At 41.8% G+C, this 68,612-nt stretch overlaps 7 protein-coding genes across 10 annotated transcripts; 1 reads left to right on the top strand and 6 right to left on the bottom strand.

Annotated features, from left to right (window-relative positions):
• Window positions 1-13,028: 13,028 nt before the first annotated feature.
• impa1 (inositol monophosphatase 1) lies at window positions 13,029-18,367 on the bottom strand. The gene is made up of 9 exons (XM_056391583.1): window positions 18,234-18,367; window positions 17,346-17,424; window positions 16,491-16,624; window positions 14,696-14,800; window positions 14,210-14,255; window positions 14,009-14,117; window positions 13,580-13,688; window positions 13,346-13,497; window positions 13,029-13,263 (listed from the first exon to the last, which is right to left on the bottom strand). The coding sequence occupies exons 2-9, from the start codon at window positions 17,406-17,408 to the stop codon at window positions 13,136-13,138; spliced, it is 846 nt and encodes a 281-aa protein (XP_056247558.1). The 5' UTR covers window positions 17,409-17,424; window positions 18,234-18,367; the 3' UTR covers window positions 13,029-13,135.
• Window positions 18,368-19,569: 1,202 nt separating this feature from the next.
• Window positions 19,570-23,513, bottom strand: LOC130178927 (inositol monophosphatase 1-like). The gene is made up of 8 exons (XM_056391575.1): window positions 22,554-23,513; window positions 22,080-22,213; window positions 21,552-21,656; window positions 21,076-21,121; window positions 20,889-20,997; window positions 20,596-20,704; window positions 19,904-20,055; window positions 19,570-19,801 (listed from the first exon to the last, which is right to left on the bottom strand). Exons 1-8 carry the CDS (start codon window positions 22,773-22,775, stop codon window positions 19,644-19,646), a joined length of 1,035 nt encoding a protein of 344 aa, XP_056247550.1. The 5' UTR covers window positions 22,776-23,513; the 3' UTR covers window positions 19,570-19,643.
• Window positions 23,514-25,651: 2,138 nt separating this feature from the next.
• riok1 (RIO kinase 1 (yeast)) lies at window positions 25,652-37,076 on the bottom strand. Of its 2 annotated transcripts, none has more exons than XM_056391511.1 (18): window positions 36,937-37,076; window positions 36,040-36,281; window positions 35,192-35,378; window positions 35,000-35,090; window positions 33,983-34,052; window positions 33,855-33,897; window positions 33,612-33,704; window positions 33,161-33,273; window positions 32,963-33,043; window positions 32,717-32,803; window positions 32,489-32,626; window positions 31,906-32,009; window positions 31,655-31,761; window positions 31,394-31,459; window positions 31,175-31,291; window positions 26,373-26,426; window positions 26,168-26,281; window positions 25,652-26,057 (listed from the first exon to the last, which is right to left on the bottom strand). In XM_056391511.1, exons 2-18 carry the CDS (start codon window positions 36,087-36,089, stop codon window positions 25,947-25,949), a joined length of 1,626 nt encoding a protein of 541 aa, XP_056247486.1. In that variant the 5' UTR covers window positions 36,090-36,281; window positions 36,937-37,076; the 3' UTR covers window positions 25,652-25,946. The 2 variants fall into 2 exon arrangements, with proteins under 2 accessions (XP_056247486.1, XP_056247484.1); XM_056391509.1 differs by having other exon boundaries at window positions 36,040-36,278.
• Window positions 37,077-37,079: 3 nt separating this feature from the next.
• On the top strand, window positions 37,080-40,785 carry rpp40 (ribonuclease P/MRP 40 subunit). The gene is made up of 8 exons (XM_056391574.1): window positions 37,080-37,210; window positions 37,997-38,141; window positions 38,230-38,298; window positions 38,665-38,760; window positions 39,092-39,214; window positions 39,302-39,482; window positions 39,568-39,702; window positions 40,456-40,785. Exons 1-8 carry the CDS (start codon window positions 37,094-37,096, stop codon window positions 40,652-40,654), a joined length of 1,065 nt encoding a protein of 354 aa, XP_056247549.1. The 5' UTR covers window positions 37,080-37,093; the 3' UTR covers window positions 40,655-40,785.
• Window positions 40,786-41,061: 276 nt separating this feature from the next.
• On the bottom strand, window positions 41,062-50,590 carry cdyl (chromodomain protein, Y-like). Of its 3 annotated transcripts, XM_056391504.1 has the most exons (8): window positions 50,366-50,588; window positions 49,514-49,777; window positions 48,473-49,205; window positions 47,681-47,934; window positions 43,465-43,637; window positions 43,166-43,376; window positions 42,838-42,981; window positions 41,062-42,735 (listed from the first exon to the last, which is right to left on the bottom strand). In XM_056391504.1, exons 3-8 carry the CDS (start codon window positions 49,083-49,085, stop codon window positions 42,577-42,579), a joined length of 1,554 nt encoding a protein of 517 aa, XP_056247479.1. In that variant the 5' UTR covers window positions 49,086-49,205; window positions 49,514-49,777; window positions 50,366-50,588; the 3' UTR covers window positions 41,062-42,576. The 3 variants fall into 3 exon arrangements, with proteins under 3 accessions (XP_056247479.1, XP_056247478.1, XP_056247481.1); XM_056391503.1 differs by lacking the exon at window positions 49,514-49,777 and having other exon boundaries at window positions 50,366-50,590; XM_056391506.1 differs by lacking the exon at window positions 49,514-49,777 and having other exon boundaries at window positions 50,479-50,573.
• Window positions 50,591-52,035: 1,445 nt separating this feature from the next.
• Window positions 52,036-61,453, bottom strand: LOC130178762 (protein disulfide-isomerase TMX3-like). Its single transcript, XM_056391216.1, has 16 exons — window positions 61,437-61,453; window positions 60,624-60,704; window positions 60,186-60,228; window positions 58,838-58,961; window positions 58,397-58,442; window positions 58,141-58,221; window positions 55,927-56,026; window positions 54,941-55,018; window positions 54,351-54,417; window positions 53,538-53,636; window positions 53,270-53,327; window positions 53,133-53,186; window positions 52,999-53,055; window positions 52,781-52,910; window positions 52,639-52,707; window positions 52,036-52,566 (listed from the first exon to the last, which is right to left on the bottom strand). The coding sequence occupies exons 1-16, from the start codon at window positions 61,451-61,453 to the stop codon at window positions 52,378-52,380; spliced, it is 1,293 nt and encodes a 430-aa protein (XP_056247191.1). The 3' UTR covers window positions 52,036-52,377.
• Window positions 60,132-65,221, bottom strand: opn4.1 (opsin 4.1). The gene has a single exon (XM_056391522.1). It carries the CDS (start codon window positions 63,095-63,097, stop codon window positions 61,616-61,618), a length of 1,482 nt encoding a protein of 493 aa, XP_056247497.1. The 5' UTR covers window positions 63,098-65,221; the 3' UTR covers window positions 60,132-61,615.
• Between the last annotated feature and the right edge of the window lie 3,391 nt (window positions 65,222-68,612).

Raw genomic sequence — 68,612 nt, 5'->3', positions numbered from 1 at the left:
AAGGCATAAAAAGTCATAAAAAAGTCATATTATAGTAAGGAAAAAAAATTTCGTAGTATAGTTAGGCATAAAAAGTCAAAAAATGTCATAATAAAGTAAGGCATAAAAAGAGATAAAAAAGTCATAGTATAATAAGGCAAAAAAATGTCATAGTATACTAAGGCATAAAAAGTCACAAAAACGTCATAGTATAGTGAGCCATAAAAAGTCATAAAAAAGTCATAGTATAGTAAGGCAAAAAAACGTCATAAAAACGTCATAGTATAGTAGGGCATAAAAAGTCAAAAAATGTCATAACAAATTAAGGCATAAAAAGTAATAAAAAAGTCATAGTATAGTAAGGCAAAAAAACGTCATAATTTAGTAGGGCATAAAAGGTCATAAAAAAGTCATAGTATAGTAAGGCATCAAAAATCATGAAGACGTCATAGTATAGTAAGGCAAAAAAACTTCATAGTATACGAAGGCAAAAAATGTCATAGTATAGTAAGGCAAAAAAACGTCATAGTATAGTTAGGCATAAAAAGTCAAAAAATGTCATAACAAATTAAGGCATAAAAAGTCATAAAAAAAGTCATAGTATAGTAAGCCATAAAAATTCATTAAAAAGTCATAGTATAGTAGGGCATAAAAACTTAATTGTATAGCAAGGCATAAAAAGTCATAAAAAACTCATAGTATAGTAAGCCATAAAAAGTCATAGAAAATTCATAGTATAGTAAGGCATGAAAACGTCATAGTATAGTAAGGCATAAAAAGTCATAAAAACGTCATAGTATAGTAAGGCAAAAAAACGTCATAGTATAGTAAGGCAAAAAATGTCATGGTATAGTAAGGCATAAAAACGTCATAGTATAGTAAGGCATAAAAAGGCATAAAAACGTCATAGTATAGTAAGGCATAAAAAGTCACAAAAACGTCATTGTATAGTAAAGCATAAAAACATCATTGTATAGCAAGGCATAAAAAGTCATGAAAAAGTCATAGTATAGTAAGGCAAAAGAACGTCATAGTATAGGAAGGCAAAAAATGTCATAGTATAGTAAGCCATAAAAAGTCATATTATAGTAAGGCATAAAAACGTCATTGTATAGCAAGGCGAAAAAACGTCATAGTACAGTAAGGCATAAAAAGTCATAAAAACGTCATAGTATAGTAGGGCATAAAAGGTCATAAAAAAGTTATAGTATAGTAAGGCATCAAAAATCATAAAAATGTCATAGTATAATAAGGCAAAAAAACGTCATAGTATAGTAAGGCAAAAAATGTCATTGTATAGTAAGGCATCAAAAGTCACAAAGTTGTCATAGTATAGTAAGGCAAAAAAACGTAATAGTATAGTAAGGCAAAAAACGTCATAGTATAGTAAGGCAAAAAATGTCATAGTATACTAAGGCAAAAAAATGTCATAGTATAGTAAGGCATAAAAAGTCACAAAAACGTCATAGTATAGTAAAGCATAAAAAGTCATAAAAACGTCATAATATAGTAAGTCAAAATAACATGATAGTATAGTAGGGCATAAAAAGTCACAAAAACGTCATAGTATAGTAAAGCATAAAAAGTCATAAAAACGTCATAATATAGTAAGTCAAAATAACATGATAGTATAGTAGGGCATAAAAAGTCATAAAAAAGTTATAGTATAGTAAGGCATCAAAAATCATAAAAATGTCATAGTATAATAAGGCAAAAAAACGTCATAGTATAGTAAGGCAAAAAATGTAATAGTTTAGTTAAGCATAAAAAGTCAAAAAGTGTCATAATATAGTAAGACATAAAAAGTCATGAAAACGTCATAGTATAGTAAGGCATAAAAACGTCATTGTATACCAAGGCATAAAAAGTCATAAAAAAGTCATAGTATAGTAAGTTATAAAAACGTCATTGTATAGTGAGGCATAAAAGGTCATAAAAAAGTGATAGTATAGTAAGGCAAAAAAATGTCATTGTATTGTATCAAATGTCACAAAGTTGTCATAGTATAGTAAGGCAAAAAAACGTCATAATTTAGTAAGGCATAAAAAGTCAAAACATGTCATGATATATTAAGGCGTAAAAAGTCATAAAAACGTCATAGTATAGTAGGGCATAAAAGGTCATAAAAAAGTTATAGTATAGTAAGGCATCAAAAATCATAAAAATGTCATAGTATAATAAGGCAAAAAAACGTCATAGTATAGTAAGTCATAAAAAGTCATAAAAAGTTATATTATAGTAAGTGATAAAAAGTCATAAAAAAGTAACATTATAATAAGGCCAAAAAACGTCATAGTATGGTAAGGCAAAAAACGTCATAGTATAGTAAGCCATAAAAAGTCATAAAAAAGTCATACTATAGTAAGGCAAAAAAACGTCATTGTATACTAAGGCATAAAAAGTCATAAAAAAGTCATAGTACAGTAAACCATAAAAAGACATAAAAAAGTCATAGTATAGTAAGGCAAAAAAAGTCAAAAAATGTCATAATAAAGTAAGGCATAAAAAGTCATAAAAAAGTCATAGTATAGTGAGGCAAAAAAACGTCATAGTATAGTAAAGCAAAAAAACGTCATAGTATAGTAGGGCATTAAAAATCATAAAAAAGTCATATTATAGTGAGGCAAAAAAACGTCATAGTATAGTAAGGTAAAAAAAAGTCATAAAAAAGTCATAGTATAGTAGGGCATAAAAGGTCATAAAAAAGTTATAGTATAGTAAGGCATCAAAAATCATAAAAATGTCATAGTATAATAAGGCAAAAAAACGTCATAGTATAGTAAGGCAAAAAATGTCATTGTATAGTAAGGCATCAAAAGTCACAAAGTTGTCATAGTATAGTAAGGCAAAAAAAGTCATAAAAACGTCATAGTATAGTAAGGCAAAAAAACGTCAAAAAATGTCATAATAAAGTAAGGCATAAAAAGTCATAAAAAAGTCATAGTATAGTGAGGCAAAAAAACGTCATAGTATAGTAAGGTAAAAAAAAGTCATAAAAAAGTCATAGTATAGTAGGGCATAAAAGGTCATAAAAAAGTTATAGTATAGTAAGGCATCAAAAATCATAAAAATGTCATAGTATAATAAGGCAAAAAAACGTCATAGTATAGTAAGGCAAAAAATGTCATTGTATAGTAAGGCATCAAAAGTCACAAAGTTGTCATAGTATAGTAAGGCAAAAAAACGTAATAGTATAGTAAGGCAAAAAACGTCAAAAAATGTCATAATAAAGTAAGGCATAAAAAGTCATAAAAAAGTCATAGTATAGTGAGGCAAAAAAACGTCATAGTATAGTAAAGCAAAAAAACGTCATAGTATAGTAAGGTAAAAAAAAGTCATAAAAAAGTCATAGTATAGTAAGGCATAAAAGGTCATAAAAAAGTTATAGTATAGTAAGGCATCAAAAATCATAAAAATGTCATAGTATAATAAGGCAAAAAAACATCATAGTATAGTAAGGCAAAAAATGTCATTGTATAGTAAGGCATCAAAAGTCACAAAGTTGTCATAGTATAGTAAGGCAAAAATACGTAATAGTATAGTAAGGCAAAAAACGTCATAGTATAGTAAGGCAAAAAATGTCATAGTATAGTTAGGCATAAAAAGTCAAAAAATGTCATAATATAGTAACGCATAAAAAGTCATAAAAACGTCATACTATAATAAGGCAAAAAAACGTCATAGTATAGTAAGTCATAAAAAGTCATAAAAAGTTATATTATAGTAAGTGATAAAAAGTCATAAAAAAGTAACATTATAGTAAGGCAAAAAACGTCATAGTATAGTAAGGCAAAAAAATGTCATAGCATAGTAAGGCATAAAAACGTCATTGTATAGCAAGGCATAAAAAGTCATAAACAAGTCATACTATTGTAAGCCATAAAAAGTCATAAAAAAGTCAAAGTATAGTAAGGCAAAAAATGTCATAGTATAGTAAGGCAAAAAAAAAATTCACAAAACTTCATAGTCTAATAAGGCAAAAAAGTCACAGTATAGTAAGGTATAAAAAGTCATAGTATAGTAAGACATAAAAAGTCATAGTATAGTAAAGCATAAAAAGTCATATTATAGTAAGGTATAAAAAGTCATACTACAGTAAGGCAAAAAACGTCATACTATAGTAAGGCATAAAAAATCATAGCATAGTAAGGCAAAATAAAAATTCACAAAACCTCATAGTATAGTAAGGCATAAAAAGTCATAGTACAGTAAGGCAAAAAAAAGTCATAGTATAGTAAGCCATAAAAAGTCATAAAAAAAGTCATAGTACAGTAAGGCAAAAAAAGTCACAATATAGTAAGGCAAAAAAAGTCATTTTATAGTATGGTATAAAAAGTCATAGTATAGTAAGGCAAAAGAAGTCATAGTATAATAATGCATGAAAAGTCATATTATAGTATGGTAAAAAAACGCCAAAAAAGTCATAGTATAGTAAGACATAAAAAGTCATAGTATAGTAAGACATGAAAAGTTATAGTAAAGTAAGACATAAAAAGTCATAGTATAATAAGGCATGAAAAGTTATTTTATAGTAAGGCTAAAAAAATTCCCTAAAAAGTCATAGTATAGTAAGGCAAAAAAAAATTCACAAAACTTCATAGTCTAATAAGGCAAAAAAAGTCACAGTATAGTAAGGTATAAAAAGTCATAGTATAGTAAGGCATAAAAAGTCATAGTATAGTAAGGCAAAAAAAGTCATAAAAAAAGTCATAGTACAGTAAGGCAAAAAAAATCACAGTATAGTAAGGCAAAAAAAGTCATTTTATAGTAAGGTATAAAAAGTCATAGTATAGTAAGGCAAAAGAAGTCATAGTATAGTAAGACATGAAAAGTTATAGTAAAGTAAGACATAAAAAGTCATAGTATAATAAGGCATGAAAAGTCATATTATAGTATGGTAAAAAAACGCCAAAAAAGTCATAGTATAGTAAGACATAAAAAGTCATAATATAGTAAGACATGAAAAGTTATAAAAAAAGTCATAGTACAGTAAGGCAAAAAAAAGTCACAGTATAGTAAGGTATAAAAAGTCATAGTATAGTAAGGCAAAAAAAGTCATAGTATAGTAAGCCATAAAAAGTCATAAAAAAAAGTCATAGTACAGTAAGGCAAAAAAAGTCACAGTATAGTAAGGCAAAAAAAGTCATTTTATAGTAAGGTAAAAAATGTCATAGTATAGTAAGGCAAAAAAACGTCATAGTATAGTAAAGCAAAAAAACGTCATAGTATACTAAGGCATAAAAAGTCACAAAAACGTCATAGTATAGTGAGCCATAAAAAGTCATAAAAAACTCATAGTATAGTAAAGCAAAAAAACGTCATAGTATACTAAGGCATAAAAAGTCACAAAAACGTCATAGTATAGTGAGCCATAAAAAGTCATAAAAAGTCATAGAATAGTAAGGCAAAAAAACGTCATAGTATAATGAGGCAAAAAACGTCATAGTATAGTAAGGCAAAAAATGTCATAGTATATTAAGCCATAAAAAGTCATAAAAAAGTCATAGTATAATAAGGCAAAAATGTCATAGTATACTAAGGCATAAAAAGTCACAAAAGCGTCATAGTATAGTGAGCCATAAAAAGTGATAAAAAAGTCATAGTATAGTAAGGCAAAAAAACGTCATAGTATAGGAAGGCAAAAAAACGTAATTTTATAGCAAGGCATAAAAAGTCATAAAAAAGTCATAGTATAGTAAGCCATAAAAAATCATAAAAAATTCATAGTATGGTAAGGCAAAAAAACGTCATAGTATAGTAAGGCAAAAAATGTCATAGTATAGTAAGGCAAAAAAACATCATAGTATAGTAAGGCAAAAAACGTCATAGTATAGTAAGGCAAAAAATTTCATAGTATAGTAAGGCAAAAAAACGTCATAGTATAGTAAAGCAAAAAAACGTCATAGTATACCAAGGCATAAAAAGTCACAAAAACGTCATAGTATAGTGAGTCATAAAAAGTCATAAAAAAGTCATAGTATAGTAAAGCAAAAAAACGTCATAGTATAGTAAGGCATAAAAAGTCACAAAAACGTCATAGTATAGTGAGCCATAAAAAGTGATAAAAAAGTAATAGTATAGTAAGGCAAAAAAACGTCATAGTATACTAAGGCATAAAAAGTCACAAAAACGTCATAGTATATTAAGCCATAAAAAGTCATAAAAAATCATAGTATAATAAGGCAAAAAAATGTCATAGTATACTAAGGCATAAAAAGTCACAAAAGCGTCATAGTATAGTGAGCCATAAAAAGTGATAAAAAAGTAATAGTATAGTAAGGCAAAAAAACGTCATAGTATAGGAAGGCTAAAAAACGTCATAGTATAGGAAGGCAAAAAAACGTCATAATATAGTAAGGCATGAAAAGTCATAAAAATGTCATAGTATAGTAAGGCAAAAAAAAGTAATAGCATAGTAAGGTAAAAAAATGTCATGGTATACTAAGGTATAAAAAGTCATAAAAAAGTCATAGTATAGTAAGTCATAAAAAAGTCATAGTATAGTAAGGCATAAAAACGTCATTGTATAGCAAGGCATAAAAAGTCATAAAAAAGTCATAGTATAGTAAGCCATAAAAAGTCATAAAAAATGTCATAGTATAGTAAGGCAAAACAACGTCATAGTATAGTAAGGCATAAAAACATCATTGTATAGCAAGGCATAAAAAGTCATAAAAAAGTTATACTATAGTAAGGCATTAAAAGTCATAAAAAGGTCATATTATAGTAAGGCAAAAAAATGTCATAGTATAGTTAGGCATAAAAAGTCAAAAAATGTCATAATATAGTAAGGCATAAAAAGTCATAAAAAGTCATAGTATGGTAAGGCATAAAAAGTCATAAAATGTCATAATATAGTAAGGCATAAAAAGTCATAAAAAGTCATAGTATGGTAAGGCATAAAAAGTCATAAAAAAGTCATAGTATAGTAAGCCATAAAAGGTCATAAAAAGTCATAGTATCGTAAGGCAAAAAAATGTCATAGTATACTAAGGCATAAAAAGTCACAAAAACGTCCTAGTATACTGAGGCATAAAAACATCATAGTATAGTAAGCCATAAAAAGTCATAAAAAATGTCATAGTATAGTAAGGCAAAACAACGTCATCGTATAGTAAGCCATAAAAAGTCATAAGAAAGTCATAGTATATTAAGGCATAAAAAGTCACAAAAACGTCATAGTATAGTAAGCCATAAAAAGTCATAAAAAAGTCATAGTATAGTAAGCCATAAAAAGTCATAAAAAATGTCATAGTATAGTAGGGCATTAAAAGTCATAAAAAGGTCATATCATAGTAAGGCAAAAAAATGTCACAGTATAGTTAGGCATAAAAAGTCAAAAAATGTCATAATATAGTAAGGCATAAAAAGTCATAAAAAAGTCATACTATAGTAAGCCATAAAAAGTCATAAAAAATGTCATAGTGTACTAATGCCTAAAAAGTCACAAAAACGTCATAGTATAGTAAGGCATAAAAACGTCATTGTATAGCACGGCATAAAAAGTCATAAAAAAGTCATAGTATAGTCAGGCAAAAAAACGTCATAGCATAGTAAGGTATAAAAAGTCACAAAAGCGTCATAGTATAGTAAGGCATAAAAACGTCATTGTATAGCAAGGCATAAAAAGTCATAAAAAGTCATAGTACAGTAAGGCAAAAAAAGTCACAGTATAGAAAGGCAAAAAAAGTCATTTTATAGTAAGGTATAAAAAGTCATAGTACAGTAAGGTATAAAAAGTCATAGTATAGTAAGACATAAAAAGTCATAGTATAGTAAAGCATAAAAAGTCATATTATAGTAAGGTATAAAAAGTCATACTACAGTAAGGCAAAAAACGTCATAGTATAGTAAGGCATAAAAAATCATAGCATAGTAAGGCAAAATAAAAATTCACAAAACCTCATAGTATAGTAAGGCATGAAAAGTCATAGTACAGTAAGGCAAAAAAAGTCATAGTATAGTAAGCCATAAAAAGTCATAAAAAAAGTCATAGTACAGTAAGGCAAAAAAAGTCACAGTATAGTAAGGCAAAAAAAGTCATTTTATAGTAAGGTATAAAAAGTCATAGTATAGTAAGGCAAAAGAAGTCATAGTATAATAATGCATGAAAAGTCATATTATAGTATGGTAAAAAAAACGCCAAAAAAGTCATAGTATAGTAAGACATAAAAAGTCATATTATAATAAGGCATGAAAAGTTATATTATAGTAAGGCTAAAAAATTTCCCTAAAAAGTCATAGTATAGTAAGGCAAAAAAAATGACACCAAATATCATAGTATAATAAGGCATAAAAAAATCATAGTATAGTAAGGCAAAAAAAAATTCACAAAACTTCATAGTCTAATAAGGCAAAAAAAAGTCACAGTATAGTAAGGTATAAAAAGTCATAGTATAGTAAGGCATAAAAAGTCATAGTATAGTAAGGCAAAAAAAGTCATAAAAAAGGTCATAGTACAGTAAGGCAAAAAAAGTCACAGTATAGTAAGGCAAAAAAAGTCATTTTATAGTAAGGTATAAAAAGTCATAGTATAGTAAGGCAAAAGAAGTCATAGTATAGTAAGACATGAAAAGTTATAGTAAAGTAAGACATAAAAAGTCATAGTATAATAAGGCATGAAAAGTCATATTATAGTATGGTAAAAAAACGCCAAAAAAGTCATAGTATAGTAAGACATAAAAAGTCATAGTATAGTTAGACATGAAAAGTTATAAAAAAAGTCATAGTACAGTAAGGCAAAAAAAAGTCACAGTATAGTAAGGTATAAAAAGTCATAGTATAGTAAGGCAAAAGAAGTCATAGTATAATAAGGCATGAAAAGTCATATTATAGTATGGTAAAAAAACGCCAAAAAAGTCATAGTATAGTAAGACATAAAAAGTCATAGTATAGTAAGACATGAAAAGTTATAGTAAAGTAAGACATAAAAAGTCATAGTATAATAAGGCATGAAAAGTTATATTATAGTAAGGCTAAAAAAATTCCCTAAAAAGTCATAGTATAGTAAGGCAAAAAAAATGACACCAAATATCATAGTATAATAAGGCATAAAAAATCATAGTATAGTAAGGCAAAAAAAAATTCACAAAACTTCATAGTCTAATAAGGCAAAAAAAAGTCACAGTATAGTAAGGTATAAAAAGTCATAGTATAGTAAGGCATAAAAAGTCATAGTATAGTAAGGCAAAAAAAGTCATAAAAAAGGTCATAGTACAGTAAGGCAAAAAAAGTCACAGTATAGTAAGGCAAAAAAAGTCATTTTATAGTAAGGTATAAAAAGTCATAGTATAGTAAGGCAAAAGAAGTCATAGTATAGTAAGACATGAAAAGTTATAGTAAAGTAAGACATAAAAAGTCATAGTATATTAAGGCATAAAAAGTCATATTATAGTATGGTAAAAAAACGCCAAAAAAGTCATAGTATAGTAAGACATAAAAAGTCATAGTATAGTAAGACATGAAAAGTTATAAAAAAAGTCATAGTACAGTAAGGCAAAAAAAAGTCACAGTATAGTAAGGTATAAAAAGTAATAGTATAGTAAGGTATAAAAAGTCATATTATAGTAAGGCAAAAAAAATGCCACAAAACGTCATACTACAATGAGGCAAAAAAAGTGATACTATAGTAAGGCATAATAAGTCATAGTATAATCAGGCATAAAAAGTCATAGTATAGTAAGGCAAAAAAAATGCCACAAAACGTCATACTATAATAAGGCATAAAAAATCATAGTATAGTAAGACATGAAAAGTTATAGTAAAGTAAGACATAAAAAGTCATAGTATAATAAGGCATGAAAAGTTATATTATAGTAAGGCTAAAAAAATTCCCTAAAAAGTCATAGTATAGTAAGGCAAAAAAAATGACACCAAATATCATAGTATAATAAGGCATAAAAAATCATAGTATAGTAAGGCAAAAAAAAATTCACAAAACTTCATAGTCTAATAAGGCAAAAAAAGTCACAGTATAGTAAGGCAAAAAAAGTCATTTTATAGTAAGGTATAAAAAGTCATAGTATAGTAAGGCAAAAGAAGTCATAGTATAGTAAGACATGAAAAGTTATAGTAAAGTAAGACATAAAAAGTTATAGTATAATAAGGCATGAAAAGTCATATTATAGTATGGTAAAAAAACGCCAAAAAAGTCATAGTATAGTAAGACATAAAAAGTCATAGTATAGTAAGACATGAAAAGTTATAAAAAAAGTCATAGTACAGTAAGGCAAAAAAAAGTCACAGTATAGTAAGGCAAAAAAAGTCATTTTATAGTAAGGTATAAAAAGTCATAGTATAGTAAGGCAAAAGAAGTCATAGTATAATAAGGCATGAAAAGTCATATTATAGTATGGTAAAAAAAACGCCAAAAAAGTCATAGTATAGTAAGACATAAAAAGTCATAGTATAGTAAGACATGAAAAGTTATAGTAAAGTAAGACATAAAAAGTCATAGTATAATAAGGCATGAAAAGTTATATTATAGTAAGGCTAAAAAAATTCCCTAAAAAGTCATAGTATAGTAAGGCAAAAAAAATGACACCAAATATCATAGTCTAATAAGGCAAAAAAAGTCACAGTATAGTAGGGTATAAAAAGTCATACTACAGCAAGGCAAAAAAAGTCATAGTATAGTAAGGCAAAAAAAAAGCCAAAAAACGTCATAGTAAGGTAGGATATAAAAAGTCATAGTAGAGTAAGGCATAAAAAATGATAGCATATTAAGGCAAAAAAAAAAATCACAAAACCTCATAGTATAGTAAGGTATAAAAAGTCATAGTATATTAAGGCATAAAAAGTCATAGTACAGTAAGGCAAAAAAAGTCATAGTATTGTAAGGTATAAAAAGTAATAGTATAGTAAGGTATAAAAAGTCATATTATAGTAAGGCAAAAAAAATGCCACAAAACGTCATACTACAATGAGGCAAAAAAAGTGATACTATAGTAAGGCATAATAAGTCATAGTATAATCAGGCATAAAAAGTCATAGTATAGTAAGGCAAAAAAAATGCCACAAAACGTCATACTATAATAAGGCATAAGTCATAGTATAATCAGGCAAAAAAAAAGCCACAAAACTCATTAGTACAGTAAGGCAAAAAAATGCCACAAAACTTCATAGTATATAGAGGCAAAAAAGTCACAGCATAGTAAGGTATAAAAAGTCATAGTATAATAAGGCATAATAAATCATAGTATAGTCAGGCAAAAAAAACGCCAAAAAACGTCATAGTATAGTAAGGCATAAAAAAATCATAGTATAGTAAGGCAAAAAAAATTTCACAAAACTTCATAGTCTAATAAGGCAAAAAAAGTCACAGTATAGTAAGGTATAAAAAGTCATAATACAGTAAGGCAAAAAAAAGTCCTAGTATTGTAAGGCATAAAAAGTCATCGTATAGTAAGGCATAAAAAGTCATAAAAATAACATAACAAAATACGGTTTGAAAAGTTATAAATTTCACAGTATAATAAGGCATAAAAACAACAAAACAACACAGTAGAGTAAGGTATGAAATGTCATAAAAATGTCATGGTATTCTATTTCATAAAAAGTCATAAAAAAGTCATAGAATATTATGGTATAAAAAGTAAACAATTGTGTAGTAAGGCTTAAAAAGACATAAAAAAGTCACAGTATAGCAAGGCAGAAAACTGACATACTATACTCAGGTATGAAAAGTCATAAAAACAACATAGTATAGCAAGGCATAAAAAGTCGTAAAAACGTCATTGTATCATAAGGAATAATAAGTCATAAAAACAAAATAGTTTTCCTAGGTATAAAAAGTAACAAAAATGACATAGTATAGTAAGGTATGAAAAGTCATACAATGTCATAGTCTCATAAAGCATACAAACGATATAGTATAGTAAGGTATAAAAATACAGCTTCCAGTCCAGATGATGTTGCAATGGGTGCGTGGATGAATCAGAGTCTTGAAGTCTGAAGGCGTAGCGAGTGGGTAGGACGGTTTCCCAGCGATTGCTGACACTTCTTCCAGCATCCACGTCTCAGCCACCATCTCTGCTATGTCCAGTTTTCCCCCAGGAGTGAGCTGGCCTTTATGACGATCTTGTTCCGTCTGTCTGTGTTTTTGGCTATGATATTTCTGTCCCAGCACACAACAGCATAAAGGATGGCACCACAGACTAATAGAAAGCAGCAGCAGCAGCAGCAGCAGCTGTACTCTCACTCAGAAAGACCTCAGCCTCCACATGAAGCATAGCCGGCCCTGGCCCTTCCTGTACAGCATGACCTCGTTCAAGGCCAGTTTGGCTCCAGCTGCTGGAGGTGTTCCCCCCTCCCCTCATTGGCTGAGCCCTAGACCCAGATTGGAGCACCACTTGGTCTAGTCAAGGTGATGCAATTTGAGGACAAAAATTATAAAGCCTTCAGCTCACCGGCACAGCTCTCCCCAGTGTTGTTGAGCTTATGTAAATTATTGAATGAAGTCTGTAAACTTTGCGAATTTGTGTGGATGTACTTGTTGAACTAAATGGGGACTGGGCGTAGATTAAATAACAACTGATCTCACACACAAACAGAATTCCTTTTGTTTAGACTTACCAGGAACAGGGATGCTGTTGGACTGTTTTCTGGTTCATTATTAAGACTTTTATTAAGTAATTGATTTCCTTTGCACATCTTGTTGTAACTGTTGTTTATCTAGCGTCCTCTTTTGGTTTTAGTTGGTTCTGTCTTAAACATCCATTTGCCCTGTTTCCCCTTTTAGTTTGTCTCATTTATTATGTCTACAGCTTCTTCGAAACAAATAACTTTGCTTGACCAACTTTATCACATTTTTTTTATCATGTGGTTGCTTCCTTTTTCCCCCAAACGAGCTGGGTGGCAACATTAAGTCATACTACAACAGGTCATTTTATAATAAGTATAGACATCTTGTCTTCAAGACAACTGTAGACCACACCAAACTCCCTCAGTAGGTGGGCGGAGGCATATTGTAGTTTAGTAAGACATATTAGGTCATAGTATGGTGAGTCAGGAAGAAGATGCTGATTGGATGTGAAATCAGGCAAACATGATGTTTTTGACAAACTTTATTTATGACAAACTTTAAAAGCTAAATTAAACATCATCATCACACAGACACATGAAATCTGTTGCTTAATCCACAATGAATTGTAGTTCATCACTGTTTTGATGGTGGAGTATCATCTCTGGGCGGACTGAAGGAGTCAATCTCTTTGACAATCCTTTCAGCAATGGCTCTCCTGTTGGCAGCAACGATTCTCCGGGACATCAGGTCCACCACTCCTCCTGAACACAGATACAGTTAGCAGACTGCCATAATACCAAAATCTAGATCTGACTCTTCAGGATCATTACTGAACATCTTTACCTTCCACATCCATCAGGACTCCTCCGGCCTCGGAGACGATCAACGAGCCAGCAGCAACGTCCCAAATATGGATCCCGATCTCATAATACGCTTCCACACAACCTGACGCAACCAGACACATGTTGATTGCTGCACTTCCTGCACCACGCACGCTGGAAACATACATATAGTGTTAATGCATGCATATTACAAAATCATTTGTATGAATACAAAAGTAAGTATCAGGACCACTACCCATGTACAGGGATGCAAAGGATGTTTCTGAGACTGGAGAAGATTTTGTCAACAGCTTCAGGTTCTCTGCTGGATCCAAACTCTGTGGCGATAATTGACTGTTTGATGTCTGACAAACAAAAAGAATCACTGTTCAAAGGTCAGATCTTTGTTCTCTGATTAGATCAGAGCACCGTGATATTATTGCGCTTTATATTCAGAGATCAATACTTTAACCAGAGTAATTTGTCTAGTTCAAATGTATTTCTGCAATATTCTCCTTCATATTCAGATCTTTTTACACCAACAGGCGTGATCACATTTGCACCACTCTGTTGTTGCCTTTGAGCAGTGGATTTAAATTAAATTGGATTTACTGAGAATGATGGTCGCGAGCCCTGACATGTTGTTGATGAGTAAATATTTTTTGTTGGTTAACTGATTACAGACCTTCCTGATCAGAAACCTTCAATGGCTCTCCGTTACAAAACGCTCCCTTGCCCCTCCTGGCTGTAAACATCTTGTCTTCAAGACAACTGTAGACCACACCAAACTCACTCTGTGGGGGGGCGGAGACATATTGTAGTGTAGTAAGACATAGTATAGTAGGTCATACCAAGTCATGGTATATTAAGTCAGTTGAACTCTGACCTGTTTGTTGACAGAGAAACCAATGGAAACAGCAACAAAAGGAAACCTGTTAGAGACATTAAAGTTATTAATGGGAGTTATTAAAGGTCATTGTGATCTAATTATTAACATGGACTGTGGCTTCATTATAAAGTCTCCAGTGTGTGCTGGGGATTATTGAACAGCGACAGCGTTCTCTATTCAGTGTTTTAAATGTCATATTCAAAACTAAACTCTGTTCACCCTTGTGAGTTTGAGGTGAAATAGATATGCAATGATCTGCTGGCTGGTGGGAGCATCAGAGGGACAGAGACAGGGACATGCTGACGTCTTTAAACTGTAATGACAGTTTTCATTTAATGTTGAGACAGTTAAAACAAGATGAAGTCACTTCTAGTGAACTGAAGTGATGGTGTCAGTGTGTGTTTGATAAGAACTGTTATGATAATGATTATGATGATGATTTCAGTGTGTTTCACTGAGAAAGTGTTGAATTAAATAACTTACGCATGAACAAAGTTGGTGGTCCCATCGATGGGGTCGATGATCCATGTGGGACTGTCTGTGAGGTCACAAGCTTCACCTGCAGCCACTGATTCCTCCCCTATGAACCTGACACACACATCACCTGATCGCTGTATAAACACACACCTCCTCACGTTGCCTCAGTCTGTGAAAAGCTGAGTTTGTTCCACTCAAGACAAGAACAGTGCTGCTGATAATTCCGATCATGATTTGGGATTATACAGATTATGATCACAAAATACTATACATGGGAGATTGCTGTGATTCTGAATGACTCAGGTGATCGTTCTGAGGGTTCGGCTGGTTTCAGAACAGGAGAAAATATCGACTCCAACCTTTGATCAACACTTTGAAGATTTCACCAAAGTTACAAAAGTTCAGAAAAACAATCAGAAAACCGAGAATATAACATGTTAATAATTTACACATTTATATTGACATGTATCAGTTTGATTTCTATATGAGCTGTTGTGTATTTCTCCGTTCTCTTTTTCAATTTGTTGCCAAGCCGTATCTTCAGAGTCAGAACCATGTCACATGACTTGAGAGATTTTTCCAGACTGACCATCTTAGAACTGCTTCATACTTTATGTAAATAATGTCAATGTGGCCGAGATCTAGTGCAGAATGTTCACAAGGCTTTAAATGGCTTGTGCTCCTAAGAAACGAGTGTCACTAAACATTTCCATAAATCACTACTTATCATGCCACATGCTTGAAGTTCTCATCCATCCATCCCTCCATCCATCTTCTATTAATCCCTCCATCTTCCATCCCACCATCTTCCATCCCTCCATCCATCCCTCCATCTTCCATCCCTCCATCCATCCCTCCATCTTCTATTAATCCCTCCATCTTCCATCCCTCCATCCATCCCTCCATCTTCCATCCATCCATCACTCCCTCCCTCCATCCGTCCCAAAGAAGCAGCTTCTCCGAGCTCCCACCGTCTCTAAGGCTGAGCCCATTCAAGTTCAAATGAGGCAGGCTGCCCCCCCCCCCGGAGCTCCTTCCAGAACCACATCCACCTTCCCTTTAGCCGCTTCCCTCTGACCCTCTCATCCTCCGGGGAGAACCCCAACACAGAGGCGCTCAGCCGGGGGCTTGTAAGTATCCCCACACCCGCCCAGCGCCTCGAACCCTGGGTAACTCTGGCCCAATCCCCTGTCCAGGAGTTTGTCTCCAGAGCCAGTGCTGTGCGTGGAGGTGAGCCCAACTATATTTAGATGGTATCGCTCTACCTACCACACAAACTACAGCTCCTTCCCAACCAGGGAAATCACATTTCACGTAGCTAGAGGCTAATCTACCGAGTCCCCCGACCCGGCCTGCCCCCGGCATCCCTCACACCCGACTCCATGCCTGTCCCTGCAGCTGGTGGGCCCTCAGGGAGGTGCCCAACCAGGCCCCATGAGGGATTGTTGTACACTATTAAATGTCTTTAACTTCTAAAATGGTCTATTTGACAAATTATTCTTTTGTGTTTTGGAGCCCACTACATCTTCTCACTGATCCACACCAGATCTTTTATATATATAACTTAAGTAATAAATATATAAATCTATATAACTAATGTTATAGTCCTATCTATAGTCCTAGGTGCGTAAAGAAATGAAAATGAGTGATTCATGAGGCGTTGAAAATGTAAAAAAAAGATTTACATCAAGTATGAAGCAAAAGCAAGATGATTGGTCGGGAGGACTCGGTAGCCTGTATTGATCTATGAAGCTGATTCATTATCAGTCACGCACATGCTGAGGGAGGCGGAGCTTCCTACCTGTGTGTGGGGAATTTCTCCTTCACTGATTGGATGATGAGTTGCTCGACCTTCTGGTCAGTTTGTGTCACCAAGTCGACTGACGAACTCTTAGTCATGACCTTCATGTCGTCACGCAGAGCGTCACGCACCACCTGATAAACACAGATCAATACTCCTGATCAACACACATGATCAATACACCCGATTAATGTATCACCTTATCATTACATGAATCAATCAATCACCTGATTAATACACAAAACAATATGCCTAATCAACTCATATATGATACAGGGTGGACGATGACAACATAATCACACTTTTAGCAATATTCAGTATTCAATAATCGATTTTTCATATTCAGTACTACTTGATTAATGACAGTTTGCAGACAGATGTTGTTCCAGTCTTATTCAGGACAAAGAACCTGAAGCTCAGATCCTTTGATTATGGGTTAGGGTTATGATACCTATTTCATGTGACAGTCGCAGGATGGAACCTGTGGGCTTTCAGTGACCTGACGCAGTCGTCGTTGCCTGAACTGAAGTCTCCTGTGCTGGATGTAGTCATCCACCACAACTTCCTCAAACCTGTCTGAATCCTCCCCCCTGTGAACCGGCTGCACTCTCACCCCCTCAGCTCTGTTCTTGGCATGTTCTTAGCCACGTTGCTCCATCTGACCTGAACACTGCGTGCTGATTAGCTATGGGATTTTATTGGTTTGTGTTCAAGAGCAGCACTGACACTCCTTTCCTGTCTGTAGCTGTTACTGTTTGATCAAAGGAGGCTTTTAATCTGAAATCTGTGTTTTCTGGAACACACTGGAAAAAACTCTCTCTCACACACACACACACACACACACAATTAACTGACCTCTCCAGCTTTTCGTGCAATGGCGACGGCGTAGTCCATGGCGTTCTGCCAGAGGTCAGCCATGTTGGAGAAGAAGCTCCTTATACAGAGAGAAGTCAGGGAGATTAAACACACACACACACACACACACACACACACACCTTTTTATATTTTACATTTTGAAGAAATGTACCTTTATCTACAGAACTCCCACACCTTCTTAAACTTCAAATTCCAGGACTTTCAAAAGGTTAATGAGTTTTTATAGTGAAGCAAATGATAATTAAAAAGACAAAATGAACTTTTCAGTAGTGTTACACTGATTCAGACTGTGTTGTCTCCAGTTCTGTCACAGAAACAGATAAAGACCCATTTCTATGTCTATTTTCAAAACGTATCAAGGTCTTAATTTTTTTCTCTAATTCACAAACTTTCAAGAAGGTTTTCAAACCGTATTTATGATGCAGAAACATTTTTTAAAACCAACCCTTTAATAAATCGGAGCTTAAATATGAAAATAAAAAAAAAGGACATTAGAATCCGGCAGTGACAGCAGGTGACCGCTGGAGGGCGCAGCTGACTGCTGTCAGCAGCCTCTACAACTTTTTATCATCATTTGTTTTATTAATCAATATTGAATATTGATTAGCAGATTGGCAATAAGCCGTATTAACAGACACTAGGTGATGACGTGTCAAAAAGACGTAAACCCGGCGTGCTGTGGCACAGTTGTCTTTCTAAACGAAGAGGCCTTAAAACAGCAGATTTGTGAACGTAGTCTGGTACCGGATGTCAACGTCAGTTAGCGCCGTTAAACTCGTGAGTTAAAGACGGAGGAGCGGCCGCTTCCACTGGAACAAACGTCGTTCAACGATACTAAAACACAACAACGTTCAACGTTAATCTCACCTGCTAAAGTTCACCTGAGCTCGGTCTGATGACTATCCGCTGCTGCTGCGGGTCAGCGGCTTCGCCCACTTCCGGGTTTCTTCTTCTTCTTTGGATCAGAGCTGCAGCACAGCGGCCCCTGCAGGTGATTCAGTAGAACTACTTCTCTCTGCAACAAACCTGTCCCAGACTGCTGAGGCTCCTCCTCCTCATTTCACAGACCCCACCCACACCCACCACTCGTGATTACTGTCATCTGATTAATCAGAAGAGATAAAAAATGTTATTGATTCATACAACAGATGTACATTTTACTTTATTTCATTAAACGTCAGAGAAAGTCCAGAACAAATTTCACACTGGGGACCATCAGAAACCTGGTCTGTAGAGATCTGTTCAGGTCCAGGATCAGAAACCTGTTCACACGTTCCTGTCGGTTTGATACAGACTGGAATAAAACTGTGACTCAGACCTTTAATCAGAAGAATGTTCAGAATGGAACATTTAAAAAACAAATAACACATTCAGTCTGGTTCGTTTGCACAGTTACACGATACCTTTATCTCAGTTTATCTCAGTTTTACTCAGTTTATCTCCCTCTGTGTGTCTGTGTTACTGTGTGTGTGTGTGTGTGTGTGTGTGTGTTACTGCGTGCCTATGACTGTGGTTTGTAAAAATGTGTCAAAGTCTACAGACAGAGAAATTAAATGGCAGAGATGATGATGATGATGAACAGCCTTCATTGAACGCAGAACTGAACGAATCAGTTTACAAATGATGAACGTGAATGTGAGCAGTGAACGCCACTCATGTTTTACAACAGTTTTACAGCATGTCGCTTGACGTCTCCATAGACACAGCCCAGCATGGCTAGTGCTAGCGGTACAGACGATCTACTACTGCTGAAACCAGTTTGTTTGAGCATTTGAAGCAGTTTTATGAACATTGAGACTCAGACATATTATATTTATATACGGTTAACCCTAACCCTAATCCCAACACTGACATTAAACATTGTTTTCACACAGTATAAACTGAATATCTGCCTGGTTTTAACATGAATGTTTACATTGAAAGAACTACTGCTAAAATTAGCAAACTAGTATTAGTATGCTAACATTAGCATGCTAACATCTGAAAGTATGTATACTGTGTATATCTGGTCTCTTTAATCATAACATGAACTAAAATACATTCCACATAAAAAGGTACCTCAAAGTACATAACCTAATGCTAATGATGTTATGCTAAGCTTAATGATAAACCAATGGTGGTTAGGTTAGTGTTGAATAATTATGTTTTTTTTTAGTCGTTTCTACAGTGAAGAACAGAAGCAACAGAAGAAGAAGAGACGTGATGATGTCACAGTTCTAAGGTTTTATTTGTGGTTTTAAATCAGAAACACCTCCATCACACTTTCTGTCAGCTGACCTACACGCTGTTCACACCTGTCACTCCACAGATACACCTGCAGGGATCCTCATCGTCACGGCGACAGGGAAACACCTGGATCACCTGGGCAATGTTTTTGGCCACAGCAGAGGAGCTGGCAGCGATGACTCTCCTGGACATCATATCAAACTCTGAGCCTGAGGACACACACACTGACCAATCAGAGAGGGCCACATAGGTGAGGTATGACATCACAGGTACACACAGGTCAGAGGTGACATTGCATGTCAGATACAGACCATCCGTATCCATGACAACGCCTCCAGCTTCCTGGACAATGATGGTGGACGCGGCGATGTCCCAGCAGTGCATCCCAATGTGATAGTAGGCGTCTGCTCCACCTGTCGCCACCTGACACATGTCGACCGCGGCTGTGCCCAACGCACGGACCCTGAAACACGGCAAGTACATAAAAAGAAAATGTCAAACCTAGCCCATCTGGCAGACACATACAAACAACATGAGCTGTGAGAATAAAGACAGCACAGATCCATGACTTCAGAAAACAGCTGTGTTTGATGTTGATGATAATGATGATGATGATGATGATGATGATGTAAGAACCTGCTCAGTACATCCTGATGGGAGCTGTTTGTTCATTGGTGGAACCTCTTTGATCGTAGAACTCAGAAGAAGCTGTAAAATGCTGAGAGGCTGAACTGTGTCAGATTCATTACCAGTGTTACAGGTAAGTGTTTTAATGACTACACCTAATGTAACTTATTACCTTTAATTACTTTTCAGTATCATTCATTCAGTCTGATGGTTTTCTGTAAAACCCCATGACGTCTCCATGTTCATGTTCCATGAAAAAACACCTGTCACCTGTCACTTATCATTTGTTACCAGTCACCTGCTCCAGCTGTCATATGACCTGCAGTGAAACCACCTGACACAAAGAGAGACAGGTGGGGGCGGAGCCTATTCTTACCCATGCACAGGTAGTTTCAGCAGTCTGAAGATGTTGGAGGTCATGGTAGACAGAGAGAGGTCATCACGCTCCGCCCCTATCTCCGTCACCACCACACACCTGCTGATGTCTGATTGGATGAGACAGAACAGTCATTGTAAATCCACCTTAAAACCAATATTACATTACATTAACAACAACACCACCTGAACATTTCAACACTCACAGAACAACACCCATACCACCTTAACTCTCACACTACCTAAAGTGTTTTTTCAACATATCAACAGATGAACACATTGATGTGATGTCACCTTCCTGTCCAGAGGCGTGCAGCGGTTCTCCATTCAGAAAGGCTCCTCTTCCTCTCTGAGCATAGAAGAGTTTGTCCTCCACACAGCTGTACACAATCCCAAACTCTGTCTGACAACAACAACAACAACAACATGTAAGACACTTCCTGTCTGACCCCTCTGACCTCAGACTGACAGGTGAGTTTACCTGCTTGTTGACTGTGAAGGCAATGGAGATGGCCACGAATGGAAACCTGTCAGGAGAACACATCAGGTTGTGATTACATATCTATATAACTGTGGTTCTATGAGCTGTAACTATGGTTCTATAAACTGTAAATGTGGTTCTATGTGCTGTATCTGCAGTTCTGTGAGTTGCAACTGTGGTTCTATAAACTGTAAATATGGTTCTATGAATTGTAACTGGGTTCTATGAGTAGCAAATGTAGTTCTATGAGCTATAACTACAGTTCAAACTACAGTTCTAAGATTTGTATCAACATTTACACTTCCTTTAGTGCTTTCAAACCATTAGTCTAACAGCACTTCAGGCAACAGAATTCCTTGAATGCACTCTTTTATTGTGAAACATCAGCAGGGTGTGTTGATTAACAAAAACATGAATCAATGAGAACACATGAAACTGTGAGGTCATGACATCACAGTGTGGGAGGAGCCTCTCACCTGTGGACGAAGTTAACAGTCCCGTCGATGGGGTCGATGATCCAGGTGGGAGAGTCCGTGAGCTCCAGACGCTCACCTGCAGCCACAGACTCCTCCCCAATGAACCTGAGGGTCAAAGGTCAAGCAGCAGAATTATTTACCTGCTGACTTCCTGTCTCTGATACTGCTGTCCAATCAGAAACACTTTAATTGAAAAGACAATTCCACATATTTATTGGTCATGTCACATCATGAACCTGTGCGTTATAGACCAGAATGAATTAGAACCTGTGTGATAGAGCAGAATGAACTAGAACTTGTGTTATAGAACAGAATGAACTAGAACTTGTGTTATAGAACAGAATGGATTAGAACCTGTGTTGTAGAACAGAATGAATTAGAACCTGTGTTATAGAGCAGAATGAACTAGAACTTGCGTTATAGACCAGAATGAATTAGAACCTGTGTTATAGAACAGAATGAATTAGAACCTGTGTTGTAGAACAGAATGAACTAGAACTTGTGTTATAGACCAGAATGGATTAGAACCTGTGCAGTGGATATTTGTTCCTGATGGCGTTGATCAGGATCTTCTCAACTCGTTGATCAGTTTCTGTTACGAGATCAGCCGGAGAACTTTTCAGGTGAACTTGTTTCTGCTGCTGAAATGCCAACAGGATGATCTGTGAGCAGAGACATTTGTTCATTAGTGAACTGAACTTACGTGTGTGTGTGTGTGTGTGTGTGTGTGTGTGTGTGTGTGTGTGTGTGTGTGTGTGTGTATGTGTGTGTGTCCTGCAGTGTGTCCTCTATCAGGAACATTGACAGAATCAGTGACAGACGTCAACACAGATAGAGAATCAGTGTGTCCTTGTTTGTCTCAGAAATTAAGAGAAATCAGTGTGTGTGTGCCTCATTCTCCACATTCTTGGTGGTTTTTTATCAGACTTGAACTGAACCTGACCTGGCTCACCTGAGTGACATCATCAGAACCTGCAGCTGATTGGTTGGTGCGTCTCTTACCTCACTGGCTTGTTTGGCAATGGAGATGCCGAAGTTCAGACAGTCGGTCCAGTCGGCCATGATGACGGAGAGCAGAAAATCGGACAGAGTGAGACCCCCTGTCAGAGAAGAAGAAATAGAGGTCAGAGAAGAGTAGAAAAAGAAAGGACAAACCAAAGAAGAAGTAAAATTATGAAAAAAAGAGAAAATGTAAACAAAGAAAAGGAAGAAACAGATTAACATGATGGAGAAAGGAAAAGACTCCAAAGAGAGAAAGAAAAGGGTGTGAAGGGGGAAAAGAGAGAGCAAAGACAAGAAGACATGATAGACAGGAAAGGAAAGAAGGAAAGGAAGAGAGGAAGAATAAAAGAGGAACTGATGACAGAGTAATAAAGGAGAGTAGAATATATAATGACAAAAAGAAAGAGATGAAAGGTGGTGCAGTGGTTAGCGCTGTCGCCTCACAGCAAGAAGGTTCCGGGTTCGAGTCCCGGCTCGGCCGTGGGATCTTACTGTGTGGAGTCTCTCCCCGTGCCAGTGTGGGTTCTCTCCGGGTTTATCCGGCTTCCTCCCACAGTCCAAAGACATGCAAATGGGGACTAGGCTAATTGGTTACTCTAAACTGTGAGTGTGAATGGTTGTCTGTCTCTATGTGTTTGCCCTGCGATGGACTGGTGACCTGTCCAGGGTGTACCCCGCCTCTCCTGCTGGGATAGGCTCCACCCCCCCGCGACCCTACTAGAGGATAAGCGGTAGAAAATGGATGGATGAGATGAAAATGTGAATAGAAAATAAAAGACAAACCAAAGAAGGTGAAAAAAATACAGTGGAGAAAAATACAGAGGAAGAGAAGAAAGACTAAAATGGTAGAAGAAGAAAAGAGCAGGAAACAGTAGAGACAGTAGAGATAGTAAAAACAGCAGAGACAGTAGAGACAATAGAAATAGTAGAAAACAGGAGAAACAATAGAAACAGTAGAGATAGTAGAAACAGGAGAAACAATAGAAACAGTAGAGATAGTAGAAACAATAGAAACAGGAGAAACAGTAGAAAACAGTAAAGACAGTAGAAACAGGAGAAACAGGAGAAACAGTAGAGACAACAGAAACAATAGAAACAGGAGAAACAATAGAAACAGTAGAGATAGTAGAAACAATAGAAACAGGAGAAACAGGAGAAACAATAGAAACAGCATAAACAGTAGAAAACAGTAAAGACAGTAGAAACAGTAGAAACAGCAGAAACAGTGGAAACAATAGAAACAGCAGAAACAGTAGAAAACAGTAAAGACAGTAGAAACAGTAGAAACAGGAGAAACAATAGAAACAGCAGAAACAGTAGAAAACAGTAAAGACAGTAGAAACAGTAGAAACAGCAGAAACAGTGGAAACAATAGAAACAGCAGAAACAGTAGAAAACAGTAAAGACAGTAGAAACAGTAGAAACAGTAGAAACAGCAGAAACAATAGAAACAGGAGAAACAATAGAAACAGCAGAAACAGTAGAAACAATAGAAACAGCAGAAACAGTAGAAAACAGTAAAGACAGTAGAAACAGTAGAAACAGAGTTCGTACCTGAGCTGACGTGAGTTCAGCAGAAGGAAAAGTTTCTGCTCCTCTGAACTTTTTCTCTTTTTATACAACAAACTACCAATCAGAGCTCAGCTCCTGCCTGCTACAATGCATCCAGCCAGTGGCAGCGCTGCATGGATCACCAGGCTCCTCCCCCTTCACATCATCATCTTCATCCTCCTCATCCTCAGTTTGTGGTCTATTCCATAGTTTGTTTCACTCAAAACTTCATTTAAAAATGTTTTGATTTTAGAAGTTTGTTCTGAAGTGGTTTTCTTCCAACAGCTGAGTCAGAGGGGTGAGGCAGGGTAAGGGAGGGTGAGGGAGGTTCGGCAAAGGTCAGAGGTCACCAGGTCACGAGGAAGTAGCTGCACGTGTAGTCAGCTGACTGAGAACAAACATCCTGTTCAGAAACTCTTTCTCACTGCTAATATGGTTTGAGACAGCTAATGTGTGTGTGCGTGTGTGTGTGACCTGCAGTGTGTCCTCTATCAGGAACATTACCAGAACATCATACATCAGTCTATCATTGACAGACGTCAACACAGATAGAGAATCAGTGTATCCTTGTTCGTCTCAGAAATGAAGAGAAATCAGCAGAAGTCTGGAGAACGTCAGAGAGAACGTCAGTAATAACAACATATCCGATGGTCTGATAAAAGGTTAAAGCTAAAAGAGTAAAAACTACAACTCCCAGGCTGAAAATCATCTGAAAGCCACAGACTGTCAGCACACCGACCTCTGACCTCCTTCTACATTAACTGTCAGGTTACAGTGTGGTGTCATGTTAAAGACATCATCTCTCATCTCTACAGCTCAGTTCTGGTGATTATCTGCATCCTGATTGGCTGATTCAGAGTGTAGTGTGTGACAGTCTCTGCTCTGATCAGCTGATCAGGAACCCTGAGCTTTAACTGAACAACATTAAACTGGTTTATGAAACAAAGTGACTTGAAGTTTAAAGACACAGAATCAAACTTCTATCAAACAAACAGTCATCAACTATCAGTGATGACACGTACAGTGACATCATCACCACCATCACAGCAGTTTTATCTCTCTCACACACACACACACACACACACACACACACACACACACACACACACACACACACACACACACACACACACACACACACACACACACAATCTCAGATTAATTTTCAAACTTCATCACTTTCAGCACCACGATAGCCAATATCTACCTCTACATATACAGAAGTATGATACAGGTATATATATGTATGTATAGATTATCTTTGTGATGTTTAGGCAGGTTCTAGGCTGTAATTGGTCGATTATCTGCCTATTAATTACTATTTAATTACCGACAGAATCAGTAGGATGCAAATTACTAATTAGAGCTGGTTTCACTTGTCAGAACAAACATGTATAAGTTCCTTGTTCCAGTCACTGATGATGATCGTTTTTCATTAAAACACAGGCAGCCATGTTTGTTTTCAGATTCAGTTAGTAACAACCACTTAAGCTAACATTAGCTTGTTCATGACACAGAGTCAGCAACAAAAGAAAGAACTGATTAACTCAGATTAAAACTTTTATTAATTGTTGATCAGCTTCTGTCTGATATTGATCTACTGCAGCACATCGACGTCACTAGGTGATGTCTTAAACCAATCATAGCAGCAGCTCCTGAGGCTTCTTCCAGAGCTTTCAACCACGTCTTGATCTTTAAGCTCCAGAAAAAGGTGCCTAAGTGGATGTTGAGTTGAGCCAGATCTGAGCTGTGATTGGCTGCTGGATTTTCAGTCTGGGTTCATGTTTATGTGGGATTGATGTAGTTGTGACACACAGGAAGTCCATGCTGACAAACAGGAAGTCATCTGCCTTTCTTCATCTTGGCAACCTTCTCCTTCCTCTTCTTCACGTGTTTCGGGACTTTACTCTTTCTTTTTTCTCTCTGAGCTTCTTTCACCATCTTCTTCTTCTCCTGAAAAAAACAAATTTTATTCTCACTTTTATTTTTCATTTCAGAGACAAAAACCACCTGCATCAGCTTCAGAGCTTCAAAGATTCAAAGATACAATGAAAGTCAAACACCTTTCTGTCCATCGAGGTTTCCTCATTCTGCTCCTGCTGATCTGCCTCCTCTTCATCCTCCTCCTCTTCTTCCTCTTCTGATGAGGAGTGGTCGTCCACCAGGAGTGCAGGAACCTGAGGAGAAACGAAAGGACGAAGTCAGGCTAATCTATGCTAAACTATGCTAAGCTAACACTAGCATGAGAAAGAGTGTGAGGTAACATACTGTCTGAACTCCAGAGAGATCCTTCTTCAGTCCAGTCAGCGTCTGATACAGAATCTGAACACAGAAAAACAACTTCATCTTCTTCATCATCATCTTCATCATCATCACCATCATCATAATAAACAATTGTAACCAAGGTTAAATAATCAGCATTTTAAAATGCTCCGTGCGTTTATTTTGAAAGGATTGTTTCCTCTGCCAGCGTCTACTTCCTGTTCTTTTAGTAGCTTTTTGCTTGTCGAGATGCTGGCTCGGTCGACCAATCGGGTGTCAGCTTCTGCCTGGTTGACCTCTGCGCGTGGGTTTTTTTTTTTTTTCTTGAGCCGCAGTAAGGAGCAAGAGCAACCATCAAGACAAGCAACACGTGAAACGGAAGAAAAACTATAAAAGTTGATTAAAGTTGAGAGCACAGCGAGAAGGACCTGTCATCACTAGTCACGGAGAAAAACCAATTGGTGAGAGATGTTTTGACCGTGCTAATTGCTAATGCGAGTGCGCGTTTTTATTATGAACGTTATTATTATTATTTTGAAAGTGAAATCTAAATGGGTGCAGTGTAATATGTGGTTTGTGTATGTATTTAACCCTTGCATATCTGTCACATGCTGAATGGTTATTTGTGTAGATTTAAGCACCTTCATTTGTACTTTTTAAGCACACGAATCTGCACTTTGCTAATTGTGCACATTAAATATTTTTGTTGTTTAAGTACCTTTACTGGGCATTTAAAGCGCATTAAGCTGCACTTACATTGTTTTGTAGACTCTACTGTAGGCTGCTGTTGCATGCCAGAGGGTGCACACAGCATGTGTTTTCCTTTTATTATTATTATTAGATTATTATTATTTTATGCCAGTTGAGATATGTGAAGGTGAATGCGAATATGTGAAAGAGGAAATATTTTGTTTGTAATTAATTTTGAGTGAAAGGTTATTTCAGTAACCATAGTTTTTCTAATATTTTGAATCTATTATTACATATTTTGATCCTTAATAATTGTGAAGTCCCCTTTACAATGTTTCATGAGTTCAAACTGTTATTCTCTGGTAATTTAGAGAGTAATCAGGGAAATTAGAAGATGTATTCTAGCTTTTATGTGATGGTGTACTGATTAGAAGCTTGAATATTCTGACCTTACCCACAAAAGGTCAGGTTTTTTGTGGATGACGAGAGTTCCCGTCCCACCTGGAGTTGGAGCTTGGAGACTATTGGATGTTTGATGGCGAGCTACGGCACTTGTCAACTTGTTCAACAGTGCGGTAAGACAAACAGTTGGCACTTTTCAGTGGGCTGAGCAGTATTATCTGCTGCAAGGACTAAGTGACTGAGTTGAAGGGGGTTAAATTGAAAACAATTTTATACTTGTATTGTGTTACTGTAAACTGTATAACTGTGTTTTCTAGTCATCCTTCCCTGTTTTTTTTTTTTTATTAAATGGGAAGAGTAGTTCTTTCTCAAAGAAGAGATACTGTGTCCGAGTTGTTCCTGGTGTGTTGTTTAGTTCATCCTTGGCTCCGTAGTCGTATTTAGAGCTTCTGATCTTACTAACCATAGATAGATATCACATTTGTTCACTACAGCTTCTTATATATGTTGTAGCTCCACCAGAAAACACAAGTAAACACAATGTTTTACTAGAAATGACGAGCTCAGGAAACTTTAGGAACTTCTACTGGGTTCTACCTGTTATCTCTACTGTCTCTGTCTCTACTGTCTCTGTCTCTACTGTCTCTACTGTCTCTACTGTCTCTACTGTCTCTGTCTCTACTGTCTCTGTCTCTACTGTCTCTACTGTCTCTGTCTCTACTGTCTCTGTCTCTACTGTCTCTACTGTCTCTGTCTCTACTGTCTCTGTCTCTACTGTCTCTGTCTCTACTGTCTCTACTGTCTCTGTCTCTACTGTCTCTACTGTCTCTGTCTCTACTGTCTCTACTGTCTCTGTCTCTACTGTCTCTGTCTCTACTGTCTCTACTGTCTCTGTCTCTACTGTCTCTGTCTCTACTGTCGCTGTCTTCACTGTCTCTACTGTCTCTGTCTTTACTGTCTCTACTGTCGCTGTCTCTACTGTCTCTACTGTCGCTGTCTTCACTGTCTCTGCTGTCTCTGTCTTTACTGTCTCTACTGTCTCTACTGTCTCTGTCTCTACTGTCTCTGTCTCTACTGTCTCTACTGTCTCTGTCTCTACTGTCTCTACTGTCTCTGTCTCTACTGTCTCTGTCTCTACTGTCTCTACTGTCTCTACTGTCTCTGTCTCTACTGTCTCTGTCTCTACTGTCTCTACTGTCTCTGTCTCTACTGTCTCTACTGTCTCTGTCTCTACTGTCTCTGTCTCTACTGTCTCTACTGTCTCTGTCTCTACTGTCTCTGTCTCTACTGTCTCTACTGTCTCTGTCTCTGTCTCTACTGTCTCTGTCTCTACTGTCGCTGTCTTCACTGTCTCTACTGTCTCTACTGTCTCTGTCTTTACTGTCTCTACTGTCGCTGTCTCTACTGTCTCTACTGTCGCTGTCTTCACTGTCTCTGCTGTCTCTGTCTTTACTGTCTCTACTGTCACTACTGTCTCTGTCTCTACTGTCTCTGTCTCTACTGTCTCTACTGTCTCTGTCTCTACTGTCTCTACTGTCTCTGTCTCTACTGTCTCTGTCTCTACTGTCTCTACTGTCTCTACTGTCTCTGTCTCTACTGTCTCTGTCTCTACTGTCTCTACTGTCTCTGTCTCTACTGTCTCTACTGTCTCTGTCTCTACTGTCTCTGTCTCTACTGTCTCTACTGTCTCTGTCTCTACTGTCTCTGTCTCTACTGTCTCTACTGTCTCTGTCTCTGTCTCTACTGTCTCTGTCTCTACTGTCGCTGTCTTCACTGTCTCTACTGTCACTACTGTCTCTGTCTTTACTGTCTCTACTGTCGCTGTCTCTACTGTCTCTACTGTCGCTGTCTTCACTGTCTCTGCTGTCTCTGTCTTTACTGTCTCTACTGTCACTACTGTCTCTGTCTCTACTGTCTCTACTGTCTCTGTCTCTACTGTCTCTGTCTCTACTGTCTCTACTGTCTCTACTGTCTCTACTGTCTCTACTGTCTCTGTCTCTACTGTCTCTGTCTCTACTGTCGCTGTCTTCACTGTCTCTACTGTCTCTGTCTTTACTGTCTCTACTGTCACTGCTGTCTCACTGTCACTACTGTCTCTACTGTCTCTGTCTCTACTGTCTCTACCGTCACTGCTGTCTCACTGTCACTACTGTCTCTACTGTCGCTGTCTTCACTGTCTCTACTGTCTCTGTCTCTACTGTCTCTACTGTCGCTGTCTCTACTGTCTCTACAGTCTCTGTCTCTACTGTCACTGCTGTCTCACTGTCACTACTGTCTCTACTGTCGCTGTCTTCACTGTCTCTACTGTCTCTGTCTCTACTGTCTCTGTCTCTACTGTCTCTACTGTCGCTGTCTTCACTGTCTCTGCTGTCTCTGTCTTTACTGTCTCTACTGTCACTGCTGTCTCACTGTCACTACTGTCTCTACTGTCTCTACTGTAACTGCTGTCTCACTTTCACTACTGTCTCTACTGTCTCTGTCTCTACTGTCTCTACCGTCACTGCTGTCTCACTGTCACTACTGTCGCTGTCTTCACTGTCTCTACTGTCTCTGTCTCTACTGTCTCTACTGTCGCTGTCTCTACTGTCTCTACAGTCTCTGTCTCTACTGTCTTTGTCTCTTTCTCTACAGTCTCTACTGTCTCTGTCTTTACTGTCTCTACTGTCGCTGTCTTCACTGTCTCTACTGTCTCTGTCTCTATTGTCTCTGCTGTCTCTACTGTCTCTGTCTTTACTGTCTCTACTGTCGCTGTCTTCACTGTCTCTACTGTCTCTGTCTCTACTGTCTCTACTGTCACTGCTGTCTCTACTGTCTCTACCGACTCTGTCTCTACTGTCTCTGTCTCTACTGTCACTGCTGTCTCTACTGTCACTGCTGTCTCTACAGTCTCTATTGTCTCTACTGTCTCTATTCTCACTGCTGTCTCTACAGTCTCTGTCTCTACTGTCACTGTCTCTACAGTCTCTGTCTCTACAGTCTCTGTCTCTGCTGTCACTGCTGTCTCTGTCTCTACTATCTCTACCGTCTCACTGTCACTGCTGTCTCACTGTCACTGCTGTCTCTACTGTCTGTCTCTACAGTCTCTGTCTGTACTGTCTCTGCTGTCTCTGTCTACTGTCTCTGCTGTCTCTACTGTCTCTGCTGTCTGTCTCTACTGTCTCTGTTTCTGCTGTCTGTCTCTAATGTCTCTGTGTCTACTGTCTGTCTCTACTGTGTCTGCTGTCTGTCTCTACTGTCTCTGTGTCTGCTGTCTGTCTCTACTGTGTCTGCTGTCTGTCTCTACTATATCTGTCTCTGCTGTCTGTCTTTACTGTGTCTGCTGTCTCTACAGTCTCTACTGTCTGTCTCTACAGTCTCTATTGTCACTGCTGTCTCTACTGTCTCTGTTGTCTGTCTCTACTGTGTCTGCTGTCTCTGCTGTGTGTCTCTACTGTCTCTGTCTCTGCTGTCTGTCTCTACTGTCTCTGTTTCTGTTGTCTGTCTCTACTGTCTGTCTTTACTGTCTCTGTGTCTGCTGTCTGTCTCTACTGTGTCTGCTGTCTGTCTCTACTGTCTCTACTGTCTCTGTTTCTGCTGTCTGTCTCTACTGTCTCTGTGTCTGCTGTCTGTCTCTACTGTGTCTGCTGTCTGTCTCTACTGTCTCTGCTGTCTGTCTCTGCTGTCTGTCTCTACTGTCTCTGAATCTGCTCATCTATCTTTATGTTTGAGTTTCTTACGTTGTCATTGTGTCCAGAGAGGGCCGACTCTTCCTCCTTCGTCCTCATCAGGTCAACGTCTCGCTCATAGTGACTCACCTCCGTCAAAGTCCGGGGGATGTAGGCCTTCTTAAACACCTGTGGGAAAAGAGGAGGGGACATACAGGTGAGAGGTTAAAGGTCAGACAGACTTACTCACAGAAAAGTGGTTAAGACCGTAACCAGCTCAAAATGTTACACCTCCTCATCCACTCTGTCCTGATCTGATCGCTGCTCTGATGTCCGCTCAGCTGCAACCACCATCGCCTAGACAACCAAACAGACAAATAAATAAGTAAACAAACAAGAAATAAAAAGATGGACAACTTCTGTTTCTTTAGTGTAATGTCTTGTTTCAGTCTTCCTTGTTCTTGTCTGTTATTTCTGTCTGTATCTTGATTTTTTTGAATACTATGTTATCTGAAGATGTGTTTGTAATAAGCTGTATTTCTGCAGAAACACCTTCTCCAGGTATTGATCAATGTTGTGGCAGGTGATCGACAGGTCGGTGATGAAGTCAAACAGTTCTCTGACCGTCATCACGGCCACACCATGCTTCACAAAGAACTCTGGGAAATAGAAACAGACATCAGCTGACAGAGGAAACTGAATTCTGTCATTACTCTTTTATTCCAACAGATTCTGACTTCATTCTCAGACAAGTGATTTTCAAACGAACAGTTAAACAGTCGAGACGTTCTGCAGCATCTCACCGTTCACGTTGCTGCAGTCCTTCCTGAGGAACTCGAGGGCGTGAGGATGATCGTGCTCCACTGACTGTGACACATCGATGATGTAAGCATCTCCGTTGTGATACCTGCAGGTGGGGACACACTGTCTGTTGGTCTTTGATATTATTCAAATGCATGATGTTAGTTTTCTTTACTGACATGTTGGCGTTGGAGTCAAATGAGTCAGCCGGGTTTATTGAACAGAATCAGAACAAAGATGAAACCGACACCTCCACAATGATTGCATGAACCGGGGGTGCTGCCTGCAGTCACTGCTAGTCTAATTCATTATCTACATCTGTTCAATAAACAAGAAAAAACATGTAGATGAGACGGAGCCGGTGTTGATGGAGCTCGGCTAACAGTTCTCTCTGAATCTCTGTACTGGACTCAGAGATGAAACTGACTCATCTGACTCTCTCAGGATTGTGAAATATAGAACAAAGACACACTGAAACTGTAAAGATCCTAATTTTAGAGAACCAGAAGTGTCAGAGTATGTTTTACTTTGACAGATTTGTGTGTGTGTGGTGGGTGTGTCCGGCTGCTGGGCACTGTCTCTTACAACATATTGAACTCGCTGAGGTCGGCGTGGACAAGTCGAGCCTCCTGAAACATTTTCCTCATGTTCTGTAGAACCTGTAGGTAGAGCTCACGAGCCTTCGACTCAGACAACGACGCGTTCTTCAGCAAAGGAGCCGGCCTGATCGATCAATACATGCCATGACAGTCACGGTTACTCTGTGCACATCACTGATCAATCACTCTGATCAAGACTCTGATTGGTTCTTACATGTTATCTTTTCCAATGAAGCTCATCAATAGAACATGACTTCTGAGCAGCAGAGGTTCTGGACTCGGGATCCCTGCCGTCTGAAGCCTGAAACACACACATTGTCAGGTTCTACTGGGTTCCATCAGTTAAATCTACTGGGTTCCAAATGTCTGCCAGATCAGGTTCTACTGGGTTCTGTCTGTCTTTGAAATCTGGTTCCACTAGGTTCTAATGGGTTCTGTAGGTCAATAGAAAGGGTCTGACCTGATGAGGTTCCTCATCTCCTTCTCTGCCCAGGTTCTCACCATCTTCCTGGGGTTTCCTTTACAATAACCATGACGGAACCTGCAGAACAATAGAAGAACATAGAACCCTGTTACTGAACATGATACAGATCCTCTATAATATGAATCACCAATTAGCTCAGTGAGACCTGAACTCTTCTTCTGTGGTGTGACTGACCTGAACTCTCCACTGACGTATTTGTCTCTGTCTTTGAACAGCAGGATGGAGGTCTTGTAGATCTTAATGGCTCTGCTCTCTCCTGCTGAGGTGTTTGCGTGATAAACATTTGCCTGAAAACACATTAGACCACATTCATGTTCAAAAACCGGCCTTGGACTTCTTACTGCATGGTCCAGATACTGGTTCTTTTGACCGGTCAGGATGTTACACTGACTCCGTACGTTTCATCTAGACACAACTGTATGTAGAAATAACATGAACAAAAAGTAATATCCATCAGTGCCAACATTAGCAAGCTAGGCTAATTAGCTTCACACACACAGAGCAGAGACAGGTTGACAACTCATTATGCTAAGGGCAATAAAAGACTAAAATCAAAGACGCACAGACGTCGACCCCCCCCCCCCAGGATTGATCAGTATTGTTGTATTGGTGGGTGATGTCTGACCTCCTTCCCCGTACTGATGCAGCCGTTGATTTCACAGATCACTCCTCGACTCAACATCTTGAACAGAATCATTCGAGTCCGAGGATCTAAAACCTGCAGAAGAAGAAACAATACACATCAATGCACATTTACTATCTGCTGGTTATTGATCCTTATTTCAAACACTACGAGAGAACATTTCAAACCGGCTTTCACTTCCTCTCTGGCTTTTTCTAAATAAAAGTGTCTTCATGTGCAGCTCACCTGTTCGACTGTGGCTCGATCTGATTTGTCCTTCACTCTGTACCTGCAGAGAGCAGCCAATCAGAAGGTTAGTCACATCAGTCACATGGCCTGCTCTGAAAATAACGTTCTGATGAAATCAGACGTACGTGACGGCATCTCTCTGTTTCTGCATCGTCGTCACTTTATTGATCACTGAGTCGGCGTAATTCAGTTTATCTGAAACAAAACAAACAGAGAACCTGTTCAAATCAGAACCTGAAAACCAGAACCAGATCATATTGAGCTGTCGTTAGTATAAGTGTAGTCAGTACAGGTGTAGTTAATACAGGTGCAGTTAATACAGGTGTATTCAGTACAGGTGTAGTCAGTGCAGGTGTAGTCAGTACAGGTGTAGTCAGTGCAGGTGTATTCAGTACAGGTGTAGTTAGTACAGGTGTATTCAGTACAGGTGTAGTCAGTACAGGTGTATTCAGTGCAGGTGTAGTTAGTACAGGTGTAGTCAGTACAGGTGTAGTCAGTACATGTGTATTCAGTACAGGTGTAGTCAGTACAGGTGTAGTCAGTGCAGGTATAGTCAGTGCAGGTGTATTCAGTACATGTGTAGTCAGTACAGATGTAGTTAGTACAGGTGCAGTTAATACAGGTGTATTCAGTACAGGTGTAGTCAGTACAGGTGTATTCAGTACAGGTGTAGTCAGTACAGGTGTATTCAGTGCAGGTGTAGTTAGTACAGGTGTAGTCAGTACAGGTGTAGTCAGTACATGTGTATTCAGTACAGGTGTAGTTAGTACAGGTGTAGTCAGTACAGGTGTATTCAGTGCAGGTGTATTCAGTGCAGGTGTAGTTAGTACAGGTGTAGTCAGTACAGGTGTAGTCAGTACATGTGTATTCAGTACAGGTGTAGTTAGTACAGGTGTAGTCAGTACAGGTGTATTCAGTGCAGGTGTATTCAGTGCAGGTGTAGTTAGTACAGGTGTAGTCAGTACAGGTGTAGTCAGTACAGGTGTATTCAGTGCAGGTGTAGTTAGTACAGGTGTAGTCAGTACAGGTGTAGTCAGTACATGTGTATTCAGTGCAGGTGTAGTTAGTACAGGTGTAGTCAGTACAGGTGTAGTCAGTACAGGTGTATTCAGTGCAGGTGTAGTCAGTACAGGTGTAATTACCCAGGTTGATCTTGTGTTCGTATTTCCTCAGAGCTTTGTCTGATGGAGTCGACGACGGCAGCGTTTTATTGGACGGATTCTGTCTGTTGGACTGAAAACAAACAAACAAACAAACAGTAAACACACAAACAAGGGACTGAGGAGACAAACTGATCCATCAATAATCAATCAGAGTGATCAGACTGATCAGACCTGACTGTTTGTCCTGTTGTATCTCTTGGTCAAATCTCCTCCTGCTGTGGTCCACGCCCACTCTTCATCTTCATCCTCCTCCTCTTCCTCCTCTTCACTGTCCTCTTCCTGATGGTATGATGATGATGAATGCTGCAGAGTGACATCACTGATCTGACTCATTACAGCCGACACCTCTGATTGGTCGCTGCAGACAAAAGGAAATCAAACAGTGTCAGAAACATGGCTGCCAGGTAAACTCGAATAGGTGAGCAACTGCTGCACTCTGATTGGTCAGAGATCTACACTTTCACTGTCCTGACCCCAAACATACAAACATGTCAACAAACAACAACAACAGCCTTATTGTAAATTGTGAAACACATCATCATTTATTAATAATAATATTTTACTAGTTATAAATAGTAATAACGCGTCAGATTAATGAGTAGTGAACATTAACTTGATCTTGCTAGTGAGCCTGCATCAATATATGAAATATATCAGTTCGCAGTTACATGAGGGACAGAGACACAGTTATATTTATTGTTTCTACTTTTACAGGAAGCAGGCATCATAACTTTCCTATAGGTGTGTCAACTGGATCAAGTGAAGGTGCCACAACAGGAGAACCCTTATAGAGTATGATACCTGAAGGACTGATATCAAAAACAACAGCAAACTGTTTGGAGCTTTCCCTCCTCATTGAAGGGTTGAGTCACCATGACAACACCACTCATGAACCAACTGTCAGAACCAAGGATTTCTTTCTGTGACACGTCCCTGTTGCTCCACAGGAAATATTTGTTTGGACAAAACCTGCTGAGACAAATCTCAGACCACCTAGATTAGAAAACACATAGACTCACCTGTCCTCCGCGTCATCAAACTGTCCAGGTACACACCCGGCCACAGACATGAGGTCACACTCCACAGGTTAAGACCGAAACCAGAGTATGAACCGGGTCCAAACTGATCCAGACTGTGTTAGAGCAGCTCTGAACGAACTCCGTCAACAGCGTGTTCTTCTTTTCACTACCGGGTTTGAACACGTGAGTACGGCGAGAGACGAGGGTCATTCAACGATCTGATGAGACGGTGCTGCCATCTGCTGGAGGAAGAGTACAGTATGTACAGTAAGATTTATACTGAGCTGGACATAAAAACAAACCCACACACAAACAAACAAACAAAAGCCTCTAAGGAGAGAGAGTCGAACAACACAGGATAAAAATCCTGAGCCCAAAAGGAGATTTATTTTACTTTACTGATTATTGATGATTCTCCCCTCATTGATTAACAGATTTAACCATTTAGAGGGAAAAGAGATTAATTTACTGCACAACATGAATAGCACAAACCATTTTATCTTTGTCTGACTCATATTTAAGTTTAATTGTTGGATTTTAATCTTTCAAATAAAAACACAACAAAAAATTAAAAATATATATTGATACAAAGAGAAAAACATTCAAATACAACACGACAACAATGAAACTGATTATTATCAAAATGCAGTTTATCTGGTAAAAGCTACTGTAATTTAACCCTGGTGAGGAGCTGTTTAAACTGATCTACTGTTTAAAGTGGATAACTCTTTTTACTCTATTTTTTCTTCTTTTTTAACTGAATAAAGGGAGTGTGTTTTTAAATATTTTTTTAAGATCTGTCAACAAACTCTAATTTGTAATTAAATATGTTTTTCTGTCTATGATTTCATTTAATTAAAGGTTTAAATCATTTTAACTATAAACATTTTGACTCACCGTTTATTTTTCAGTTTTTTCACCCTAACCTTAGATCGCCCTAGTTGGGAGCATTTAAGTTGAAAACCCGTCACAGGAAGTATCCTGTAGCGTGTTAGCCGTTAGCTCCCTGACCATAGATCAGTCTTTTCACAGTTTAAAAAAAGTTTTAGTGAAGATGTCTGTTGATCTGGATCAGACTCCACGGTCTCTGCTGGTCTGTGATCGGTCCAGTTTCCTGGATGAGAAGAACCGGATCAGTTCGCAGGTGGAGCAGCTACACTTCAACTACAAGGTGAGGCCGTTAGCATATTAGCCGTGTTAGGACGTATAGCTCCATTAACCAAGCCCTGAAATAGAACTGTCTGACGTTCCCGTAGTTATATCAGTCCAGAGAGTAAACTAGTACTGTTCGTTAACTAGTATTAACTAATGTAAAGTAACACGTTGCTGTGAAGAATTAGCGGTTAGCATGCTAACAGTGAAAAAGAAAACAAACCGAGTTTACACGTGCTAGGCACGGATTTTCAAAATAAAAGTCAGAGTGGTCTTGGTTCTTGCACGGTGAAATTAAGATAAATACATTTATTCCAGTACTATAGTGTATTTACTGGTACTGCAGTACATCTCAGAGTACTTGCTGTAGTGTACTGTGGTACAGTAGCACTGCAGTGATGAGACGTTATTACAGGTTAACCTGCTCGGCAACAGAATATAAAGTCATTAAAATCAGCTGCACTACGACTGAACGGAGTATTTCTTCTTCTGTGGTATTAGTACTTTTACCTCAGTATAGAATCAGAGTACTTTAATCATTAATCAACAACACTAATCTTCCAGTTGTTCCTGGACAGATGTTAAAAACAGTTCAGATTCAAACAGCGAGAATTAAGTTTTAAAGATCTTAATGAAACTACTCGTTAGAGATCAAATGTATAGGAGCCATTTTAACTCGTTATGATGTCACAACATCAGACAGGTGACCAGTCAAATACAGGTGTGTTCAATATGTGAGTCAGTAAAAAGTCTCTCTATAATGATATTTAACTTTTCAGTCAACACACTGGTTTTATCTGTGCAGGTGTCTGTGCTGCTGCCTGAGTGTAGCTCCGCCCCCTCTCACCTGGATTCTGTGTTAAACAGTTTCAGCAGTTTCTACCTGATCAGGAAGCTGCCTATACATGAACTGCTGGATAAACACTTCCTGGAGATGGCCGTGTACCAGGGTAACATATGTGCACACCTGTATCACCTGAGAGATACACCTTTACACACCTGAGACAAACCTGTACACTGACTGCTCCTGTGTTTCAGGTAGTGCGTACGGTGTGTCGTACAGGACCAGGATAGATGAAGATAACTGTGTTGCTCTGATGCCAAACGGTAGAAACTCCTCCTCCTGCCTGATGATGATGAAATAATGTCTGACATCACTTCCTGTTTACTGCAGATTTCATATTTACTGTGTAAATATATGTTCAATCACATACTCCACACCTGGATGACATGTCTCATGTTCCTGGATCCAGGTGAGGTCTCAGTCTACGGAGACGAACTGATGCAACACTAGGGGGCACCATGATGAACCAAAACAAATAGAATGTAAACGTCTCCCTGTGGATTTATTTTCTCAAAGAAGAAAACACGACAGGATTTACAGAGGACATACAGTATGATGGAGTTGACTGTCTACCAGTCTGATTTTACCTGCCTGACTGTCCCTGTTTGACTGTACCTGTCTGTTTGCAGGTCGTCTGTGCCTAACTCTGGATAAAGACTCCTTCCAGGTGTTGGGGTTTGAGGGGAAACTGTCCAGATTCACCCACAGGACAAACAGCAGATATGGTCTGTCACATTTTATTTCTATAGCCTTATGTAATCAATATATATATATATATATATATATATATATATATAATCAGTCAACCCTTTACTTGAACAGGTGTAACAGTCTGTTCAGCATCATCCCCAGTCAGATAAAGAGAAGTCCTTTAATGAGGTCGAGAGCTCAGGAAGCTCATCAGAGGAGGGGGGTTGTTAGTGGTTCACTCAGCCGCAGCTATGAGCTGATTGGTCGATCCATGACTACTTCTACTGCAGTCACGTGTGTACTTGTGTGTACTTGTGTGTACTTCAACTGCAGTCATGTGTGTATTTGTGTGTACTTCTACTGCAGTGGTGTCTGTTGATCTGACTGACAGCAGCATGGCTCCTGGTGGGCGGGGCTACCTGAGACTCCTCACAGGTCTGAGGTCACGACTTCACCTGAAGTGTGATTTTCTGCTGTCGCATCATCCAGGTGAGACATGCATGTGTGTTACCCATGATCCTCTGCTGCTATTACACACTTTATATTACCCATAATGCCCTGCTGTCTGTCCTGCAGGGGGCGGAGCCTCTCTGCAGCCCCTCCTGTCTCATTATGATTGGTCGGAGCACAGACCTGAGATCAGTACTCATGCTCTGACACACCTGTCCTGTCCCGCCCAGCTGACCTCTGACCTGCAGTCATGTGACCCTCACAGCTTCCTGGAGTGGCTCGGAGCCGTGGACGGGGACATCAGCAGGTGACAAACTTTTTTTTTTTTTGTACCTGCTCTGTAAACACACCTGTCAGGCAGAACACAGTGAACTCTTCTTCTGTGGTTTCAGTGAGAACTCACCAAGCAGCTTCCTGTCATCGTTTGTCTGTCCCGAACCAAAGACGACACTGAGTCAAGCTCTGAGCATTTCCATCTGCGGACTGCTGCTTCCTCAAGACGTGCACCGACTCATCCAGGAGATCAGGTGACACCTGACCTTTGACCCTCAACACTGCTGAAACCTGACCATAGTGTCATATGTCTCAGTGGTTTCATCAAATCTGAGTCCAGTTCTGAAGAATCAAACCTAAACTGAGCTGAGAGGGTGTCTTTGTTACAGTCTCTGAGCAGCTACAACGTAACACCTGTAGAATACAACGAAACACCTGTAGAATACACTGTAACACCTGTCGAATACAACGAAACACCTGTCGAATACACTGTAACACCTGTAGAATACAACGAAACACCTGTCGAATACACTGTAACACCTGTAGAATACACTGTAACACCTGTAGAATACAACGAAACACCTGTCGAATACAACGAAACACCTGTCGAATACACTGTAACACCTGTCGAATACACTGTAACACCTGTCGAATACAACGAAACACCTGTCGAATACACTGTAACACCTGTCGAATACACTGTAACACCTGTCGAATACAACGAAACACCTGTCGAATACACTGTAACACCTGTATAATACAACGAAACACCTGTCGAATACACTGTAACACCTGTATAATACAACGAAACACCTGTCGAATACACTGTTACACCTGTCGAATACAACAAAACACCTGTAGAATACACTGTAACACCTGTCGAATACACTGTAACACCAGTTGAATACAACGTAACACCTGTAGAATATACTTTTGTAACGAACACCTAGGTCAGGAGGGAGCGACATGAAATGACTGTACCTGTCATTTTCTCTTCTGTCCTGCAGGTGTTACCTGGAACAGCCTCTGCTTGAGTCCTGGGTGTCTCTTACGGTTCATGGTTTTGTTGACAGTCCAGTATCATGGGGGGGCAGCGAGCACGGAGTCCTGAGAGGAGGAGAAAACTTCTACACCCTGCTAATGTTTCACGACCACACCTACCACCTACACCTGGCTACAGGAGCGCACGACATCTGTCCACCATGATATCATCAGTATGCGTCTGTATTGTTCTGTTGAACCGTGTTTAGTTTTTATTTCTACTTGGATCAGGATTTGTTGTAGAAACTTGTTTCAGGTCAGTTTTGATGAAAAATAAAATCTGAGTTGTAAACACACATGAACCAGCAGTCGTCACTTTATAATACAATATAATATAATATATAATGTCTCAGGAACAGGAGCCTTCTCAAATTTGGTACAAACTGTCACTTGAACTCAAACATTAACTAACAACCCTCACAAAAACATGTTTTTGGACATAACTGAAAGGATTCATAATTCAACACAAGTGTCTAACACAATAAAATGATGAAGCGATGACATTTTATATCCAAAAGGTCAAAGGTCACCTTCACTGTGACAAGTGTAATAATAACAGTGGTCACACAGAATCAGGATCTGTATCATTTACTTGGTTATGTTTTTACAGAGTTCATATCTATTCGTCCTGTTTAAGTTCACTTAAACATTCTCACAAAATAAGACCACATCATCTCTGTCAGAGACTTTCACACTGAACAGGTTTTTATTGACTGGTTCTGTCTGGTGTCTCTGTCTTGTTTTATATCAAAAGGAAGTCTGTCAAATGATTTAGAAAAGTTCTTTAATAAAGTTCCTCTTGTTGACTGTTACAGCAGTGTCAACAGTTGCTCTGGGTTTAAACAATCTGAGACTGAACCTGTTCACTGAGAGTCCACAGAAAAATCTGCAACTGGGTCCCGCAGTCAGTTACAGCCAGCAGCCGCTTAGCCTGGGAACAGCTAGCTTAGTTCAACAAAACTCAACACAATGAGTCTGTTTCCTCCTCACTGCCCTCATATTCTCAGGTTCAGACTCCAGACAGGTGTGTCATCACAGCTGGTCAGGTTAGAGTTAAAACAATGTTAACAGTACAGCACCACTTCCATTAGCTTAGAATGAACGGGCTTCAGATTTAGGCTTTATCACTGATTTTCAGAGGAACTGGGAGGTGGCCAGAGCTAGGCTAGTTGTTTCCAGGCGTTATGCTAAGCTAACCTAACCTAAACAGCTGCTGGCTGTAGGATTTACCTTTTAAAATTATTTGTGTGAGCACACAGGTGAACTGCAGGATGCACTGACAGAATGTGTTTAACCTGTGAGATATCACCTGGACATATAATCACATGACTGACAGGCCAAACCCACACACTGCAGCATTACCTGACAGGTATATACCCATGATTCATCACTGTCACATGCTGCAGAAACATGATGAGTCTTTAACATGTGAGGACAGACTTAGGGTCAGCTGATTTCCTTTGATTAAAAAAAACAAGTCCACCACAGGAAACTTCAAGGTAAGCGTTAGTAAATTTCATGTTTCTGCTCTTTTATTCCATCAGAGGTAATTCTGGGAAAAGGTCAGAGGTCACCTCCATTCAAACGAACATTTAATCTAAATCCTCCTGTTCTCTGTCCAGTCTGAGGTTTCAGATTCATCTGTGTCAGCATGCAGGGCCAGTTAGCCTAGCTTAGCACAAACACTGGAAACAGGGGGAACCTGTTAGCCCCCCAGTCCTGTGAGGTTACACAGGGTTCTACTGTGGATCTTCTGGTGTTCTTCTTCACTGTGTTTTTGATGTAGAAAACTAGCTAGGCCAACAGTTTCCCCCTGCGTCCAGTCTTTGTACTAAGCTAGTGGGTCCTTGATGGGTTTAGCCTAGCTTAGCACAAAGACTGGAAGCAGGGGGAAACTGCTAGCCTAGCTTAGCACAAAGATAAAGCTGAACCTGAGAACAGGAGGAATGTTCTGCTGAAATTATAACTTAAATTTTAACAACAAAAGGATTCTGTTAAACTCGGAATCTGCTGAGTCACTGGTTCCATCTCAGAAGTGCTGAATCATCGGACCAGTCCTGGTCCTGGTCCAGGTCCCAGTTCAGGATTTAGCAGAGGTCAGTTCCTCTCTGGAGGTACTGCAGGATGGAGTCTGTTCCCTGTGATGAACCCCAGACTCTCTTCAGGGCTTCGCACTCGCGCTCGTTAGCTTGCTCCAGAGCACTGCGGCTGCTGTTCCTCATCAGGGCTTTGGACTCCCGCAGAACCTGCAGGACAGGAAGTGGAACCCACACGGAAGGTGAAGAAGAAGAAGACTATTGGGGATAAACAGCAGTCATTGTGTGTGTGAGTGCGTGCGTTTGTCTGACCAGGGAGTCGACCGTCACCAGCTCTTTGATCCGCAGCATCACTTCCTGTGTGAAGGTTCCAGGCCACAGAACCTGAGACACCAGACCTTTACAGCAAGCCTCCTGAGCCGTCAGCTTCCTGCCGCTCAGCAGCAGCTCGTTGGCCTGGAACAGAAAGAGCCGTTTAAACACAGTCTGTAACTTCTGCCGCTACACTCAATTAAAACTAACTAAAGACGCTGTTGGCAGTGTGGGATCATGGGAGTTGTTCATGGAGGGTTAGTGGTGAGGTAAACAAAGGTAAATGAAGTGGTGAGATAGATGAAGGTAAATGAGGTGGTGGACTGACCGAGGCGAGGCCCATTATGCGGGGGAAGGTGAAGGATGAGCAGCCATCTGGCGTCTGGCCATAGGATGTGTATGGTGTCTGGAACCAGGCCTTCTCATTGGCCCACACCACGTCACACAGCGGCAGGATGGCCGCACCGAGGCCAAGCGCCGGCCCATTCACTGCTGCCACAATTGGCTTCCTGAATTGGATGAAGGTGTTGACAAAAGTCCTGATATACAGAAAACAGAGGTCAGAGGTCAACACTTCAGACGGATGACACCACAAAGCATTACCATGGCAACTACAGAGGACGTCACCTGATGGTTTCGGCCATCTTGATACTCTCTTTCTTCCTGTCATCCGTAAGGCGTCTGATGAAATACAGGAAGTCGAGGCCGCAGCAGAAAACACTGCCAACAGCACCAAGTAACACCAGTTTACTATCGTCTGATGCTGCTGTCGCCATGGCGCTCTGGATCTCCTTCATGACCTGACGAGGAGTGACAACATGACTGCTGAGGTCAGTGAGGGTAAAGCAGTGAGGGTGAAGCAGTGAGGGTGAAGCAGTGAGTGGAGCAGTGAGGGTGAAGCAGTGAGGGTGGAGCAGTGAGGGTGAAGCAGTGAGGGTGAAGCAGTGAGGGTGAAGCAGTGAGGGTGAAGCAGTGAGTGGAGCAGTGAGGGTGAAGCAGTGAGGGTGGAGCAGTGAGGGTAAAGCAGTGAGGGTGAAGCAGTGAGGGTGAAGCAGTGAGGGTGAAGCAGTGAGGGTGGAGCAGTGAGGGTGGAGCAGTGAGGGTGAAGCAGTGAGGGTGAAGCAGTGAGGGTGAAGCAGTGAGTGAGCAGTGAGTGGAGCAGTGAGGGTGAAGCAGTGAGGGTGAAGCAGTGAGGGTGAAGCAGTGAGTGGAGCAGTGAGGGTGAAGCAGTGAGGGTGGAGCAGTGAGGGTGAAGCAGTGAGGGTGAAGCAGTGAGGGTGAAGCAGTGAGGGTGAAGCAGTGAGTGGAGCAGTGAGGGTGAAGCAGTGAGGGTGGAGCAGTGAGGGTAAAGCAGTGAGGGTGAAGCAGTGAGGGTGAAGCAGTGAGGGTGAAGCAGTGAGGGTGGAGCAGTGAGGGTGGAGCAGTGAGGGTGAAGCAGTGAGGGTGAAGCAGTGAGGGTGAAGCAGTGAGGGTGGAAGCAGTGAGGGTGGAGCAGTGAGGGTGAAGCAGTGAGGGTGAAGCAGTGAGGGTGGAGCAGTGAGTGAAGCAGTGAGTGAGCAGTGAGGGTGAAGCAGTGAGGGTGAAGCAGTGAGGGTGAAGCAGTGAGTGGAGCAGTGAGGGTGGAGCAGTGAGGAGCAGTGAGGGTGAAGCAGTGAGGGTGGAGCAGTGAGGGTGAAGCAGTGAGGGTGAAGCAGTGAGGGTGGAGCAGTGAGTGGAGCAGTGAGGGTGAAGCAGTGAGGGTGAAGCAGTGAGGGTGGAGCAGTGAGTGGAGCAGTGAGGGTGAAGCAGTGAGGGTGAAGCAGTGAGGGTGGAGCAGTGAGGGTGAAGCAGTGAGGGTGGAGCAGTGAGTGGAGCAGTGAGGGTGAAGCAGTGAGGGTGAAGCAGTGAGGGTGGAGCAGTGAGTGGAGCAGTGAGGGTGAAGCAGTGAGGGTGAAGCAGTGAGGGTGGAGCAGTGAGGGTGAAGCAGTGAGTGGAGCAGTGAGGGTGAAGCAGTGAGGGTGTGAAGCAGTGAGTGAGCAGTGAGGGTGAAGCAGTGAGGGTGAAGCAGTGAGGGTGAAGCAGTGAGGGTGGAGCAATGAGTGGAGCAGTGAGGGTGAAGCAGTGAGGGTGGAGCAGTGAGTGGAGCAGTGAGGTGAAGCAGTGAGTGGAGCAGTGAGGGTGAAGCAGTGAGGGTGAAGCAGTGAGGGTGAAGCAGTGAGTGGAGCAGTGAGTGGAACAGTGAGTGGAGCAGTGAGTGAAGCAGTGAGTGGAACAGTGAGGGTGAAGCAGTGAGGGTGGAGCAGTGAGGGTGAAGCAGTGAGGGTGAAGCAGTGAGGGTGGAGCAGTGAGTGGAGCAGTGAGGGTGAAGCAGTGAGGGTGAAGCAGTGAGTGGAGCAGTGAGGGTGGAGCAGTGAGGGTGGAGCAGTGAGGGTGAAGCAGTGAGGGTGAAGCAGTGAGGGTGAAGCAGTGAGGGTGGAGCAGTGAGGGTGAAGCAGTGAGGGTGGAGCAGTGAGGGTGAAGCAGTGAGGGTGAAGCAGTGAGTGGAGCAGTGAGGGTGGAGCAGTGAGGGTGAAGCAGTGAGGGTGAAGCAGTGAGGGTGAAGCAGTGAGGGTGGAGCAGTGAGGAGCAGTGAGGGTGGAGCAGTGAGTGGAGCAGTGAGGGTGAAGCAGTGAGGGTGGAGCAGTGAGGGTGAAGCAGTGAGGGTGAAGCAGTGAGGGTGAAGCAGTGAGTGGAGCAGTGAGGGTGAAGCAGTGAGGGTAAAGCAGTGAGGGTGAAGCAGTGAGGGTGGAGCAGTGAGGGTGAAGCAGTGAGGGTGGAGCAGTGAGGGTGGAGCAGTGAGGGTGAAGCAGTGAGGGTGAAGCAGTGAGGGTGAAGCAGTGAGGGTGGAGCAATGAGTGGAGCAGTGAGGGTGAAGCAGTGAGGGTGAAGCAGTGAGGGTGAAGCAGTGAGGGTGAAGCAGTGAGTGGAGCAGTGAGGGTGAAGCAGTGAGGGTGGAGCAGTGAGGGTGAAGCAGTGAGGGTGAAGCAGTGAGGGTGAAGCAGTGAGGGTGAAGCAGTGAGTGGAGCAGTGAGGGTGAAGCAGTGAGGGTGGAGCAGTGAGGGTGAAGCAGTGAGGGTGAAGCAGTGAGGGTGGAGCAGTGAGTGGAGCAGTGAGGGTGAAGCAGTGAGGGTGAAGCAGTGAGGGTGGAGCAGTGAGGGTGAAGCAGTGAGGGTGGAGCAGTGAGGGTGGAGCAGTGAGGGTGAAGCAGTGAGGGTGAAGCAGTGAGGGTGGAGCAGTGAGGGTGGAGCAGTGAGGGTGAAGCAGTGAGGGTGAAGCAGTGAGTGGAGCAGTGAGGGTGAGCAGTGAGGAGCAGTGAGGGTGAAGCAGTGAGGGTGAAGCAGTGAGGGTGGAAGCAGTGAGGGTGGAGCAGTGAGGGTGAAGCAGTGAGGGTGGAGCAGTGAGGGTGAAGCAGTGAGGGTGAAGCAGTGAGTGGAGCAGTGAGGGTGGAGCAGTGAGGGTGAAGCAGTGAGGGTGAAGCAGTGAGGGTGAAGCAGTGAGGGTGGAGCAGTGAGGAGCAGTGAGGGTGGAGCAGTGAGTGGAGCAGTGAGGGTGGAGCAGTGAGGGTGGAGCAGTGAGGGTGGAGCAGTGAGGAGCATTGAGGGTGGAGCAGTGAGGGTGAAGCAGTGAGGGTGGAGCAGTGAGGAGCAGTGAGGGTGGAGCAGTGAGTGGAGCAGTGAGGGTGGAGCAGTGAGGGTGGAGCAGTGAGGGTGAAGCAGTGAGGGTGAAGCAGTGAGGGTGAAGCAGTGAGGGTGGAGCAGTGAGGGTGGAGCAGTGAGAGCAGTGAGGGTGGAGCAGTGAGAGCAGTGAGGGTGAAGCAGTGAGGGTGAAGCAGTGAGTGGAGCAGTGAGGGTGAAGCAGTGAGGGTGAAGCAGTGAGGGTGAGCAGTGAGGGTGAAGCAGTGAGGGTGGAGCAGTGAGGGTGAAGCAGTGAGGGTGAAGCAGTGAGGGTGGAGCAGTGAGGGTGGAGCAGTGAGTGGAGCAGTGAGGGTGGAGCAGTGAGAGCAGTGAGGGTGAGCAGTGAGGGTGAAGCAGTGAGGGTGGAAGCAGTGAGGGTGGAGCAGTGAGGGTGGAGCAGTGAGGGTGAAGCAGTGAGGGTGGAGCAGTGAGGGTGAAGCAGTGAGGGTGAAGCAGTGAGGGTGGAGCAGTGAGTGGAGCAGTGAGGGTGAAGCAGTGAGGGTGAAGCAGTGAGTGGAGCAGTGAGGGTGAAGCAGTGAGGGTGAAGCAGTGAGTGGAGCAGTGAGGGTGAAGCAGTGAGGGTGGAGCAGTGAGGGTGAAGCAGTGAGAGTGGAGCAGTGAGGGTGAAGCAGTGAGGGTGAAGCAGTGAGGGTGAAGCAGTGAGTGGAGCAGTGAGGGTGGAGCAGTGAGTGGAGCAGTGAGTGGAGCAGTGAGGGTGAAGCAGTGAGGGTGAAGCAGTGAGGGTGGAGCAGTGAGTGGAGCAGTGAGGGTGGAGCAGTGAGGGTGAAGCAGTGAGGGTGGAGCAGTGAGGGTGAAGCAGTGAGGGTGAAGCAGTGAGGGTGGAGCAGTGAGTGGAGCAGTGAGGGTGAAGCAGTGAGGGTGAAGCAGTGAGGGTGAAGCAGTGAGTGGAGCAGTGAGGGTGAAGCAGTGAGTGGAGCAGTGAGTGGAGCAGTGAGGGTGAAGCAGTGAGTGGAGCAGTGAGTGGAGCAGTGAGGGTGAAGCAGTGAGGGTGAAGCAGTGAGGGTGAAGCAGTGAGGTGGAGCAGTGAGGGTGAAGCAGTGAGGGTGGAGCAGTGAGTGGAGCAGTGAGTGGAGCAGTGAGGGTGGTATTACTTTTAGGGGGTGTGGTCTAACGTGGGGGCGTTGCCTCACCTCAGGGTTGAGTGTGTTGTTCTCGGAGCTCTTGGTGGACAGCAGAATGTGGGTGAAGCCGTCTTGTTTCTTCACCACAATGTCACGGTAACGGTAAGCGCTCTCCGTCTGTCGAACACTGAACCTCAGACGTTTGTCAAACGCAGAACGCTCCTCCAGACGTCGTTTTCCCGTAGCACTCGTTGCCCCAGCAACAGCGCTCTGCACGCCTGACATCCCGTTGGCAGCGACCGCCTCCATTAACGCAGAGTTACCTGTGGGAAACAACACATTCAAACATTGTTCCACTGGAGTCACTCGCTCATTTAACACAACTTCATCAGTCCACTCAGGTAAATGAAGCCTGCAGGTGAATCTGTTCCCGCTCCTCCTTCACTCTGTATCTTTTAAACAGCTTAAACATTTTCAACTCACTGACGTTCAGCTGCTCGTCTGATGTTTGTTATTTGTTCATATCTGATGTTTGTTTGATTATGATTTGATGTTTATTTATGATCTGATGTTTGTTTGTTTTCTGAACTTCTGGTTTGTCAGAGCTGCAGAGAGAACTGAGCTCAGCTCTGTGATCATGTTATCAGGTGAGTAAACCAGCACACGTGTGGACCGTGTGTGTGTGTGTGTGTGTGTGTGTGTGTGTGTGTGTGTGTGTGTATGTTTTTTGTTTTTTTTTTGGGGGCGGGGGAATAGGACTGTCAAGACAAAAACCTGAACCTGGAACCTGGTCCGACCTTTTCAACAAGTTTCTGTGTCACCCAATCAGATACATGCAAACTATGTGACCTATGACCTCACCTGTGCCACTGAGGGAGCGCATGGCAGCAGGTGTGATGGGAACTCGGGGTGGGGGCAGAGGGTTCTGGCTGCGTGGTCTGGTCCCCATGCGGGCCCTCTCCTCTCCGGGACCCAGCTGGACTCCTGCAGGTTTCTCCAGCAGGGCTACCTCAGGTGGGACCAGGTGAGCTTCCTGAGCTCCGGCCTCCAGACTGTGAGCCGCCTCGCTGGGAGACTCCTCTGAGTCCAGGCGGCTGTTCATCGGACTCTTAGGAACCAGGATCTTGATGCCGGTCTTGGACAGGTCCACGCTGCGGCGGGCAGAGCCAGCCGGAGCCACCGACATCAGACCGAACCTGTTGGCCGGCAGGGGCAGCGGAGAGCCGACGGAGTGCGGGCGGGTCAGTCCCACGAGGGGCAGGGGAGCCGGACTGACCAGAGGTTTCCCCTGGGTACAGTCTCCAGTTAAACCTGCGCTTATGTCACCGCGAGCTGCAGAGACAGGCGGCGGCCTGCAGGGCGGCCTGTGGCCAGAGCTGCAGTTGAGGCTGGGCGAGCTGCGGGTGGAGCGCAGTAACGTACTGTCTCTCTGTCGCTCCATGTACTGACGGTTAAACTCATGGACGTAGATCATACAGGTGGACAGGTGACTCTCAGGTTCCCAGGTGTCCTCCTCTGAACCATAACCTCTCCACCTGACCAGGTACTCCACCTTCCCCTTCCTGTTCTTCCTCTTGTCCACGATCCTCTCCACCTGAGGAGAACAGTTACCTGATGATCTTTATCATACACAGGCGTCACACACATATCAATATAACAGATCAATATGATTATAAATGATGATGATGAACATGAGCAAGTGAAACACCAGAGACTGACTAGACAGAAAAATCAATTATTAATTAACAATTAAAATTTAAAAAATTTCAATAAAAAAAAAAAAACAGTTGTAAATCAGGATTTTACTGGATATTGAAAAATTGACAATTCATTGATTAACTGATTGTTTGATTGAAAGGTGACAGTTTCTCAGATCCTCAGTTTTTCTCACAGTGAATTTACATTTATCAATTTTACAAAGAAAATCAATCGTTGAGATCAGATTTTTCATCATCATCATCATCATCTTCCTCATCATCATCATCATCATCATCATCGTCATCAACATCAGGAGGCGTCTGATTGGTCCAGATTCAACCAGCAGCAGGACAACGAGTCCAGACACAGAGTCAGAGAGAACTGTCCTCAGAGACCAGAAGAACCAGGAGTCCTGCAGCAGATGGTCTGGACCCCACAGAGACCAGATCCCAGCATCATGGAGTCAGTCTGGATCACATGAAGAGACAGAAGACCTGAGTCAGGTTCTCCAAGTCGCTGGAGGAACTGACCTCACCAGAACCTGAAGAACTTTGAGCAGGTGTACTGAGGAGAACTGGTGCTGGTTTTAAGATAAAGGGGGTCACAGCAAATCCTGATCTGATTCAGGTTTTAGCTTCTTATGCACTTTGTATAAAGTTCACTGATGAATAAAAAGTATTCATGTCTTTATGAGCTCATGAGTTGATCTAGTTAACTGTAAGAGAACTAGTTTAATAAAACCGGATGTGGAGTCTATGCAGGTCCGGGATCAGACGTTAACGTAGGGTTAATTCTCATTTATTCAGCTGTCTATAACAATAATCAATTATTATTCTGATGAACTCTTCTCTCACCAGCTAACAGCTAATAGAAGCTGAGTCTAAGCTAGCTGCGGCTGTTTACTGAAGCTAACTCAGTCCGGTTTCATCTGGACCAGGATCCAGACTCCAACCGGCTCATAACGAACCAGTTCATTTCACTTCTCTTTGTTCATCTCTTCGGAAACTTTACTCTGCCGCTAGCTTCCATTAGCATGTTAGCATTAGCTCGCGTCACCTCGTAGAACTCCTCCGTAGCCATGGAGACTGTGCGCGTGCACGAGCAGCTTCCAGAAGCTTCTTCAGGTGAGCACCAACATGAGAGACAGGGGTGCCCGGAGTCCTCCTCACCTGAGGTCTGTCTGTTGCTTTTAACCAGCGCGCGTAGTTAGTTTATCACTGTTAACTAGCTGTTAGCCGTTAGCACACCACAGGCTCCACCGAAACATCCGGTCTGACGTGCTGACTTACAAAATAAAAGCCCGGACCGCTGCTGAGACTCTTAATGCTAAGGATTTTAATCAGACTTTAAGGGATAACTAATTAACTGTAGTAAATTATAAAGGTATTTTAATAAGATTATATGCAATATATTTTAAAGATTTTTTTTAATTGACCATGAAATCATTTAATTAACCATGAAATCATTAATGTTTACCTGACAATAACTTTAATTTCTAAATCTATTAATCAATGCAGAAAAACTAAATGAACCATAACCTCTTCTCATAGTGATATGTTGCCATTAATTTTATCACTGACTTTACATATGAACAAATATTACAGATATAAAATAAAGTGTTCCTGTAATGTTATTTATTTTGAACCCATTAAAAAAAAACGAAATAGTGTTTCCATTAAAATTTCCAAACCCGTGAAGCTGTTGAATATCTGAAGAATTAATAAGAAGTAAGTTAAAAGCACAATTATTAACAGAATCCAGTTTTTACTTCTGCTGATTGTGTTGAGGCTTCAAACATCATGAAGTAGTTGTAAGGTTGTATTTGTTTTTGCATGTTGGTAACTTTGGTTTAAGGATGTTAAGAATGTGAACCTTGAGTAAGCTGCTGATGTTAAGGGATCCAGTACACATCTGGATTTTATGGTTATATTGTTGTTTATGGGTTTATCTACATCCCTCAGAGATTTAGTGATGCATTCCCTTTGAGGAGGAGGTAAGCAATAATAGTGAAACACAGAGGTAAAGCTCTCGAGGTTAACAGGTGTTAGTTACACCCAGTAACACCCAGAACAACAGAGGATATAAGCAGTTCAGATTCTGTCATTCAGAGAGAGACTTGGTGAATCCTTCATCAGATCTGTCCTCCATGCAGGAATAAACCAGCCAAACTCAAGTGTTGACTTGTTCCACTTTTTCATCTCTCAGCCACAAGAAATCATCTTTTCAGTGGTTCATTAGTGAAGATGATCCTGCTGAACTAAACCTGTCATAAATAAACTCAGAAGAACTTATACTGTGAAACATCCTTCATTTGTTTTAACACCATATTCATGTCTGAAATTATTTTTCACAATAAAGTTAAAAGTTAAATTATCTCTAGTTGATCAGATGTTGCATACTGGAATGTGATTGGACCAAACTAGTAGTGAAGTCATAAATGTGTCATCGATGTGACATCAGAGAGACATTCGATCGACATTAGACGTTTAGGAGATGTCAGGTTTTAGTTACTTAAAAACACCTCAGCATCACTTGTCAAAGTCACAGTGACAGATGACATCAGACGGTGACGTCAGATGACCTCGGACATTTGGTCATCTGGTGGTCAGCTGCTGGAGGGAGGGGCTTAAACACTGATTCAAGTTTCACATAAAAAACTGAAGTGAGGATGAAAACCAACAGAAACGTCTCCGTCATGTTCTCCAGAGCTCAGTCCTCTTCTTCTTCTGTGGTGGTTTAGTGGCAGCGACAGGAGGAGCTCCACCAGCTGTTTACAGCTGTTGATTCATGATGAGGAGATCAGATTTCTTGTAATTGTGTAAATTAAAATGAAAATTTCTCAATATTTAGATGAAACATTTCAACAGTCACTCAGTGTGAGGCATTCAGGTTTTGAATCAGTGTGAGGCATTCAGGTGCATGGATCATTGTGAGGCGTTCAGGTGCATGAATCACTGAGAGGCGTTCAGGTGCATGAACTGTTTTATTTCATGTGACAGCTCAGAGACATGATGGTGATGGTTCTCTGGGTCTAAGTCTGGATCAGTCTGGTCCCCCTCATTTCCTCATCACTCGGACTTCTTGTCAGTCAGTTTTTTGTAGCTCTGCAGGGGCGGAGCTGACGGCGCGACATCGTCGTCGTCGTCGTCACTTATGGTGGATCGGGCTTTACGGCAGAGGTAACAGAACACGGTGGCCATGGCAAGCGGGAAGCCAACCAGGAAGCAGCCCAGCAGCGGAGCCTGGCTGAACACCGACTGACGGGTGGAGGATCAGAGGTCAGAGGTCACAGACAGACAGGAAACAGGACTGATGATGACAGGACTTACCATCAGCGTGACTTTAGTCTCGTAGACAAAGCGTCTGGCACGTTGGACAACGCCGTTTCCTCCCTGACACTGAGACAGACACACCTCAGTGTTTCACACATGATCAAACCACTGTACTCAAGGTAAGTCTGCCCACACTCACCTGGATGCTGCCGTCCAGAACCCCGTTCAGGAAATCCATCAGGTGGTGCTCCGTCTCCACGGCGCCTGTTGGCAGGAAGTAGCCATCATTGGACAGATTGACCACGACGAACGATGGCACGATGACCTCACTGAGAAGAAAGAAACAGACGCTCACTGATCCATCTATGACACGTTAACAACCAATGGGGGTTGACCACATCATCACGTGTCACTCACGCCATCACCAGCCCGCTGATGTAGTCGCCGCCCTCCATGAAGCCGAAGTAGAAGCTTCTGAAACACAGTGAGACCTTTTATCTTGTTCTCAGAAATTTTCAGAATAAAAGTGTGAGCTATGACAGATGTCTGACCTGCTGTAGATCTCTCTGTGGTCTGCAGCTACTTTCTCCACCAGACTTTTATACCTGAGCAGGTGACAGGAAACGCATCACTGGAAGTTAAGATCCAAACTGTTACAGTTTACAGTTAAACTGACAGACTCAGTTACCTCAGGCTTTCCTCACACAGGTTCCTCTCCTCCACCAGCGCTAACACCACCAGTTTACCTGCAGGAGAGAGGCGGGGTCACATCACCTGAACCAATCAGCAGTGCCTCTTATGTCTACCAGGTGCTGCTGTGGTCAAACACTGACTGCACTCCTTTTTCTTCTTCTCGTTATTTATGAATCAGGAAGCTGCACCAGACTAAAGGTGATTATCATCACACTGTGAGAAGTCACCTGATCAAACATCAGCCTCAGGTGTGTGAATGTTACCTGACTCTCCCATGGCGTACAGAGTGTAGCTGTCAATCTTGAAGTAGTTTGGGAAACGTTCTCTGTTGATCCACGACTTCAGATCGCCGTCATGTTCCTCTGAAACACAATACAACATATACAATAACACTCATTCATTAAAGAGAGGCTGAAAGTCACTTGACCACTTACCTGAAGACTCACCTGAACCATCACCTAAACTCTCACATGAAGACTCACCTGAACACTAACCTTAACTCTCACCTGAAGACTCACCTGAAGACTCACCTGAACCATCACCTAAACTCTCACCTGAAGACTCACCTGAACACTAACCTTAACTCTCACCTGAAGACTCACCTTAACTCTCACCTTAACTCTCACCTGAAGACTCACCTGAACACTAACCTTAACTCTCACCTGAAGACTCACCTGAAGACTCACCTGAACCCTCACCTGACCATTCACCTTAACTCTCAGCTGAACACCTGAGGAAAGGTGTGATTCTGGTCACAGATGTATTGTTTCTCAACTTTGGTCATTGACTGACACTTTAAGTCCTTTCACTGTTCACACACTGACACTTCACCTGCCGACGGTACACACACTTCGGTTCTCTACAACACCTTTCAGTCTGCAGCCTGATGATGTCACTATAACTGGATTAATCTGCAGGTCTCAGCGTTTATTCTCATATCATATTTATTCTTTACTCATGGTTCTGACGATGTTCAGGTGGGTGAAGGTCTAAACCTGTTCTCAGGTAGACCGGGGCCCTGGACCATCACTTGGTTCAGGTAACATGTTAAAGTCTAGATCAGGTTCCTGTCTCACCGTTGTAGGTAAAGAAGGTCCCGTCTTTAAAAACCACCACAGCCGGCAGAGAGGGCAGAGAGACCGCCTGCAAACAGACACACCTCAGGTCACCTGTCAGCTATGACATCATCCACAAAGACAGGCTGGTCAATCTTCTCTGAACTGAAGAACACAGCGTTCTGCTGGAGAACACAGTGTTCTCCAGCAGAACGCTGTGTTCTCCAGCAGAACGCTGTGTTCTTCAGCAGAACGCTGTGTTCTCCAGCAGAACGCTGTGTTCTCCAGCAGAACGCTGTGTTCTTCAGCAGAACGCTGTGTTCTTCAGCAGAACGCCGTGTTCTCCAGCAGAACGCTGTGTTCTCCAGCAGAACGCTGTGTTCTTCAGCAGAACGCCGTGTTCTCCAGCAGAACGCTGTGTTCTTCAGCAGACAGCAGTAGCTCTGCTGTCTGCTGAAGAACACAGCGTTCTGCTGGAGAACACAGTGTTCTCCAGCGGAACGCTGTGTTCTTCAGCAGAACGCTGTGTTCTTCAGCAGAACGCCGTGTTCTCCAGCAGAACGCTGTGTTCTTCAGCAGACAGCAGTAGCTCTGCTGAGGAAGTGTAGAACCTTTGGCAGGATGTCTCTGGCAGCAGAGAAGAAGTAGGTGTGGACGATCAGCTGCTCAGCTGCAGACGTGTAGTTTCCCTGAAAACACATCACAGGTCAGAGGTCAGCTCTTCTGTGTGTGCGTGTGTGTGTGTGTGCGTGTGCGTGTGTGTGTGTGTGTGTGCATGTTTGTGGGCGTGTGTGTGTGTGTGTGTGTGTGTGTGTGTGTGTGCATGTTTGTGGGCGTGTGTGTGTGTGTGTGTGCGTGTTTGTGGGCGTGTGTGTGTGTGTGTGCATGTTTGTGTGTGTGCATGTTTGTGGGCGTGTGTGTGTGCATGTTTGGGTGTGTGTGTGTGTGTGTGTGTGTGTTTGTGTGTGCATGTTTGTGTGTGTGCGTGTGTTTGTGTTTTTGTGTGTGTGTGTGTGTGTGGGTGTGTGTGTGTGTGCGTGTGTTTGTGTTTTTGTGTGTGTGTGTGTGGGTATGTGTGTGTGTGTGTGTGTTTTGTGTGTGTGTGTGTGTGTGTGTGCATGTTTGTGTGTGTGTGTGTGTGTGTGGGTGTTTGTGGGTGTGTGTGGGTGTTTGTGGGTGTGGGTGTGTGTGTGTGTGTGTGTGCATGTTTGTGGGCGTGTGTGTGTGTGCATGTTTGTGTGTGTGTGTGTGGGTGTTTTTGGGTGTTTGTGGGTGTGTGTGGGTGTTTGTGGGTGTTTGTGGGTGTGTGTGGTTGTTTGTGGGTGTGTGTGTGTGTGCGTGTGTTTGTGTTTTTGTGTGTGTGTGGGTATGTGTGTGTGTGTGTGTGTGTGTGTGTTTTGTGTGTGTGTGTGTGTGTGTGTGTGCATGTTTGTGTGTGTGTGTGTGTGTGTGGGTGTTTGTGGGTGTGTGTGGGTGTTTGTGGGTGTGTGTGTGTGTGTGTGTGTGTGTGTGTGTGTGCATGTTTGTGGGCGTGTGTGTGCATGTTTGTGTGTGTGTGTGTGTGTGTGTGTGTGCATGTTTGTGTGTGTGTGTGTACCTTTAGCTGTGATGTGGCTCCAACATAAACAAACATGACATCTCGGCTGTTCATGGCGTGTTGGAAAAGCTGCAGACTGGTGAGAGTTCGAACCAGCGGCCTGAAGGACACAAGACAGACAGTCACAGTGTTCATCAACACACAGTGTGAACAACGGTAAACAGTCAGTGTGACGTGTGTAAAGGTTCCTGATTCCTGGATCTGCAGGACATCTGTTGTTGATGTTTGTTGTATGTTGTTGTTGATGTTGTTGTTGATATATTTGTTGTTGTTATTGTTGATGATGTTGTTATTGTTGATGATGTTGTTAATGTTGTTGTTGTTGTTGTTGATGTTTGTTGTTATTGATGTTGATGTTGTTGTTGATATATTTGTTGTTGTTATTGTTGTTGATATATTTGTTGATGTTGTTGTTGATATATTTGTTGTTGTTATTGTTGATGATGTTGTTATTGTTGATGATGTTGTTAATGTTGTTGTTGTTTGTTGTTATTGTTGTTGATGTTGTTGTTGATATATTTGTTGTTGTTATTGTTGTTGATATATTTGTTGTTATTATTGTTGATGATGTTGTTGTTGTTGTTGTTGTTGAAGGTGTAATGTGTAAGATCTGGACAAATCTGTCTGGAATTTTAGTTTAAAATGTTTTTAAAAAATGAACTAACACCATCAATAGTGTGTGAAGGAGCCACAGTGAAGATGTCAGGACCAAGACCACCATCTGTTGTATTTCAGATATCTAATGAAACGAGCATGCTAACCAACTAGCCGCATCCCGGACCGTGTTGTAATACCACCTAGACACACTAGATGCTGTGTGAGTCAGTGTCGCGTGTAGTCTGCCCTCAGTCCCACGAAGAAGAAGAGCTTCCTCCAGCGCTTGAAGTAACGCTACAGCCCCGACCCAAAAATACTCGCTGCCGATGAGCGTCACAGAAACGCGAACGTCATCTCCGTCCCGAAGAACCGCTCCGTCAGGAAACCACGTTCAACGGCAAAGAAGCAAAATCCCGGGTTAATGATGGTGTGCTTTTCCACCGCGGGAGACAGCTCCGGGTAAAGAGATGAGACTTCTTTTAGACAGGTGAGTAACATCTAAACTTGGTCTGTAGTAAAAGTATCATTAGTGCCAATGACAAACACTTCAAGTGGCAAACATGTAAGACGGTGAGGTTTTAGCGATGTAGTAGAATTCAGCCTGTTCCCGCGGCTGGTGTCCAGCTGATGCGCCACTAACTTTTCTTTTACAAGACAAAGAGACTGTTTGATCCAGAACCAGCGGGTTCAGGATCCACTGCCTAATACTGTCTTTATTTTAGCATATCCATATCTATCCTTACTATTTATTTATTATTTGTTTCTATTATTATTTACACAACAGATCTAACATGTTTGAAAATAAAGAACTTGTATGACCTAAACTAATTATCCTATCACGTTTGTCTGTATCAGGACCAGATGTCCAGTCCAGTCCAGTCCAGTCCTCCCCAGTGATGGACCAGCAGCTGCCTGTTCTTCTGCATCTGGCCTCATCAACCATCATCAACCACGTGACATCAACACCTTGAGGTATGATCCTGCACATGACTGATATTGTCTGTACTGTGATCTCCTGACAGTTTTGTCAACGCTTTTGTCCAGAGTTTTTTCAGTTTTATTTTTTTTAATATGTGTATCTATGTATATTTATCTTCTTGACTGTTGCAGTATTTTGCTTTTTTATTGTTATTTCCTGTTAATATGTTTTTTGGATACTGCACCAAACACCAAGCCAAATATCTTGTAAGTAAAAACCTACCTGGCAATAAACCTTAATATCTGATTCTGCCTTTGTGATGATGTCATCATCCCTTCCTCATGCTGCTGTAGCCTGACACCCATGTGTCCTGCAGGATCCCCTTGCTTTCATATTTTTATAGGTAAATAAAAACATAATGTTTGTACTACAAGTACTCATAATTTGTTTCAGTGCTCTCAACAATTTTAACTATCAACAATAAATGTACTTATGAATAATAAATTATAAGGAACAAGGGGAAAACAACAACAAGATTAACTGGACAGGGGCGAAGAGGTGAACTGCTGCCCCCTATGGAGGTGGGTCAAGTAGCACGATCTTATACATTATACGTTTAATGTTGTTGTTAATGTTGTTGATGTTGTTGTTGTTGTTGTTGTTGATGATGTTGTTGTTGTTGTGTAGGTGGTTCTCACCCTCCAACTCGATGAGCAAAGTCCATGATTCCATCTTTGGTTCTCGGTCCTGAATAATTATATTTCACACCTTTCTTCAACCTGAGAACAGAGAACAGCTGTTTAAACATCTGTACAAGCAGCAGTTCACTTTACCATCAGTCATTCAATCCACAATCCAGATGTGTTCAGACTCTGATTAGTCTTCTTTATGTGGAGGCCACCAGACTCTGGATCTGATTGGTTGATGTGCAGTGATGTCACAGTCAGGACTTACATGAGGATGGATGGATAACCTCTGACCTTGAACTCTTTGGCCAAACCTGGAGAAAACAACATCAGCTGTGACTTCTGACTGCTGAGGTCCGACCTCTGTGGTCTGACATCTCAGCTCTGACCTTTGACCTGTTTGTGTTAACTGTTGACACACAGATTTATACAGACCAACAGTCTCTGGTTTTGGTTTAAGCTTTCACACATGAACAAATGTGACGGCAGGAAGTCAGTGCTCAGGTGACTATCACACACCTGGCTCATCATATATACTCACCTGAGCAGCAGCTGGATTCATTCATTCTGTATTTATTAAAGAACAAGACTGGACCTCATACAGAAACATACTGTGGTTCTCCACATTCTTTAGATTTGTGACACACCGAAGTCCATCTAACCGGTGTGGGTCACACTGTTATACTTCTATTTTGATAGTGAGACTGACCAGTGTTGGCGGTGGCGTCTGATTTGCCGACATTGACCGGGGAACCGAGACTCTTCAGTTCTGATCCGATCTGATGCCAAACAGGGTCCAGCTGTTTACAGAAGGTACACCAGGGGGCGTAGAACTGCACGAGATACAACACACACCATCACACACTACACAATAAACACAAACACACACTACAGACACTACAGACACTACACACACACACAGTACATGCTAGAGTTGTCAAAAAATCAATACTCAGATACTAATAGATACTAAAATTAGTATGGGATCAGATACTCATTAGCAACAGCATCGATACAACAGTTCTGTCTTCACCTCCTCCAGTTGACACACAGCTTCATACAGCAGAGCTGCAGACAGACAGGCAGACAGACAGGCACACCGCCCCTCCCCCCACCAGCAGCTGAACACAGGAACGCTAGTTGACGTTCACAACACTGAGCTGGTGTCGTCAGCATAAAGCTAAATTAACATGGCAGGTGCTGCTGCTGAAGGAACTTCACAACCTCTTTTAGTTGACAATGAAAAAAGCAAAAGTGCCGTTTGGAATTATTTTGTATTATTATTTTTACCTGGCCGGCGGCACATGTTAACGTAAGCCGTTTAACTATTAGCAGTTAGCCGATAGCCACATTAAGCGCCTGTTAAGTTATCATTAAGCTAGTGGCTAGTGGCTAATAATAAAATGACTAACGTTAATGTGGGAGCTAGGCAGTAAATGTTATCAGTCCTGCCCGTCTGTAACGTTACTAGTTCATTTAACAGGATAACACAATTATTTGTGTCTGAAAAGTGTTATATTTCTCTTAAAGTCCCAAACTGAAGCTGAGAAACAGCAGCAGCCTCCCAACTCTGTTTGATCAGCAACCAAAACATGGTGCCAAGTCACAGTAGCTGAATACATTTGCATGTCATATATATATATATATATACATATATACTCCTCACAGTAAGGTTACTGTTGTTTTGTTTTTTTTGCACTACCTCAGACAATCTAAAAGTAGTGTTGTCATTGATGTTATTGTTTGTATTGTTCTAATCTTTATTTAAAAAAGGGTTAGGGTCATTTTTTTCTCCCCATGGAATCGAAAATGGTATCGAGTATCAAGTATTTTCCTGGGAAATTAAAGTATTGTGAAAACCCTACTACACACACACACACACTACACAGTTCTAACAGTAGAATGATAATGACTCTTTACACCTGTATCACTGTTATCATGGTTATAACCAGTCTATATACAGTGTATACACCCCCCTTCTATATTAATAAAACTGGACTGAATTGAATATAAAGAGTTTATTTTAATAACAATCATAATTAAATAATGACACATACTTTAATGAGCCAGATGTCATCAGCTCCTCTGGTTTCCATGAAGCTGTTCAACACAATCACGCTAATTATTTACTCATCAAAATAAAAGTTGCTGTGTGATAATTTAAAAGAAGCAGGAAACAACAAAACTTCAGAATAAAATGAAAAGATGAGAAAGCAGCAGCCATACGGAGGCTCAGAGGGGACAAAACAGAACAGCGGTAGTTTTATTAACACCTTAACACATCCAGTCAGTGGCTGCTCTGGAGCTTTTGATCACATCACATGAACCTCATCCACAGAAGAAAACATTAACATTAAACATCTACAACTCAGTGACAGGAATCATGTGATTCAGTCAAAAGCTCCAGAACAGCTACTAAATGGACCTGGACTGAATGTTTATTAATGATTTAATAAAGTTGAAGTGACGACTGAAAACAGGATGTTTGTACTCACGAGTCATCCAGCTCATCCACGAAGGCCGCCACCAGCGACACACACAGCAGCACTGACAACACACACACACACACACACACACACACAAAGATGGCGGACAGCAAACAAAATGAATTTTGTTAAAGACATGCAGACATGGAGGAATTGAGGTCTGAACCCTCTGCTGTAAAACAGCTGATTGTGTTTACATCAGCTGTCTCTCATGTCTGTTTATCACAGGAAGTCATTAACATGAACTTCATTAACCCTTCATTTCCTGCAGGTTATCGAGTCTCTGCAGAATCAGAGGAAAGAGTTTGGTGAAGACATACCTGAGAGACGGACTCTGTTCCTCGTGTCCAACATGTTGACTGATGGAGGAGATTAACAGACAGAGCTTATCTGCTAACTGCTAACAGACGCACTGCTAATCTGATTAACAGGTTACATTCAATCCACTGAAGCTTTATTGACAGCAGCTTTACATTAGCAACAGTCAACTGAGATTGTACAACAATATACAACAACATGAAACGGTGACGTCAGCAGAACACCCACGTTAATCAAATTTAGCAGCCGACTGACCAACAGGTGATTACAACTCCTGAGATGGAGGAAGGAAAGGATGGAAGGAGCGAAGGAATAAAAAAGGGAAAGAGAGGAAACAAGGAGGCATCGAAAGAAGGATGTGAGGAAGGAATGTAGGAGGTGAAGGAGGACAGGATGGAAGGATGTAAGAAGGAGATAAGAAAGGAAATGAGAAGGTGGGAGAGGACGGAAGAAGGTATAAATAAATCAAACTAAAGTTAATGAAACATGAACCTCCATTAAAACCTGATCCAGCTGATCATTGTCAGTCAGCTGCTAACGATGCTGACCAATCTATAATCAATAAAGTCAACAGAGGCTTCATCAGACAGGATCATTTCAGTTTCTCTTCAACGACCAAACAACACAAACATGTAACCATGACGACGCTTCACTTTCTTCTTTGTGTTTTTCTAGGTCAGGTGTCACGGAGGAAGCAGCAGAGGATTCCCCTCCGTCACAGCGCCCCCGTCAGGTGAGTCCCGGTCAGGTGAGTCCGTGTGGGGTGCTGCTGTTTTCTGTGGGCTGTGCTGGTTGAGCAGGGCGGAGCTGCTGGAGCTGCTGGTCTTGGTGTTGGAGGGGTCAGCAGCTACATCTATAAACATGTGTCGGGTGGAGGCCGTTGATCCGTCAGCTTCACTCTCCGTCCAGCAGGACTCGCTGTCAGACACCGACGACAGCCGGCTCTTACCCCAGCGGCCATTAGTCCGCGCGCCGATGCTGAGCCGGACTCCCGCCGAGCCCTGCTCGGTGAGCGTGGCCCGGGGAGATGAGGTGCCACTCGAGCTGAAGGAGGAGCGCAGGTCCTTCTCCTGCAGCCGCAGCACGGCACGCAGCAGCGGGACGTAGCGGCCGATGGCAGCTCGGTACTTTGGGTGTGTGATGGCGTAGATGATGGGGTTGTGGATAGCGGAGGCCTTGGCGATGACTGCAGGGACTGAGTTCATATATGGAGTCAGCAGGTGGGCGTAGCCGGCAGTGGCGGTCAGAGCGACCGCAGAGTACGGAGACCAGGACAGCACGAACAGCAGGATCACTCCCAGAGCCACTTTCGCCATCCGCCACTCGCTGCGCAGACGTTCGTGCGCCTTGTTGGTCTCTCCACAGCTGAGCCGCTTCATCTCCCGCCCCGCCCGCCGCACCACCTGGAAGATGGCGAAGTAGCACCCGGCAATGAGGGCGAGTGGGATGAAGAAGACGAAGGCGAACAACAGGATGGTGTAGGTGCGCACGGTAGCCGTGAAGCTCATGTAGTCCCAGCTGCACGACGTCTGCAGGCCCTCAGGGACGTAAGCGCTCCACCCGAAGAACGGCGGCAGACTCCAGCCCAGAGAGTACAACCACACAGCCGCTAGCACCGCCAACACCCGCCGCCGACTCACCCCGCCCCGCAGGGCCAGAGGCCGCGTGATGGTGAGGCAGCGGTCCATCGCGATGGCGGTCAGCGTCATCATGGAGGTGATGCCGAACAGAGCGCCGCAGAAGGCGTACAGCTCGCAGGCGAGCTCCCCGAACACCCAGCGATGGTGGAGACTGGCCACGAAGAAGACCGGAGACTGCGTCAGAGACATCAGGAAGTCGGCCACCGCCAGGTTGACCACCAGCAGGTTACTGGGCGATCGCAGCGTCCGACTGCGACAGAACACGTAAATGACCAGAGTGTTTCCCAGCATGCCTGTCACCCCCACCAACAGGATGACAGAGCCAATAATGTAGTGGGCGTGGTCAGGCACATCCACGGTGGGAAACAGGTGAGGCTGCAGGTGGGATTGGTGTGTGGGGGTGTGGCCAGGCAGATGGAGCAGCTTCGACGTTCTGACATGGTGATGGCGGTTGGTCTGGAGGAAGGAGCAGTTTTCTCCCACAGAGCAGAGAGAGGAGGAGCTGGTGGGCTGGTGATGACTCATTGCTGCAGCTGGAGGTTGGCTAGATGTCGGCTGAATGTCGGCTGGAGGACGGCAGGATGTCGGCTGGAGGTTGGCAAGATGTCGGCTGGAGTTCGGCTGGATGTCGGCTGGAGGTTGGCAAGATGTCGGCTGGAGGTCGGCTGGATGTTGGCTGTTCAGTGAATCGTCTCTCTGTGGACTCGTGTGTCCGTCTGCAGCTCTTTATGTCCCGATGGTCTGACCGATGATGACGGAGGATCATTGATTGGACCTCAGACTGATCCATTAACTGTCTGCATTTAGAGGATAAATCAACATCTGGACCAGATGTGACCCAACTGTTGCAGTTTAATGTGGATCATCATTAACACCCTGAGGTTAATGAGCTTTTAACTTTAGTGAAAACAGGGTCACACTTCGTCACGTTTCTAGTGACGTCCTGTAAAGTCAGCGTGATGACTTTAATAAAACATGTTTCCAACATTGACGGTCTGAATGTCAAACTTCTTCTTTTGTTTCCTTGTATCAACGCAGAAGAAAGTTTCAATGATAATGAATATTTTTAAATGGATCTCAGTCAGTTTTCAGTCATTAAGATTTCTGAAGCTCATTAAAGGAGACTCACTTTAATTAGTTATTTGCATGATCTCTCCATAAATAGAACCATAAAGCAAAACCAAAGAGGTTCTGTGATCTGTGATATCTCAGCTGGAAAATGCAAAAATTCAACAGGAAAAGAAATAAAGAGAAAAACTTCCTTGGCAGAAAAGTGAATGAGTTTTAATTTTGACAATACAGAGAAAAATCGTGTCACCGAACGCAGCTGATCAGGGTTTAAACCGTTCATTAGGTAACTAATATTTACAACAGCTGATTTTCGCAAACTGACATAATAAACAACTTATGTTATGAAGCTCAGACAGCTGAGCTAACAGTTTTCATCAATGTTTCTGCTAAGCTAGGCTTATAGTTACTCACTGCTTCCAGTCTTTGTGCGTAGCTAGGCTAACAGTCCTGGACTCGGACTCACTGTTGAAATGTGGGGCAGCAGATATTGACTCCTCTGTGACCTTGATCACAAACAACTTTTTTCTCCCCCAAAATGCACCAGGAGTCCATCAACCTCAAGAGCTTTCCATCCCATCCATCCGTCAGTCAATTGGTCGATCAGCAGGAGGGTGGGAGGAGCCTCCCACCCTCTTTGTCTCTGAGGCTTGTGTTTGTATTCAGTTGGTCTTAGTCCAGGATGTCAGTCTCCTGTGTCCAGGTGAGCAACAGGTGAGATGTCAGGTGGTGGGGGAAAGGCAGGGGGGCGGAGCCAATCTGTGTTTCAAGCTCCACCGCTTCACCAGCCTGCCCATCGTCCCTGTGAAACCACGAAGAAGATGAGGAGAGACAGACGGACGGCAGGGACAGCACTCACTCTGAGAGACAGACAGACAACAGATAGGTAACAGTCAGACAACAGTCAGACAACAGATAGGTAACAGTCAGACAACAGACAGACAACAGATAGGTAACAGTCAGACAACAGTCAGACAACAGATAGGTAACAGTCAGACAACAGACAGACAACAGATGGGTAACAGTCAGACAACAGACAGACAACAGATAGGTAACAGATGGGTAACAGTCAGACAACAGTCAGACAACAGACAGACAACAGATGGGTAACAGTCAGACAACAGATAGGTAACAGTCAGACAACAGTCAGACAACAGACAGACAACAGATAGGTAACAGTCAGATAACAGACAGACAACAGATAGGTAACAGTCAGATAACAGACAGACAACAGATGGGTAACAGTCAGATAACAGACAGACAACAGATAGGTAACAGTCAGACAACAGACAGACAACAGATGGGTAACAGTCAGACAACAGACAGACAACAGATGGGTAACAGTCAGACAACAGATAGGTAACAGTCAGACAACAGTCAGACAACAGACAGACAACAGATGGGTAACAGTCAGACAACAGACAGACAACAGATAGGTAACAGTCAGACAACAGTCAGACAACAGACAGACAACAGATAGGTAACAGTCAGACAACAGACAGACAACAGATAGGTAACAGTCAGACAACAGACAGACAACAGACAGACAACAGATAGGTAACAGTCAGACAACAGACAGACAACAGATAGGTAACAGTCAGACAACAGATAGGTAACAGTCAGACAACAGACAGACAACAGTCAGACAACAGACAGACAACAGATAGGTAACAGTCAGACAACAGACCGACAACAGACCGACAACAGATAGGTAACAGTCAGACAACAGACCGACAACAGATAGGTAACAGTCAGACAACAGATAGGTAACAGTCAGACAACAGACAGACAACAGATAGGTAAGAGTCAGACAACAGACAGACAACAGATAGGTAACAGTCAGACAACAGACCGACAACAGATAGGTAACAGTCAGACAACAGACCGACAACAGATAGGTAACAGTCAGACAACAGATAGGTAACAGTCAGACAACAGACAGACAACAGATAGGTAACAGTCAGACAACAGACCGACAACAGATAGGTAACAGTCAGACAACAGATAGGTAACAGTCAGACAACAGACAGACAACAGATAGGTAACAGTCAGACAACAGACCGACAACAGACCGACAACAGATAGGTAACAGTCAGACAACAGACCGACAACAGATAGGTAACAGTCAGACAACAGATAGGTAACAGTCAGACAACAGACAGACAACAGATAGGTAACAGTGAGACAACAGACCGACAACAGATAGGTAACAGTCAGACAACAGACCGACAACAGATAGGTAACAGTCAGACAACAGACCGACAACAGATAGGTAACAGTCAGACAACAGATAGGTAACAGTCAGACAACAGACCGACAACAGATAGGTAACAGTCAGACAACAGTCAGACAACAGACAACAGATAGGTAACAGTCAGACAACAGATAGGTAACAGTCAGACAACAGACAGACAACAGATAGGTAACAGTCAGACAACAGACAGACAACAGATAGGTAACAGTCAGACAACAGACAGACAACAGATAGGTAACAGTCAGACAACAGATAGGTAACAGTCAGACAACAGACAGACAACAGATAGGTAACAGTCAGACAACAGACCGACAACAGATAGGTAACAGTCAGACAACAGATAGGTAACAGTCAGACAACAGACCGACAACAGATAGGTAACAGTCAGACAACAGACAGACAACAGACAACAGATAGGTAACAGTCAGACAACAGATAGGTAACAGTCAGACAACAGACAGACAACAGATAGGTAACAGTCAGACAACAGATAGGTAACAGTCAGACAACAGATAGGTAACAGTCAGGACAACAGACAGACAACAGACAGACAACAGATAGGTAACAGTCAGACAACAGACCGACAACAGATAGGTAACAGTCAGACAACAGATAGGTAACAGTCAGACAACAGACAGACAACAGATAGGTAACAGTCAGACAACAGACCGACAACAGATAGGTAACAGTCAGACAACAGATAGGTAACAGTCAGACAACAGACCGACAACAGATAGGTAACAGTCAGACAACAGACCGACAACAAGTAGGTAACAGTCAGACAACAGACCGACAACAGATAGGTAACAGTCAGACAACAGACAGACAACAGATAGGTAACAGTCAGACAACAGACCGACAACAAGTAGGTAACAGTCAGACAACAGATAGGTAACAGTCAGACAACAGACAGACAACAGATAGGTAACAGTCAGACAACAGATAGGTAACAGTCAGACAACAGACCGACAACAGATAGGTAACAGACAGACAACAGATAGGTAACAGTCAGACAACAGATAGGTAACAGTCAGACAACAGACAGACAACAGATAGGTAACAGTCAGACAACAGACCGACAACAGATAGGTTACAGTCAGACAACAGACAGACAACAGATAGGTAACAGTCAGACAACAGATAGGTAACAGTCAGACAACAGATAGGTAACAGTCAGACAACAGACAGACAACAGATAGGTAACAGTCAGACAACAGACAGACAACAGATAGGTAACAGTCAGACAACAGACAGACAACAGATAGGTAACAGTCAGACAACAGATAGGTAACAGTCAGACAACAGATAGGTAACAGTCAGACAACAGACCGACAACAGATGGGTAACAGTCAGACAACAGACCGACAACAGATAGGTAACAGTCAGACAACAGATAGGTAACAGTCAGACAACAGACAGACAACAGATAGGTAACAGTCAGACAACAGACCGACAACAGATAGGTAACAGTCAGACAACAGATAGGTAACAGTCAGACAACAGACCGACAACAGATAGGTAACAGTCAGACAACAGACCGACAACAAGTAGGTAACAGTCAGACAACAGATAGGTAACAGTCAGACAACAGACAGACAACAGATAGGTAACAGTCAGACAACAGATAGGTAACAGTCAGACAACAGATAGGTAACAGTCAGACAACAGACAGACAACAGATAGGTAACAGTCAGACAACAGACCGACAACAGATAGGTAACAGTCAGACAACAGATAGGTAACAGTCAGACAACAGACAGACAACAGATAGGTAACAGACAGACAACAGACAGACAACAGACAACAGATAGTAACAGTCAGACAACAGTCAGACAACAGACAGACAACAGACAGCCAGACAACAGTCAGACAACAGATAGTAACAGTCAGACAACAGATAGGTAACAGTCAGACAACAGACCGACAACAGATAAGTAACAGTCAGACAACAGACCGACAACAGTAGGTAACAGTCAGACAACAGACCGACAACAGATAGGTAACAGTCAGACAACAGACAGACAACAGATAGGTAACAGTCAGACAACAGACCGACAACAAGTAGGTAACAGTCAGACAACAGATAGGTAACAGTCAGACAACAGACAGACAACAGATAGGTAACAGTCAGACAACAGATAGGTAACAGTCAGACAACAGACCGACAACAGATAGGTAACAGACAGACAACAGATAGGTAACAGTCAGACAACAGATAGGTAACAGTCAGACAACAGACAGACAACAGATAGGTAACAGTCAGACAACAGACGACAACAGATAGGTTACAGTCAGACAACAGACAGACAACAGATAGGTAACAGTCAGACAACAGATAGGTAACAGTCAGACAACAGATAGGTAACAGTCAGACAACAGACAGACAACAGATAGGTAACAGTCAGACAACAGACAGACAACAGATAGGTAACAGTCAGACAACAGACAGACAACAGATAGGTAACAGTCAGACAACAGATAGGTAACAGTCAGACAACAGATAGGTAACAGTCAGACAACAGACCGACAACAGATGGGTAACAGTCAGACAACAGACCGACAACAGATAGGTAACAGTCAGACAACAGATAGGTAACAGTCAGACAACAGACAGACAACAGATAGGTAACAGTCAGACAACAGACAGCCAGACAACGGATAGGTAACAGTCAGACAACAGATAGGTAACAGTCAGACAACAGATAGGTAACAGTCAGA

The sequence above is a fragment of the Seriola aureovittata genome, chromosome 12 (genome assembly GCF_021018895.1).
Source record: "Seriola aureovittata isolate HTS-2021-v1 ecotype China chromosome 12, ASM2101889v1, whole genome shotgun sequence".
Lineage (NCBI taxonomy): Eukaryota > Metazoa > Chordata > Actinopteri > Carangiformes > Carangidae > Seriola > Seriola aureovittata.
The sequence above is the reverse complement of the archived record's forward strand: the minus strand, read 5'-3'. Positions and strand labels throughout refer to the sequence as shown.

What these genes read in the sequence shown, in the direction of transcription:
- impa1 (XM_056391583.1), bottom strand. Translation starts at nt 17,408, where the DNA reads ATGGCTGACCTCTGGCAGAACGCCATGGACTACGCCGTCGCCATTGCA. An exon ending in ACCACCAACTTTGTTCATGC is followed by an intron (nt 14,256 to 14,695) that starts GTAAGTTATTTA and finishes TGTCTCTAACAG; the next exon opens with GTTTCCTTTTGTTGCTGTTT. An exon ending in CTTTGCATCCCTGTACATGG is followed by an intron (nt 13,498 to 13,579) that starts GTAGTGGTCCTG and finishes GTATGTTTCCAG; the next exon opens with CGTGCGTGGTGCAGGAAGTG.
- LOC130178927 (XM_056391575.1), bottom strand. Translation starts at nt 22,775, where the DNA reads ATGTTAATCTGTTTCTTCCTTTTCTTTGTTTACATTTTCTCTTTTTTT. An exon ending in TTGCCAAACAAGCCAGTGAG is followed by an intron (nt 22,214 to 22,553) that starts GTAAGAGACGCA and finishes CTCTGCTCACAG; the next exon opens with ATCATCCTGTTGGCATTTCA. An exon ending in CCTTCACAGTCAACAAGCAG is followed by an intron (nt 20,998 to 21,075) that starts GTAAACTCACCT and finishes TGTTGTTGTCAG; the next exon opens with ACAGAGTTTGGGATTGTGTA.
- riok1 (XM_056391511.1), bottom strand. Translation starts at nt 36,089, where the DNA reads ATGTCTGTGGCCGGGTGTGTACCTGGACAGTTTGATGACGCGGAGGAC. An exon ending in ATCGAGCCACAGTCGAACAG is followed by an intron (nt 33,705 to 33,854) that starts GTGAGCTGCACA and finishes CTTCTTCTGCAG; the next exon opens with GTTTTAGATCCTCGGACTCG. An exon ending in ATCTCTCTGGAGTTCAGACA is followed by an intron (nt 26,282 to 26,372) that starts GTATGTTACCTC and finishes GTTTCTCCTCAG; the next exon opens with GTTCCTGCACTCCTGGTGGA.
- rpp40 (XM_056391574.1), top strand. Translation starts at nt 37,094, where the DNA reads ATGTCTGTTGATCTGGATCAGACTCCACGGTCTCTGCTGGTCTGTGAT. An exon ending in AGCTACACTTCAACTACAAG is followed by an intron (nt 37,211 to 37,996) that starts GTGAGGCCGTTA and finishes TTATCTGTGCAG; the next exon opens with GTGTCTGTGCTGCTGCCTGA. An exon ending in GTGGACGGGGACATCAGCAG is followed by an intron (nt 39,483 to 39,567) that starts GTGACAAACTTT and finishes CTGTGGTTTCAG; the next exon opens with TGAGAACTCACCAAGCAGCT.
- cdyl (XM_056391503.1), bottom strand. Translation starts at nt 50,389, where the DNA reads ATGGCTACGGAGGAGTTCTACGAG. An exon ending in AAGATGGCCGAAACCATCAG is followed by an intron (nt 43,377 to 43,464) that starts GTGACGTCCTCT and finishes TCTGTATATCAG; the next exon opens with GACTTTTGTCAACACCTTCA. An exon ending in TGGTGACGGTCGACTCCCTG is followed by an intron (nt 42,736 to 42,837) that starts GTCAGACAAACG and finishes CCTGTCCTGCAG; the next exon opens with GTTCTGCGGGAGTCCAAAGC.
- LOC130178762 (XM_056391216.1), bottom strand. An exon ending in GAGCCACATCACAGCTAAAG is followed by an intron (nt 55,019 to 55,926) that starts GTACACACACAC and finishes ATGTGTTTTCAG; the next exon opens with GGAAACTACACGTCTGCAGC. An exon ending in ATCAGCGGGCTGGTGATGGC is followed by an intron (nt 52,911 to 52,998) that starts GTGAGTGACACG and finishes CTTTCTTCTCAG; the next exon opens with TGAGGTCATCGTGCCATCGT.
- opn4.1 (XM_056391522.1), bottom strand. Translation starts at nt 63,097, where the DNA reads ATGAGTCATCACCAGCCCACCAGCTCCTCCTCTCTCTGCTCTGTGGGA.